At 43.8% G+C, this 68,299-nt stretch overlaps 4 protein-coding genes across 4 annotated transcripts; 1 reads left to right on the top strand and 3 right to left on the bottom strand.

Moving 5' to 3' along the window:
• The first annotated feature begins 9,434 nt into the window (after positions 1-9,434).
• Positions 9,435-37,702, top strand: ATP13A5 (ATPase 13A5). Its single transcript, XM_026039544.1, has 30 exons — positions 9,435-9,602; positions 12,534-12,707; positions 12,975-13,124; positions 13,407-13,477; positions 13,554-13,634; positions 14,208-14,277; positions 15,988-16,122; positions 17,984-18,056; positions 18,800-18,931; positions 19,518-19,688; positions 19,977-20,149; positions 20,396-20,569; positions 20,827-20,888; positions 23,183-23,333; positions 24,586-24,669; positions 25,661-25,817; positions 27,195-27,312; positions 27,706-27,830; positions 27,914-28,077; positions 28,548-28,670; positions 29,488-29,567; positions 30,614-30,656; positions 31,516-31,625; positions 32,481-32,577; positions 32,942-33,014; positions 33,596-33,770; positions 34,220-34,410; positions 35,376-35,464; positions 36,284-36,364; positions 37,169-37,702. Exons 1-30 carry the CDS (start codon positions 9,540-9,542, stop codon positions 37,367-37,369), a joined length of 3,591 nt encoding a protein of 1,196 aa, XP_025895329.1. The 5' UTR covers positions 9,435-9,539; the 3' UTR covers positions 37,370-37,702.
• A 1,048-nt stretch (positions 37,703-38,750) lies between these two features.
• Positions 38,751-42,537, bottom strand: HRASLS (HRAS like suppressor). Its single transcript, XM_026039555.1, has 4 exons — positions 42,424-42,537; positions 41,176-41,425; positions 40,353-40,621; positions 38,751-39,953 (listed from the first exon to the last, which is right to left on the bottom strand). Exons 2-4 carry the CDS (start codon positions 41,312-41,314, stop codon positions 39,852-39,854), a joined length of 510 nt encoding a protein of 169 aa, XP_025895340.1. The 5' UTR covers positions 41,315-41,425; positions 42,424-42,537; the 3' UTR covers positions 38,751-39,851.
• A 2,150-nt stretch (positions 42,538-44,687) lies between these two features.
• On the bottom strand, positions 44,688-61,678 carry LOC112947454 (zonadhesin-like). The gene is made up of 19 exons (XM_026039543.1): positions 61,672-61,678; positions 60,453-60,655; positions 59,956-60,100; positions 59,002-59,243; positions 58,239-58,403; positions 57,640-57,764; positions 55,947-56,215; positions 54,493-54,701; positions 53,940-54,081; positions 53,067-53,317; positions 51,539-51,668; positions 50,896-51,061; positions 49,585-49,761; positions 48,231-48,361; positions 47,112-47,311; positions 46,346-46,484; positions 45,875-46,006; positions 45,228-45,348; positions 44,688-44,864 (listed from the first exon to the last, which is right to left on the bottom strand). The coding sequence occupies exons 1-19, from the start codon at positions 61,676-61,678 to the stop codon at positions 44,696-44,698; spliced, it is 3,123 nt and encodes a 1,040-aa protein (XP_025895328.1). The 3' UTR covers positions 44,688-44,695.
• A 1,670-nt stretch (positions 61,679-63,348) lies between these two features.
• LOC112947445 (zonadhesin-like) lies at positions 63,349-68,016 on the bottom strand (the record flags this gene model as incomplete). Its single annotated transcript, XM_026039534.1, has 8 exons — positions 63,349-63,463; positions 63,982-64,090; positions 65,328-65,505; positions 65,829-66,076; positions 66,740-66,829; positions 67,131-67,220; positions 67,523-67,715; positions 67,817-68,016. Coding segments are annotated over 8 exons (1,223 nt in total), but the record flags the coding sequence as incomplete, so codon positions are not given.
• Positions 68,017-68,299: the final 283 nt, after the last annotated feature.

The raw sequence follows: 68,299 nt of genomic DNA, 5'->3' as shown, positions 1-68,299 counted from the left end.
GGAGCTGCAAATAGCCAGAGCTGCCTTCTAGAATTATCCGCCTATCTTTCCCATCCTTAAGCTACCATGATGGGAATAGTGCAGAGCTCTGTAGTAGCTCCCTGCTACCAGGCAACCCACTTGCACTAAGTGCAATTAGCTCTAAATAAACAAAAGCAAATCAGTGTAGACTATGTACTGCTTTGATTCAGCATCTGAACCAGAACCATGTTTGGAAAAAAAAAGTTTAGCTTGAATAAACATAAGTTCTTGTTATTCATTTTAATAAAAAGGAAAGAAAAAATGTTTTAAGCTTTGCTTTACTTGACCATTTTTCTCAGACAAGTTTGACAAATGTGAACAGAATAAATACTAACCACAAAACAAGAGAAATTGGCAGTACATTTTGTTGTATGTTTTAGCCTTTAGTTTTCCTTTACAAAGGAAATTCTAGTAAGAAGGAATCTCCTAAAATGTGATTACAACATTTCATTACCACTGACCTGGAGAAGCCTCTGGCCCAGGAAATGGAAACAGTTCCTATGCATGAAACAAACTCCTTGTTCAAGAAAGGGCTGGCTCTGCTTTCAAGGTGTCCTCTCTCAAGGAAAGAACTCCAAGGAAACGGTGATTCTTGCTACTTCATAATTTTACTTCATGAAGTGAGATTCAGCCAGGTTACAGGTCTCAGGGGTCTGCTGTGAATTCTGACACTCCATAGAGCTCTGCCGASCCTGGGCATTTCAGTCTCACACTCACATTAAAACTTCTGCAAGGCCACACAGCTAAGCACAAATCAGAAAAGCTTCACATTTGTTCAAGGTGAGTTTCCAGTTTGTAACAAAACCCATTAGCAGGTGAAGGCTAAAGGCTTTAGCTCTTACTGTATGCAGTCCTTGCAGCTTCAGGAGACACTACAAGCACAGGCTAATGGAGTTACTCCTGCCCTCCTCTGTTGAAAATACAGTAACATTTCCTTGGAGAACAAACTGATTGGCTTATTTCCGAAATCCATCACATAAGAAATAAACTGCTGTCTGTGACAAACTAGTATTGCTGAGTTGGCAAACTGTTCCACAACTGACAACAGTGCAGCAAGGTCAGCTCCTGGCAAACCTGTGGCACTTGCAGGACCAACAAGATAAAGTCTTCTTGCCTACTGCTGGAACACAGTTTTACCTGATGAAAACAGAAGATGGTAGGTGATGCTTTGTCTCTGCCACTATGTAAAGTGTCAATCTTATGTTCCGCCTGCCGACACACAGCATTGCTGCTGACCCGTTCAGTGCACACGGGTTATAGTCCGTCACTTCTGATGAAACGTCTGCAGGAGACCCAGTGCACATCCCTATGCCACGGTGGTCCCTATGGTCTTGGACTGGGAAAGGATTAACCATCAGGAAGGGGAAGAGCTTTAAATTAAAATAGAAGCTTCAAGTGTGCCCAGGATTCTCTTTTACATTTATAATTGAGAGGCTCTCTTGTTTGATTTTATTCCTCTAGATATTAGGATGGCATGAACAGCAACAAGCTGCTTCCTGCCTGTACAGTCTGCTACCTGCACAGAGAGCTGCTGTGCCCTTGCCTGTCCTCACGTGTTTGCATGTGCAGGAGRGGCAGCTGCAAGGTGGCTGCAGTCCTGTTGGACTGAATCTGCTGCTTGGCACTCCTTGCAACACTGACAGAACAGTAGAGGAACAGTGATGAAACCTGGATGAAATGATTTTTTATTTTTTATTTTATTTGGTAGGGGTATTATAGGAGTGCTTTGAAAACTCTGAGGCTGCATAAAGGCAGGGACAGGCTGGCAGCCCTGGATACGGCCTCACCAGTCCCTCTCTGCCACTAAACAGGCTATCCAAACAGAGATGAAAAATTCCCTAGAGGATTGAAACCCCAGGCTCACTTTTTCCTTTTGTGACTGGCAGGGAATGCTGGTTAAACAGACCCCCAGGGATCTTTGCTGGCAGACACTGTCCACTCTGGTTAGCTCACTACCTCTAAATCAAAGGGGCAGACTCCCAGGAACACAGCCAATCCACTGCAACGTGCAGCCACCCTTAGGGGTAGTTCCAAAATTTAATTTTCCTTTTGAAATGCAATTGTTTCAGTTAACGAAAAAAAATCACTTTTGTTTTTGTCCTTCTCTTTTATTCATTACTTGTCTATCTTGATACAGAGTTTTCACAATTTTTGCCTGCTTATTGCCAGTCTAGATCTCAGTTTGCTTGGGAACATCAAGCTCATTTTAAAATGAACAGACCCTCACCGATTATATGCGTAGGTGTGCAGTAATATTAACAAGAAAATACTGGTTTTCCACTCACCTTTTTCTCTAAGGAACTTGATACAGGTCTTCATGAAAATTACAAGGGAATCTGGGAAGATCAAGCACCTGCCAAGGAAAACGAGGAAAGCAATGCAAAAGGACTTTGTGCCTAGATGACCCAAGTMATTAAAAATAGACTATTTTCATAAGAACTATTTTCATAGTTTCAGTCATTTCTGGTTTTATACAGTATAGGGGTCTGATGCCAGCTACTGAACAGGTTTTAGACGACTCAATGTTCTTTTTTGTGTCCTTTAGACTAAGTCTGCATTTTCGAAAACCAGCCCTGTTTCATTCTGCACTTAACTGCCTCACAGTCCAGTGCTTAACCCCTCCCCAGCCCTCCTCTAGCTTGCACGCAGCTGGCATGCAGTCCCAGAGCTCGGAGGGAGCGTGCTGTACCTTACGATAACTCAGGCCACCAGAGTAACTTGAGGCAGCATCTCCACCCCCTAAGCGTGGGTTAATTGCCAAAGGAATGCGTTAAATGGCAATGTTCAAGCACATTGTCAAACAAGCTCGATTACGTAAGTTTGCTTCCTGGTTGGCTATYGATCGTGGTGACAACAATCCTTTTCTAAGAAAGTAACCGAATATGAAGTGAATTAATCAGAAAGACTTGTTCTTGCTTGGGAATGCCCCATTTGCACTGCACATTTTGGGACCAGTGACCAAAGGAGGTGCTACTGCTGGCAGGCTTGTTTGCTTCATCAGAATGTGGATGCCTTTGAGTGGCTGTAGGTACAAGAAGTGGTAGTGAATTGAGGAACATCCATAGTGGCAGTCTGACATCCAGCTATGTCTTGTTTAAATCTAATTAAAAAAAAAAAAATCCCTTCACTATCTCCTGGCTAGCTAGCAGATATGCTTAGGACACCAATGTCCCCATTGACTGTGCATTTGTGCCTAGCCACTGGATAGCTTCAGGTAAAGAAGCGTCCTACTTAAAGGAGAAAATGATTTTGGAGAGAGAAAGAAGAACTAGATCATAAGAGGTTATTTCTTCAGATCCTGCAGATGACTGGAGAGGTGACAAAGAGAAAAGGGGGCTTTGGATCTGGAAAGCTGCTTAGAGAGCAGGATACATTTGCTTGATGTCTCACTGCACCTCCTCCCTATCCCACCCACTCCCACCCAAGATCAGGTAAACTTTGATTCAGAAGCTCCAGCCATGAAAGCCAGCAATGCTCCCTCAGTCATTCCTCAGATGAAGGAGATTTTGCTAGAACTTCTAGTTGCATTCAGCTGCCTCTCCCACGCCAGGCAGGGTTTCTGCTCACTGTAAAGCAGAGAGGTACTGCACAGGTCACAGGAACCGCACCCTTGGGCACTGCCGTTGGCCTTCAGTTCCTTGCTGTTTCTACAAAGCTGCCACTGTGTTCCTCCTTGTGATTGCCACTACCCAGAGCAGTATCATGTTGCACCATCTTGACTCTCAGAACACTCTGCTTTTGCTCTTTGAATCCTTTCAGAGCACAAGTCAAACAGGACCATCCCATCCTTTTGGTCAGAAGAGTGGAACCAGGAATGTGGCCTTGACACCCAGAGCTGAGTCCAAGGCTCTGGGCAGAAAAGCAATTCATGAACCAGACCTGTCCCTTTCTGTCCCAGTAACAGCAGCCAGGCAGCATATGAACAACACGGGAACTTGTGGAGCTTTCCATGTTAGACTTGTTGGCCACATCCTTCTGCCAGAGTCTCTGAAGAGCTGAAGGCACAAGAGTGCTGCTTCCAAAGTTTGGGGGTGTCAGTATGGGAAACACCATAGCCTAATGAGGTCTGCACTCTGCCCTGCACTGGGAAAGCTGCACCACAGGGAATGGACTCTGGCCGCTGACAGGATCCTCAGCAAAAATGGAGACTGCTCCGGGAGCAGCCCAGGCCCAGGAGAARTGAAGCATGTCACATAGGCACCCTCCGTGCCTTGGAAGGCAGGTGGAACGAGTGGCTGATTACCATTCATGCCACTTTACCACTTACTCATATCACAGGATATGAGGACATATCCTGTAACGTGGACAACAAATACTCAAGAACATGCTGTGTTGTTACATACGAGAGACTTAAAGAACTTGCTGTACCTAMCTTTTACGTTCCTAGGAAAATGAGATTGCTTATTTGTGTAGAATATTTTGTGCCTGATTTACTATGTGGTTTACACTGAACATCRACTGATTTATTTGCTGAAATAAGTATCAGTTTAATTATAATTTTCCTTTTCGTTCTTTAGGGACAAGACAGTGCTATTTTACTGCCTTCTCTACATTGCCTGCTGTTTTTTTTATACCTCAACAAAAACTTTTAGCATGGCTACAACTTCACATTTCYTTACAGCTGAATTGGCATCTAGTGCTTAAGTGAAAATAGAGCCTTATTAAATGCACGAACAAGAAAACAAAGGAGGAACAGTAAGGTTGACCTTGCTGTGCACCAACAAGAAAGAGAGTATGAGCTGTGAAATGTGAGAAGATCAAAAAGGCAGACAGCTCCAGGATGCCCCTCCTCTGTCTTTCCCCCTGTGCCTCCTGGTGTCGTGGGCTGTGCCTGTGGGCAGGGGGTTTCTTCATCTTCAGATCTGGGCAGACCAGGCTCTGCCAAGATCCCTTGTGCAGGGACTGCAGCTTTCCGTCTCAGGACTGGAGTTAAACTGAAGCAGTCTGGACTGCCCCTGGATGGGTCTCCTTCTCTGCTGCCCTCCAGGGAAGAACAGCTTTCAGCTTGGACGTGTCAGTCCAGAACGCTGCGAGTGCTCCCCGTGMAAACTCTAAATCAGTAATTTTGCCTGGCTGCTCAGGGGAACGATGGTGAAGGCAGAGCTCCAAACAAGCTCTCCAGGGCTCTCACCTTGCCCTTACTCCTCTCACTGTCTAAAACACCTGGCTGTGCTGTACATCTTCAGTGCATGAAAAAGCCAAGGCAGAGATTCAACAGACGCAAGCTGCCCGGCCTGCACTGCACTGCTGCTTCTCTCCTGCACATGGGTCAGCAAGGTAACAAGGGACAGTAAGTAGACAAGATGACTAAAGTGGCAAACAACTGTTTGGTCTGAGCTTAGTCTGGTGTAAGAAACCCACTGTCGGCAGCTGGAGCTGCTCCAGAGAGCTCTGTTGGTGCATTTTGTACTCTTTCAGCCCATCTGCATGCAAGAACTGATTTGTTTGCCTTASTGACAGCAGGTCTGCTTTACAGCAGTGCCTCTGCTCATCCTCATGGATGTACAGCCATGCAGAGCAGCCTTCTCCTCTGGAGATCACCATGGACCACCTAGCCCGGAGACAGCCTGGCCCTGGAACAACAGTGTCCTATTGGGRCTAATCCACTGTCCCCTTCAGCAGGGCGGCTCAGGGCACGTGGAGTGGAGTGAACTACAAGACGTCCTGTACCCAAATCATGCATGGTGCCTGCAGAAGCCCACTGAGCATCTGAATCCTTTTGCTGTAACATGGAAGTTCACTGTGCTCACCAACAGCATGTTGCATCCACAGTTCTCAAGACAGCAGGACAAATCTGAGTGATTTTTAGGTTATCTGTAAATTTTGCTCACTTGGCTCTATCACCTGTGGATAAGGTGAAGAATGCAGTTATTAAAGCATTGGTTTACAAGCTCTAGAGATGTCAGTCTTGGACATTTACTAGGACTAGATAACTCACTCTGAGACAGCTGGGCATGCCTGAGTAGAGATAAAATAGGGTATTTGGAATGAGAAGGCCAGATGGTGACCGATAGGGGCAGGACACCTATCAGGCAGGGCAGGGCAAAGGGTTCAAAATCAAAGGATGATGTTGCTTTTCCGTGTCCTATGTTTAGCTGCACAACACAGTTAAATGTTTTTAACATCTTAGACAGATACAGCTTCTAAGCATAAAGCAGACTGCAAAGTAGGGAAGGACACAGAAGAACAGAATGATGGGATCATCAGAAGAAATAAAAAACCAGCAGGAAATAAGCAACAAAAAATACAGGTGGGACCGAAGAAATATAACTTCTGACTCACACTGCTGTGTAGGTGTCTCACAGGATTGTGGTTGGCCTCAAGAATAGACAGAATGGTTCTGATAAAAACAGTTACTTTGATCTGAAATTCATTTAACAGAAAGCACTTGCCTCTCTGAAACCAGAGAGACTTGAGATGTCCTTGTCATCTGTGCATCTGCTCCAGGCCCCAGTAATGCTGCCAACAGGGTCCTCCCTGCCATAGACAGCAGAGTCATGTTTTCCTAACTTCTCTTCATTTTGTCATTTGGAATCTTTCCATTCAATCCACACCTTCCTAAAACCAGAGCTCCAACTGAGGCCTTGCTAACAGCAAGTCAAGTGGAATAAGTTCCTTCCATCTTATATATTTCACCATTCTCCTCTTTCTTATGGCTTGGAATGACAGTCACATTTTTGGAAAGAGGGAACAATCTACAGTTTGCCATGTCTCATCTTCTGTCATAGAGCTGTGTGGCCACCACCTCCCAGTTGCGTACTTGTTTCTGCTACCTACTGTAGCATTTTACTGACTTCCATATAATTTCAGATTATTTGGCCAGCATCCCAAAATTATGCTGATATTTTTTCATTTCCCTGAAGTAGGCACTTCTCCCATTTTAGTGTCATGGACACATTTAGGTCCCAGGCTCCGTCCCACCTAAGCTCCTAATGAAAAAAATAATGCTTTGGGCCCCACAGCATGGACTTTGACCCACTGACACCTGTGCAGGGTTCAACCTTTCAGGCTACCATAGAGCAATCCCATTTTCTGGTACCACCATAATATCATGAGGAGCTGAGGGAAAGCCTTACTGAAGTCCAAATATGCCACATTAACTCCATTTCCTTTTTCCCTGGAGCATCTCCCTGTCAGAAGGAAATGAAATTGGTTTGATATAATCTTCCTCTGACAGATCCATGTTCGTCGTTCCTTATCACATCATTATCCCTTAGGTACTTACAAAGTGACTACATCTTTCTATGTAGTTTTCACCTGTATATTAAAGGTGGTTCCTCTAGCCTATAATACCTTGAGTCTCAAATTCCCTACATTCTTCTTTTTCCCCTTTTTCCCCTTCTCAGTTACTGGCACCACTGCATTAGAGGACGGCATCTGGAGGTCTCCATATAGCTTGGGAATCACTTTGCAAACATGGACTGCAGTAGTTGCAATAAGCATCACGTTGCCCCATGCAAGGACATGGCTGAGACATCAAGTCCAGAGAGTGGACATCATTTTCATGTAAAACAGAAACTCTTTACCCAATACGATCAAATTACAAGTACAGAGAACTAGTAACACCACCCCTGCAAATAATACCTTACTTGAGTCCTTGGAAAATTACAGAGGGTGTTGGCTGATCTTAGGCAATCACTGTTCTCATTATTGGTTGCACTTATCCCTTTGCATTGAGCTTTTTTTGATATGAGCATGTCCTCAGAGGACACAAAAGCCACCACTAGCCAGAACCTAAGAAATGTTCATTGCTTCTTAAAATAAGGGAGTGGAATGGCCTGTAAGTGTATCATGTGCCGAAAACAGGATGACAATGTCTGAATATGAATAAAGTGGTTTAAGAGTTTACAGATGCTTTCTCAGAACAGGTAGAAATGAAAGTAGACTATTTTTCTTTTTTATGCTAAAATGTGTCTCACTTCAGGCTTTAGCCAGTTCAGAATGAAAATAGATATTCTATTACAGGGTTTCTTGCTAAAAGTACATATTTTTTCCACATTCCATGGAATTCTCCAGTGTTTGGTCCATTTTTGTTATTTCATCAAATCTTGATGGATATGGCTACAGATGGCAGAACCCCCAAGGATGCATCTAGGTTGGCATATGCAAAGCCACCTCCGAGTAGCCTTTAAGGATGCAGCAGGGTGACAATTACTCTTGGATCATCCCAGGGCCAGACAGACAGGCCTTTTCTTAGACTGTTTTAAAGGGAAGAAACATAAATGAGTGGTTTTATTTCCATAAAAGTCCATTTACTAAAAGATGCTTCTCTCAGTTGCCTGAGTACTTTCCAGGTTGAATCTACCAATTATGGGACACATAGAACTTCAGATATCAATCACTGCAGGCTCTGGACACTATTTTCTCTCTCAACTAGGAAAAGAGAAACTCAGGAAAATTCTTGATTTGTCATSACTGGAGAATAACATCTTTGGAAAAAACTCTCTATGGACTTTAAATCTCCTGCTCTCATCAGTGGTAGTAAATTTCATTCCTTTTCTTGAACCCAGAAGGAATTTCTAACAGTCTCAGCAAACCCAGGGTTGTTGCTTCTGTTCACAAAGGCATCTACATTTTAACGTAGATGAAAGCACAGCACATTTTCCTACCAGGACAAATGGTTGTTCTCAGACTTTGTGACAGAGGGAGAATGAGGGGAGACAGAGCAATTTCAGACTAATGTCTGAAAAAACATCTCTGGCAACACTGTGAATGGGGGTACAAGGGAATAGCAGAGACACAAGAGGGCTTTAAAGCCTCCCTGCAGCTCCAGCTCCTGGTGGATGGATTAGTGGTGAGAGGCCCTGATATCTCTCCCTACCTTGCAGTAGTTGATGTCTAATGCAGTTTAGATGTCCTGTCRATCAGCTGGGCTCTTCCAAATTACTCATCCAGCCCCTTTGCTCTTTCCTTGTAATTTAGTCACCTTGAAACAATGGTTTGAGGSAAAGCTCTAAGTATTGATGAAGCTGAAACTAGATCCACATCTAAAAATCATTGCTTTATGATGCACCTCCACTGGGCTGAAACCAAGTCTTGCCCCAGGATAGATGCCCTTCTCTGGCATATTGGAAATAATCTCCAATCTAACACGGCTGCTCTGGGCTCAGCTCTCCACAGTGCTCAGGTCTTCTCCCACCCTTTATCTTGTCGTGTGCCTTGATTTCCTTTTGGGCTCTGCCCAGAGCTGTGTCCCATCCTGCAGAGGAGTAGCTGCTCCCTCCCTTTGCCTCTGGTACTCTGCTCACAGCCTTTCCCAACCCGGTGAGCAGATCAATGAAAGGAGGCAGAGAAACGCACGTGTTACRTAAGAGCTTTATGCAGGAGGCTGGATTTTCCTCCCTCTCCTGTGTGCCCAATAAGAAACACGTATGCTGTGAAATCAGAAGCAGCTCAAAGGCAGCAGAGAGGACCATGGTGACAGGTGAACTTAACATGGCACTGAGTTCAAGTCAGTGACTCCACCTKACGTTGCTCGCCTCACCAAGAACATTCAAAGCTGAGAACAGAACCGTCTGATGGACGAAAAGTTTTGGAAGGATCATTATATGCTTCTCAACAAGGATGAAGAAAATGAGCTGGTAAGGAGCGAGGGGGTTTGCTGGGGTTGGATTTTCTTGTGTGTCCCTTGTCCCACAGGTTCACTTCTGATATGCCTCCGACTGCTCTTGGTCTTCGCTCCCCATCGGAGACTCCCTCTTCAGCACAGCCTTGCTGAAGGCAAAAYCCTGGATCAGTCCTTGCTGACTCCGAGATTAGTTTTTGACAAGTGAGGACTGAGAAAAGCACCAGGTCACTCCAAATGCATGAAATGTGCAAGAGGTCTCCGTGCCCACCAGAAATTATTTGATCAAGGAGGCACGTTCCTTTCCCCACTCTCTATTTCATTGTCTATTCCAATATAATTGTGTGTCTCTAATACAAAGGCACTCTTTCCTTTTCATCTTGTCATCAAAAAGCTTGTGACAGGGGAGATGCTCAAAAAGAAGTTTCATCCAGGATGATTTCCAGAGCAGTGATTAAATCATTCCTCCTGACATGTTAGGATCTTGGTCTAGAAAGACTGGGCAGATAAGGGAAGTCTACAGCAGCTCTTATGGCAGGGATCACTTGTTCTTCAACCTTTTTAAAAGTACCTACAGAGCAAAGTTCTGTCCTTAGAATACTTTTAATTACTGCTAAATTGAATATACCTTCTGTCTTTGACTCTGGCGATTATGTTTGTGGAGCAGCTTGAAATGGCTGTGCCGAGGGAGTGCCTTGCAAACCCAGTGAGATGGAAACTCTGCCTGCTAACACGTTGTGGTTGTGGAGACCCTGCTGGGGTTGAGACAAAAACTTTCTCCTCAATAGCCTGTGTAGAGCACAACTGCAATCCAGGTATTGCCAGTGCACAAAAGCAGATTCTTGTGCATAACTCTGCAGCACCTGTGTTTGCTAGATGTGTGTTTGTGATGCAAGCTCTGGAAGCGGYGTGTTCTCCCCACAGCCAGAAGCTCTCTCCTTGCATGCAGATTGCAGCTCGTGGTTGCTTCACAGCCACAGGAGGCTTCCTGCTCTCCAGGATTGCATTTGGAATGTATTCTTAAAAATCCCACTATTAAGCAAATGAAAATTGCTATGGATTTTCTAATTGCAGTCAATAGTTTGCCTTCCATACCTTAAAACAACATCTATAGTTACTGGTTTAAATTTATGTGACCTTTAAAGAAATAATATTTCTTATACAGCACAGCTGTAAATTTAAAAGCTACCAAGTTAGTCTGAAGTTAATTTTGTCAGCCTGGTACTAAGGGTTGCATGATTATCTTCATTTTACTTGACCTGCATTGATTCCAGCTTMGTTTATGTTGAGTATGATCTGAGTTTAGCTAAATCAAATTAATTCTGCTCTTAAACCTAAATAGGAGCTTCCTCTACTGTCTTTAAATCATTTTAAAGTTATACCTGAAGTTGAATCAGTATAATTGTCTGTATAACCCCTCTTCGAGTCGTTCCTCTTTGTTGCAAACTCCGTCCTATGGAGCAGGCATTCCAATTCAAGTGCAGTTTTTTAATTTTTTTTATCCTATTTACGATTTAAACAACCTTTTTACCTCCCAAATATGGAAGTTGATTCAATGACAGTTTGCACTACCCCCACCACATACTTTAGTTAGCAAGCTTTTCTAGAAAGCTTTCAGAGCCTCCAGGAAACTCAAGAGTAGAAATACAGGAACATTTCCTCCCATTCATCAACTCTGCCCACATCTSCCCACCTGCTCAATAGCTTCTCAGGGGCAGGTGCATCACGTCTCTGTGGGTCTGTGGGTGGATGAGCAGTGTTATCGGGGGCCTGGCTCGGGTATTAGCTCTGCTCCCCAACCTTCTTGCATGSGCATGCGCTGCAGCCGTGTCAGCCGTGGGTGGCTGCAGCCTGGGCTGTGACACAAGCGGCCGTGGGTCAGCGGTGGGTAGGGGCTCGCTTGCAGCCACCCCCCAGCAGCGTTGCCAGCTTCTGACACAAGCCCTCAGCATGGGTGAATCCCTGTTCCAGACACCAGCTCCAGGGTGAAGGGGCAGGGATTATCTGGAGCCGTTTGGTCTTTTTTTATTTAATGGGTAGGAGGGAAAGCAAAGAGACAGCTAAGGAAGAAAACAAATGCCTCAAAGCAGCAGAAATTGAGAAGCCTTATTGAAAATAATCACTTTTTTCTCCAGATGACCCAATACAAAAAGAAATGATATTTTTCTAGTTTTCCCTGCAGCCTTAAAACAAATAATCTGTGCTAAACAAGTACTCCTGTTAGTACCTGTTTAGTTAGTTAGATCCTTAAGCACCTTTTTTCAGTGGAAGACAACATACCTATAGGTATCAGGCAGAGGAGGAGAGGAGCTGCTCAAGGGCTTGAGCTACTATACTATATACTGCCTCTATACCTTCCTAGAGGGAGATTCTGTTCCTTTTCAGCAAGATGGACTTTGCAATTGGCAACAAGTTCTCACAACAACACCTTCCTCAGCTGCAGGCAAATAGGATGATTTGGTATGATATACCGAAAGTCAGGTAAAGTGTTATCACAACAACTTGATGATAGCTTTAGTTTTGATGCTAAAAGCTGCAGAATCAAGGTAATTCTTCAGAAATAYAAGAACTCTGATACGAAAATGCTCCTGTTGGCAGCCACCCGGCAGCATCTTCCTTTCAGCAGCTCTGTTGTATCCTTAATTATATCATATCAATCAGCAAACTCTTTCATTTCCAAAAACGACCTTGGGGCTTTAGGGGGCGTCAGTCAACAGCCTTTCCTTTCATTAAACATGTGCTTCCTGCCCCGATGAACAAATGCCAAGGTCAAGCCGGTTAACAAAAATGCTTAAGAATCCTTAAGCATTTTGCTTAAGAATTCTTAACCAAAAATGCTTAAGAATCCAACCAGGCAAATCTGGGTTCCTGACTTAAGGCCTTGAGTTTAGGATCTGTATATTTTGATTTTTGTATATTTTGATTTTTCCTTGTCTTTGCTCTGCAGGAGATATTCGGCTACAAAAGCCAGGGCAGCCGCAAGGCCCTGTGCATCGCCGGCTACATCTTGTCCTGCGGGGCTCTGCTGCTGCTCTTCTACTGGAAGCCAGAATGGGACGTGCGGGCAAACTGCATCCCCTGCAGCTTGGAAGAAGCAGATGTTGTGCTGCTTAGAACAACGGTAGGTGGACTCTTGGGCTTATTGTTATCAGCAGAACCTGTTGTTTCCATTTACTGGGCAGTTTGTCTTTCTTTACTGGCACGATGTAGCACATTAGTAGCTATTTTTCACATTTGGAAGTGGAGTGGCAAGGCTTTACAGGAACAATTGGTTTCATTTGCAGAGTTCAAAGCACTTCATAGAAGAGTTTGTTTCTTCTTGGAGTCAGGAAAGATTATTACTAGCAACATCTTGGACTTATCACCGAACTCCTCTCTGTTTCTCTAGGATGAGTTTCAGAAGTACACCAAGAAGAAGGTGACCTGGATTGATTTGTCCACATGGCTGCCACCTGAGGGCAGTAAAATAGATAGTCCTGATAAAGTAGCTGATAAAGATTCTGTCATAAACAGAGCTCTAATGAAGCCACATTTAAAGGTAAGTCACCTGTAAATGGAGGAGAAAGAGCAAGGAGACGATGAATGCAGTCAGAGAGTCAAGGCACCTGCAAGCTCCCCAGAGGCTCTGCCAGCGCCTTCCRGCAAATCATAGAATCAYAGAATCATAGAATGCCGAAGGTTGGAAGGGACCTCAGAGGTCATCGAGTCCAACCCCCCTGCTCATCTGCTGAAAGAGTTGAAGTTTCTCCCTAGAACATGGAAGAGAGTGTCTGTAATATAATGAGGTGGAAAAAGGAATTTTTGCTATTTCGTCTTGCAGATGAGATGTATCCAGGTGCAGAAAATCCGTTATATTTGGGACTTTTCTGTAAAAGAGTTCAAGAAAGTTGGGTGAGTGTGAGCAGCTCATTACAGAACTCTCTGTTAATGGGGACTCTCTTGCCTGAACTTTCTTCTCTTATCCTAGATCGATAGATGACAGCAACACATGTCACAACATACATCACAAATTTGGAGCTGGCCTGACAACGGAGGAACAGAAGATGAGGTATCGTCTACATGATTTCCTTTCTGATTAGTGTTTTTCAGATTTTAGTAGACATGAGCTAATTATGAACCTAAGACTGTAAGACATACAAAGTCCCTCTTTGAGATTCATGTGAGCACTCCATTACTCACCTTACTGGTAAGGTGGTGTAAATGGCATTCTAAAATGTGCAAAATTATCCCTCTCACTTTACTCAGCTTATTCTGTTCTAAGTAGTGGGGAAGTAAGTCTGGAGAAAATGCTGCCAGCTCTGGCATCTTGGGCACAATAAATGTTGTCTGACATCTTTTGTCACGATCTCTTTAAGAGTTTTCAGAAAAGCTCATCACAGCATTTAGCAGAAAACTGAAAAGTTTTTCAGGAAAAAAAAAGTGTAAACTTTGTCTTCTGAATAAAAACTCTTCTTAAAAAAAAAAAAAGATCAGCTACGATAGTTTGTTTCCTGCTCAGATATCTGTGCTTCCAGAAGTTACTTTTCTAGCTAAAAGTATTAATGTTACATGCACAGCTTTCTGCATGACGTCTTTCTCTACAAGATAAATCTCTAGCACKTGGGACTCTGTCTTCTTGCAGGCAGCTGGTGTGTGGCCCTAATGCCATTGAAGTTGAAATTCGCCCCATTTGGAAATTACTTTTTAAAGAGGTCAGTAAGTGTGGCTGCCTTTCAGTGTGCAGATGAGGTGTGTTTTAAAGACTTCTCCTTGGCACTCCGGGATGGGGCAATTGATGCCTCATAAGCATAAGCCATGGAGGAAAGCTGGTGGGCCTCCTTTATGGCTATAAATGGTGATAATATTTTTAGCATATTTCCTAGATTGTGGGGAAGACTATCTAGATAGTAGGATATATACTGCATACTTATAGCACCTAGATCTTATCCTTAGGAATACCCTGCTACTCATAGAGCTGTAGTTTGGAGGACTAGTGCTGTCACTCTGCCCTATACAACCCCGTGTTGCTGAGWGAATCTCCCTCAGAAGCTGGGTGCTCTTGCCCTGCTGCTCGGCCGTGACGTGTGCCTGGAGAGCCTGTGCTTTCTGCAGCTGCTGGGCAGACCACAACCACCTCTGCAACTATGTCCCCCTTTCATGTCAGCCCTTCATGGATGTCTGCAGTGAAATTTCTTCGGTACAACTATAGCTTGCTTGTTCCTCCTTAATACCATTGTTTTAATAATGTCCAAGTAAATATTTTGCCATTTTAAATTTCTTTTGTCATTTGAACAAGAAGACCTCTGATTCTGTAACTTAAACTCTTGGTTTCCTTATTCAATGCTACGCAGTTGCTGTTATATATATGTGCTCTAGAATGGAAATAAGCATATGCGAAATTAATATTTTTGAATGCCATTATCATCTAGTAACTTCCTTTTTTTCATATTACTTAAGAGGCAAGTCAATTTTGTTATCTATGTAAGCAAACAAGATCCATTGCAAGATTAATCTTCCTCTGCAGAGGACTAAATAAACATATCTTGTGGGTAGAAGGAAAGATGAGTGTGTGATGGTTACTTGTTGAGTTAATATAGAGAGCTGCTGGCCATACATTTTTGCTAGCCTGTAAGTGGAGCTTTTGCAAACAGAGCATAATGTTGTACGTGTACACAGCAAGGGACTTTGGATACTATACAATTGCCTTTAGAATGGCAAGAGCTTTGAAGGATGGGAAGCAAAGCAAGTATGTATCATGCATGAGTGCAGTCAGCACCATAAGTGGAGTTTGTTTGAAATACCCTACAAAAAAAAAAAAWAAATTAAAAGCTCCAGGGCTCCTGAAAYTGGCTGGACTTCACATTTCCAGCCTTTCATTGTCCCTGGAGATGGTATGAAAGAAAACTCCAGTCTAGCACTTTGAAAAGTTTATTTAATATCAACTTTGCACTTCCATCCATGTTTGAGGCTTCATGTTTGAAATTTTAATGGTCATGCCCTGAGGCAGATCAGTCCTCATAAACCTGCAGTATTTCTGTCCAGATACTGCTACAGTGGCTCAGGACTGGCATCCTGATTTAGTGTCTGTCACTTTGCCCTAGTGAATGTTGAAAATGTATTAAATTTTCACTGAGGGACCAAATTTTTCAGATGAATAATTCATCCGAGTTATAATTGTTATGCAGATGGCTCTTTCAGTGACAACCTGTGCTAGGTGTAATCTGCAAAGTTAGGAGATGGAATCTGTTAATGCTCCAAAAACACCATGGAAGAAATCTGGCTTGTAATAACAACATGATCCCTTAAATTAGTGTTCAAGACTTCTAGACATTATCATGAATGTTCCTGCCTTGCCCCATACTTGTTTGCTCCTGACACAYGTTGTGTCCTTCTCCTGACAAGTGTTACATTTGTATTTGCAGATTTTAAACCCCTTTTATGTGTTCCAAACCTTCACCCTCACTCTGTGGCTGTGCCAAGGCTATATTGAATATTCGGTGGCTATCATAATCCTGTCAATTATTTCCATTGCCTTAACCGTGTATGACCTGAGGCAGGTGAGTGCTGCGCGGCCTGCTGCCTTGCTGTGCCACACGCTGCTACTGGCTGCATTTATCACAGACACAGAACAYGTAGCTATTTCCAGGCTCTGTCTTTACAGATATTAATTTATTTTTTACTACCTATTCTGCTGTATTACTACAGATTTATTCCTACRGAAAAAATCTGGTGGTCTTGAACTTCCCAGGAATTAGGGAAGAGGACTGAAGTTTGATACGTGGCATACAAAGGCTTTGTGGCCAGGAGTCCACATTCCAGCCTAATTTTTCTTAAGAGTAATTAAATAGCATTTCTTAAATGAATAAGAAGCATGATTTTTTTAAATATCTAAAATTCTTTCATCACTTTTGCCCTTGAACTTCTTAGAAGCAATTTTCAATAGTCTCTGCTCATTCAGTCTTTGAGGTAAAGAACTCATGTAATAGGCCTGACATCCTCACACTCCATGGCAAAGGAAAATACATGAAATTAATTCTTTCACAACATTTTGCTTCTGCTGAGTATCTTTATTCAGCAGGGATAAGTGAATAGGTGGCCTGAGATTCCTGGTGCTTACTGTTAGAAAAGCAGAGCTCTCCCTTTGAAACCTCTTCTTCTAGCCTCTGCCACATTAAATTCACAGGGAAGGTAAGAAATCACATGAAAAAGGATGGAGTAAGGAAAAAAGGAGYGAAACAATGAGAAGGAAGGTTGCTATGAGGTGTGCTGAGCTAATGTTTGTGCCCAAAGCCCACCTGAGCCTGCACAGGCAGCTCCAAAGCCAGGCACAGCTTGCATTGCCCCCAACTTATCCTTCCTGCACTGCATCGCTGGAGAGTGGCAAGAATTACCCCTGAGAATTGTTCTCGGGTTATAACCAGCTGAACAGCACCCTGGAAGAGGTGGTAAACTGCCCCCCGGAGCCAGTTTGCAGCGATGGGGCCTTCCCGCGCCCGCTCGCGGGGCCGGGGCGGCGCGGCCAGGCCCTGCACCTCGGCACGGGCCAGCTCTTGGTGCCGCGGCTCCTTCCAGCCCCGGCAAGCTGCTCTGCAGGCACCTGGGGCTACTGCCAGTGCAGGTGCGTTGGCCAAGAATCACCTTTTTGTATCTTTGGCTGAGATCTGTACACTGCATAGCACTCACATCCCTCWAAGATCTCTAGAAACAGTGTTGGTGCCATATGCCAGTACTGCAGAGCACCAAGGTCTGTTCAACTTTCCTTGGTAAGGCTGGTTTCATTGTGAGGCTGGACATGTTGGCATGCAGAGTTATAATGTTATAATATTCTTCAAACTGGTTTAACATCCTTGCAAGAACAATGCTAATGRAGAAATCCACACTTTGGGATGAAGGGTTTTTTGCAATCGCAGTTTTTAAATCAAGATAACGCATTCTCTCTCTGTTCACACAGTGGCAGCTGACTTCATCATTATCTCAGGATATGTAATTGTCTCAATCAGATTGCAGAACTGTGAAGCATTGGCACCCAGCTAAATTGGAATCGCTGCTTTTTCTTCTTGCAATGACTGTTTTGTAATGATAGTCTCTACAACTTGGTTGTTGTATTCATAATCTCCTAACAAGAATGGAGCTCTTACTCTGCTTACTCTACCCTACTTACTCTGGAGCATGCCAGAGAGAGCACCTTGAAAGCTGAGGGAGGTCTAGTGGTATCAAAGGCAAGAAAATAAAAGTTTAGGTCCACAGTAGTTTGTTCTAGATTAACTCTGTGAGCTCACCTCCTTACTCMCAATAGGGATGTGAAACCTGCCCTGGATAATTCAGTCAAGTTCAGTTTCTTTGTCAATAGGATGATCATAACATAGTGATTAATCTCGGTATTGGCTTTCAACACTCAAATCGCTTTCCCACCAACAGCAGTCTATCAAGCTACATGACCTTGTGGAGGCGCACAACAAAGTCGAGGTTACAGTCTGCACAAAGAACGAAGGTGAGTCATCTGTGGTTCATTGTAATTGCTTGACAGTGTAATTAACAGTGATGAAATGCACCTGGAATTATACGGCTCATGTGGATTGCCATGGAAGGAGCGTACGGAGGGCTGGTTGTGGGGGGAATGGGTGCAGAAGGAGGTGGGCAGGACAAGGCAGCGAGGAGAGGTGTGTGGTGCTCCGTAATGATGCCCACAGGCCTGGCAATTTGGGGCAAGAATCAAGAACAGATTTGGAAAGTGAATTTCAGAAACAAGCAACCAGATAGCAACTCTGGCTTTCTGAGTCCAGCTTCCTTGCAATGCTATAGCCAAMTTGTACAATCTTGTCCAAGTACTTGTTGGTAATTTTCAGGGGGGCCAGAAGTATGGCACCCAATGAAGTATGGGTTTTCTCTGCATTTCTGGGTTCCTTGTCCATAAAATAGACAGTACAGACTTTCCCTGCCTCCCAGGGGTTTTGAGATGTGCAGTACTAGGGTTATGAGTGATATAAGAGCATTACATATGTTTTCTTGGTCTGACGGATTTATAGACACTAAACAACTTCAGACAAGGACTTGGAGTCAGATGTTCATACAGGGCCGTTGTACTGCTGCTTTTCAGTTTTCCTAAGCCTCAGCAGTCAGTTTTCCTAACATTGCCTTTATGCACTGCAGAAGKTAGATGATGTTATACATGCCTTGGAAGCTTTTCTTACTGCTCAGAGTTTGTGCACAAGTTCATTTTATACTGTACTACAGGTAGCAAAAAGCTGGAATCTCGTCACTTAGTCCCCGGAGACTTGTTTCTTTTGGATGGAAAAAAGCTGTCTCTCCCATGTGATGCGGTACTCATCGATGGGAGCTGCGTTGTGAACGAGGGCATGCTCACAGGTACGCCCCTGGAGAACGAAACGCTACCACTTCCAAGCAGGTCTTCTGTCAGGGAGACGACCCTATCTGTTCTGATAGTGATTTGTTTGTTAATTGTTAGAATAGTTCATGGCAGGGCATGGAGAAATACAAGTTGAATAATTTACAKTTGTCTTGGGCTTTTGATCTGTTCTATTATGTAATAAATATTTCTTATCTGCATAAAAAAAAGTAGGTTTGATACACTTGTGGGAACAGAAAGTATAAATGCTCAAATACACAACATGTGTATTTTTTTTGAGTTTTAGGACCAGTTTGTGCAGCAATTCTGTTCAAGGATAGGTGTCTGTGTTCTACATAAACAATGAGCACTAGCTACAGTTAGGGCAAAATTTGATCCAAAATAATTGATAGGAAAAGCTCAGAGAAGCYGATGCACTTTGGGATTAAAATCACAATGGCTGTCAACATAAATTCACCTGTGTAYATCCATATACAAACTAATATTAGGAAAGCTTAAGAGCCTAACAACTGCTATCGGTTTTTTAATATGGAKAATCAAAACCTTAAATCCCTCTTAAGTGAAGCCGCACAATCCTGTTCCTAGGTGAAAGTATTCCGGTTACCAAAACTCCCTTGCCTCTTATGGAGAGCACGATGCCCTGGAAAACCCACAGCATGGAAGACTATCGGAGACATGTCCTCTTCTGTGGCACGGAAGTCATACAGGCGAAGCCAACAGGCAGAGGGCCAGTGAGAGCTGTTGTGCTTCAAACCGGTATTTCGTGTATTTTTCACTTCTAGAGGGGAAGTGGAAGTGCAAGGGACTGCTAAGGAAATGCAAGGGACTGCTAAGGAAGCTCTCTTCTCTTTGTAGTTCAGATCAAGAGTAGATCTGTTGTCTCTGAGAAACCTGTTGTCTCTGAGAAACGTTGGTTCCCATGTGATGATTAAGGGATGTGTGATGCTACCCATCCCCAACCTACCCATGCCCTACCTACCTACCTGTTAATTCTGTAAAGCTGTTGTGTCTGGTACACGATACATGGCATGTGTCTTCACACAGGGTTCAACACAGCTAAAGGAGACTTGGTGAGGTCCATCCTCTACCCCAAACCTATGAACTTCAAACTCTACAGAGATGCCTTCAAGTTCATTGTAGGGCTCTCTCTCATTGGCATTCTGGGGCTGATCTACACGGTCTGTGTATTTGTCTACCACAAAGTGAGTACGAGTGACGCAGCGCTGAGCGCCTGGCAGCGCCTGGTCTCGCCCGTGCTGTCCCCAGTGCAATCAGTGCTGGGGTACGGGGAGGAGGGACACCAAAGGCAGACTACCTCTGTCATGCTCTGGGGCAGGACCTGGCGTGCGCTGCTCCTGCACAGCGCGGCAGGGTCCCCCAGCGGTGTCACTCGGTGGGGAGGGCGGCTATGGCACCCCATGGCAGCCCGTTACTCTCCCTGCTTGCAGAAGTCGGTGGCAGAGGTGGTGGCCATGGCGCTCCTGCTCCTCACCGTCTCCGTGCCGCCCGCCATCCCCGCTGCCTTGACAACAGCGATAGTTTATGCCCAAAGGAGGCTGAAGAAAAAGAAGATTTTCTGCATCAGCCCCCAGAGGATTAATATCTGCGGGCAGATCAACCTGGTGTGCTTCGATAAAGTAAGGTGCTTTCTGCAGCACTGAAAGGTGCTTTGGCTGACAGAAATATGTTTAGGTTTTTTTAAATCATTATTTATTTATCTGTTTAGCCACTCCATCTGTCTGTATTTACTTCTAGGACCAAAATCCTCCAGAGGTGCCCAGGTGGGTGGTGGGAGGTTTGGCCTAGCCAGGAAGGCCACAGAGGACTTCTGAGACTGTGGCAAGGAGGAAGGTGTGGGCGGTATCAAAGTAACCAGATGTTTATTTTAATTTAGACTGGCACATTGACAGAGGATGGACTGGATCTTTGGGGTGTCATCCCTTCAGAGGGAAGCCGGTAAGGAAGGGTTTAATTTGGCCATGTCCAGTGTGAATGCAGTGCACAAATACATGGTCAGCACACAGGCACTTGCATAGGAAAAAGAGAGGGACAGCAAATAAAATGCAACGAAGATGGATGCATTTGGGGGTGGTGGAGGTGCTGTGGGTCCCATGCTGGGTTTCTTCCTGCTGCCTGACCTGCACACATCCTCCCCTGCACCTCCCGATTCCGTTACCCTTAGAGGAGAGCTCTGCGTGCTGCAGCAGGAGACACAGTAATAAATGTGTCTCTGCTAATTCTAGACAAACACACGGACCAGAAGTCAGCAGCAGCATGAGTGTTTGTAATTACCCCGAGGGGATTTGGACAATATGCACASAGCTTTTCAATTATGTCATCTGCAGCATAGTTCAATAAATATCCTTAATCTAGTCAATAAACCTTTCATCATTTAAGCATTAGGATAATGCTGCTTCTGTTGAAATTAGCAGCTATGCCAACTAACTTTGTCCACTGGATCTCTGCTATCTTCTGCAAATACTGTGAAATAAATCAGTGAAGCCTCATAACGACTGCAACAGTCAAGCCCGTAAAGCTCAGATGTGCTTCTGCTCCCTCACACCCACAGCGGAGTCTATTTTAACTCTAAGCCCAAAACACATTAAAACTCTCAAGTGATATCCACCTTCTTAAAAAATAAATTAGACTATACCCAGAATTATACCATTTAATCAACTCCCTGTAATACAATCAACATGTGGTGCAGTCTGCATGTTATGCCAAACTCAAATATTCATCTTATATAGTGGCCAGGACAAATCAGATATGCTGTTATCTGCCCCTGGATTTCATTAGTAGTTGCTAATATATCAGTGACTTCAACCCCAAGGAGATAATTACAGCATAATGAATGAAAGGATGGATTCATTGAGAAAGGCGAAAAATTACATTCCTGATAGCTCCTTGCAGGACAAAAAGAAAATTACTATCTGATACAAGTTAATGAGAAGAGGTTAGTTAAGTGTCACTCAATAAAAAATTCTTGTARTAGGACCAAAACACAGGCATATATTATAGGCTGTCCTTGCTCCTGCCCTGTGATCCAGGGGGGTCACACTCGAAAACTATGTGCTCAGCAGGCTGCTTGGAGCCTCCCAAGAGGCAGAAGGTCATAGCACTGCCACAGTTACTTCCAGTAAGATTGTCCTGCAGGAGCATCTGCTCATGGGAGCCACAGAACAAAATTGGCTGTGTTTATGAGAATAAATTCCAGTGACAGAAAATTCTGTAAGGTGTCAAAACATGAGGATGTCTTTGCAGACATGTCCAAACCTCACCCACTGGGAACCAGCACTGGTGGCTTGCCAACATGCAGTGAGGAGCTATTGCTGTCTGCATTGATCTCATTAATGTATTTACATAATTACTTTTTCTTAAACAGTCACATTCTTAAACATATTATAAGAATAGCTGTCAGCTAATCCGAACACTGCTAGGCAATAAGAGTAAAGGAATTTCACTCGATTGCAAAATATCCTATTGTGCATTTAATAAGATATAAATATTTGCTAGTTTTGTACAGTATTTAGCAGTTTTACAGCATCTTGCAAGTGCTAATTAATTAATAAGCCAATTATGACCAGACTGAGACCAGATATAATTTGTTGGAGACAGAATAGGTTTTGATGGCCCAGAGGAACAATAGGTGCTGGATTTCATTGTTCTTTAGGGTACAGCKGCTAGGTGCCATGCTGCGGACTTCCAGATGTGTTTCACTGCTCCCATTCTGCTAATGGGGCAGTTAGTAAGGTAACTAAAATAAGGTTTTTAGTTACCAAATAAATAAAATAAGGTCCAAGGTAAATAAAATATTTTAAATTTCCCCTCAGTGTGGCAGCCTAAATGGCAATGGGCTGTGTTCTGGCCTGGCAGACATACAGCCTGCTCCTTTCTTACAAGGAAAAACATTTCTGTGAGAAAAAAAGGACTCTGCAGAATAACTTTCATTATAAAATCAGAGCCACTAGGCAGCCCAGCCCCACACAGGTCCAGCCCGGGCCACAGAGATGAAGTGCAGAGTGCCTCAGTGTAGCTCGATATGGGTCAATGAACTTCCCTAGTTTCAAAATCAGGGTGAAGGACAAGCAATCAGATTCTGTGGATACGCAGGTGTAGTATCTGCTAGTGGAAATGAAGGTCGCACCTTCGGGCACGCACTCAGCAGAGCAGCACCTGCCCCCAGGAGCTGAGGCCCCGTGTCTGTGTATCCCCCCTGCACACACTCCCACTAACCCTCTGCTTTCAACCAGGTTCCAGAAAATCCATAAATTCCCATCCAGCACGCCTTTGCCCTGGGGCCCTCTGTGCGGAGCCATGGCGAGCTGCCATTCCCTGGTTGTTTTGGATGAGACGCTACAAGGAGACCCGCTGGACCTGAAAATGTTCGAGGCCACGCACTGGGTAACATGGGGCCTCTCCCCTGCACACATCCAAACTGCAGACATCCCCAGTCCAGCCTACAGGAGGTCACTCTTAAACTGAGCTCAAATGCTTACCTGCAATGGACGCTCCTCTCCCGGCCTGGCGGTCGCGGCCTTGTCCTCCTGCAGCTGTTGCCGCCTTTGTTATTCGCAGTCCCTCGCAGTTTGGYGCCGCTCTGGCAGCTCTTTGCTGCCTCCAGCAATTGCTTTGCTCGGGACTGCTTGCATATGCTCTCTTAATTTGGTTTGGAAGYGGCAAGTTAAGGAAGCAGAGCGGGAGCCTGGTCGCTGGCGAGCAGCCGGCCGCGGGCGCACGGCGTGGTGACAGCGGGCAGCCCAAGGAGCACTCGCGCGGGCTCTGCGCGCCCTTTGGCTTCTGGATCTGCCCTCTGATCAGCAAAACGGTGTCGGTGCAGAAAGGAAGGGGCCTTGGGGCATCAGAGTTAAATGCCCCGTCGTGTTTTCTCCTCCAACGTTTTGCTCAGGAGATATTAATCAATAAGCAAGACAGAGGGCAGGTCCTGCAGTGGGGCTGCGGGGAGGCWCCATTCCCATGCTCACTCCTATGGAAAACTGGGCAGAAGGGGAACATGAGGGGGAATGCGACTCAGCACATGGAAAGCAAAGTCATGGAGGGCTAAGTACCCACGGCTAAAATTGTCAGCCTGCCTCTGCACAGTACGTAAGCAAGAGTCCTTTAAAAGCAAGAACCTAGAAGATAAAATTGGCTAGATAAGGATAATTATTTCTCTTTCCCTTAGTCATTGAGCTGTCCGGGCATTAAATATATGTGGACATGGAGCTTAGAGAAACCATGACATTTCAATTTTTCCTTATGTAAACTTTGAATACAAACTCTGATAAGGCACAACATGCCGGACCATGTGGGCAAGGCTGCAAGGAGGCTGTCCCTGCTGATGGGGGGTGGCTGTTTCTGATAACGAAGCACTCTGTAGCTTGCTGTCAGCGGTAAAGAGGAAGCACGTTGCCACATGCTGCTGTTCCTGCTTTTAAAAGACAGATGTGAAGCTTAAATCAACAACCATTACTAGAGATGTGCAGAGAAAAAAAAAAAAAGACAGACTAATGAAAAATTGAGGGTAGAAGTTACTCTTTGCAGCACAAATAAATGAGGTTTCATTAGTGAGCTCTGTGAGCTGGCTGCTCCGTTGCCTGGTTCCCTGGGGACACTGGCACCCTGAGATGGCACCAGTGATGTTTTTGTTTTGTAGGAAATAGAGGATCACAGCACAGCTCATGATGGGGCCAGCAATTTTGACACCTGCATAGTTAGACCCGGACCAAAGGCCAGCGCTGTGAGTTCAATTCTCTTTGAAAAAAAGTATTTGGTGTGAATATCCTGAATATTCTGTTTTTTCTTACAGCATTGCAAAGTCCTAGCATATCTACCTTGGCTAGAGGGTTTAAAACACCTCTCAACCACTATTTTGCTGCTGTGCTGCATCATTTGCAAAGTAGACCAGGATTGAAGCTTTTAGAGCCCAGGAAGGAAATTCTATTTGAAATGGAAGAGGGAATAGGTTAGGCTTTTTGGCCAGCATCTTGGGGCTGCAAAGCTCTCTCTCTGCTAAGACCTGAATACAGTTGACAAAAATATATTAAAAAAAAAAAGGATACAAAGGAAGAAATGCTGGTAAGACACTGGAAACTAGCAAAAACAAAGCAAGCTGGAAAAAAAAGCACAGAATAAAGAGCAATGATGTGAGAGGGGATATAGCAACAGCCAGGGGCAGCAGCAGAGCCTTGTACATCTTGACCAGCAGGAGAAAGKTATTAAGGCAAGAAAAGCTGATGGAGGAAAGAGACTCCTTCTGTTGGTGGTCTCTAAAACATTAGCAACTTGAAGAAGGGCTCAGGTGTCTAAAAATTAATAATTTCCAAATCTACCACTTAAAATAATAAAAGTTACTGAGTTATTTCTAGGATTACTCTGCTCCCTTGGTATTGTCACTGTAGTACATCAGATGTCAGCTCCCACATTTGTAGCTTCAGGAATCAATATAAGGTTATTAAAAAGAAAACACTGAGACAAAGCCTGGAAAACACATTAAATATAAAGAAGAGCACTGAGGGCTCTGGAAGTATTGTCAAGAAGCCAAATATGCCAAGGCAGTGGTTCCCAAGCTTGCAGTCATTGGCTTGATCCCCCAGACAGAAGGCAGGAAAAGTGAATAAATCACGTTGGTCAGAAAAAAACGAACAAGCAAAAGCTCAGGATGGATTTGCTTTGTGCCATCAGTGAATCAAGTACTGAAATAACAGCTTATTTTCCTGACCTCTTTCCAGGCTCCTGTGGAAGGAATAGCAATCCTCCATCAATTCCCATTTTCTTCAGGGTTGCAGAGAATGTCTGTTGTTACCCAGAAGATTGGAAAGGAGCAGTATGATCTGTACATGAAGGGAGCACCGGAAACAGTAACTGGCTTTTGCAGACCAGAAACTGGTATAGAATTGAGAAAGGGCAACTTGGGAGTTTTTGGGGGGCTTRTTGCAAAACAGTTGCTGTTGGGACTGTAATCTGGAAGGTTTTCAGTTCTATCTCCCAGCTGGTTATGCTGCAGCTGCTCTTCCCACAAACAAGCCTTTCAACTGTGCAGTAGTTAAATGTCATTAGATAATAATACAAAACAAACAAACAAACAAACAAAGCACTGCTTTATTTTGTAAGTTTGAGGCACACAGGGCCTAGTGTCTAGCGAGAAGTAAAGATTGTGGTTTGTACAGCATGAGCTGACCTGCACCAGCTGAAGCTCTAGCTACCAGTGATGCTGACATGTCAAAAATCCTCAAAGAGCTGAGTAGGTGTAAGATCAGGCTAATGGCACATGTTGCAGCACATTCTTAACTTTCTGTTAATTTATTGACCTGCAAATTCAGCACTGCCCTTGCTTGCAAAGGCTTCAAATCTCAGCGATGGCAAATTGCTGTGAGAATGCAAGTAACTGCTATTAAGGATAATTGCCAATTAGCACTCCAGCCAAGACTTCTGTCCTGTCTCACAGACAGAGGCTTTTTCTCTTTTGTGTGTCAGCAGTATTGCAGGTCTGCTCTCAAATTTGTCTGCAAACTTGAAAGTCAGCTCACATTTGCTTGAATGCTTCTGACGGATACRAAGCAAACAGAGCACTGATAGTCTGTGGCTCTGGGCTTTGCTCTTTCAGAGGGCAATGACCTGAGAACAGGTGAAAATCATTTTGAGAGACAATGGAAAGATTTAGTTTAACCTAAGATATAATGACACAGCCCTCCAAACAATTCAGGTTTAGCAAGAAAAATATGTTCCACTTTCTCAGGTGTCTTAAATATCTTCTACTACCCTCTCTTAACTATTTGTATATTGTTTACAGCTTAATAAATAAGTAGGTACTGCACTGTAAAGCTTTGCTTGTAAAGTGCTTATTAATTAATGCRAAGTGAAAAGGAACTTATTGCTTGCAGAGTCACTGGAATGATTGAAATATTGGAAATTTAGGATTTGGGAGAATTCTCCTATTAAGGCATAGACATAAAACAGTTCTCCCAGTATAACTGAGCATGTTGGCAGCAAAACTCAGACCAGACTTGTGAAACTGGGCCAGTCCTCTACTCAGCAATACCTGCACCTCAATGTGGATTTAAACATATGAAATACATGGATAAATCACTTATTTGAACAGTCAGTTACAGAGCCTTGGTACAAAAGAGTTGAGTTTTATTTGGAGGGGGCACAGTGTTTCTAGGTAGGGCTGTAGTATGTCCTAATGAGTGGACATTTAATCCTGGAAAAGAAGTCTGCAAAGATGAAATACTCTAATGGTGAAACTTTTCCCCCTGCAAACAGTCCCGGCTAATTTCCTAGAGGAGCTCAACACATACACGAGCCAAGGTTTCAGAGTCATTGCCCTGGCTCATAAGGTGCTGAGCCTCGGAGAGGATGCAGATGTGTTGCACCTGGAGAGGTGAGGCTTGCAAGGAAGTGTCCCTGTCCCGCTTCTCCCCTTACCTGCCTGGAGCCTGCCTCTTCCCAAACCTTCCCCAACATTAGGTGCAAGGACAGTAGCTCTGCCATACAGTACCTTTTTCCAGGTAGATGGTGGTTATACTCTTAACTGCTTGTTCCTGCAAGCATCCATCCCTCTGCACATGTGTCCTTGGGGTTGCAGTGTGGAGGAGATGTGCTCTAGCTGGAGTTGCAGAGACGTCAGCGCTTGCTGAGCCTCATTGGTCCCGAGTTTGGGTTTCTCTGTGGAGAAAGGGGTTTTCCAGCTCAGTGGGGCTTCCTTGCAGAGCCTACGTGGAGGGTTCTGCTCCACACGCAAGCAGCATGTTCATGTTTCTGTCCTYGCTCCAAGAGAGGCGGTGGAGTCGGAGCTGGTGTTCCTGGGCCTCCTGGTCATGGAGAACCGCCTGAAGCGGGAGACAGAGCCGGTGCTGCGGGAGCTGGCGGCCGCCCGCATCCGCAGCRTCATGGTCACGGGTGAGTGCCGGGGCTCGTGGCCCCTTGCAGCGCCTCTGGGTGCCGCAGGTGGTAGTGCTCTGCCTGGCTGGTGCCATCCGCAGGGGACAACCTGCAGACGGCGGTGACGGTGGCCAGGAGCGCGGGGCTCGTCGGCGGTGCCAGCCGCGTGATCCTCCTGCAGGCCAGTGAACCGCAGGGCTCTGCTCCAGCTTCCCTGTCCTGGCAGCTTGCGGAGGACAGCGAGGCAAGCGCAGCTGGGCCCAGGGTAAGCACCACCAGGGAAAGTGGTATTTGGGTGCTGCAAGTGTGACATAGCCAGGCTTTTCAGCTGGACTCCTTGCTGGGCATTTTGGAGCAGCTGGGAGGGGCAGGGGATAACCCAAAGGTATGCAGAGGTGTGACACGGACCTTTCACTGTGGCTCTGTGCTCCTGATAACATGTAAAATAACTGTGCAAATAAGAGCTCTGCAGTGGCTGCCCCATGGGTGACACGCTTCGCAGCAGCCACTCTGTGGGTAACACGATTTGCACGGGTTCTTGCTTGCATGACCATTTGCTGGACCCAACTTCYGCAGGGCTGGACACCCCTCTGCCACCGCCAGCTCGAGGGCTGGTTATCCTGCAGGAAGGGAGATGGCTCCATGGACACCCTGCTGTCTCAGGGCCAGCCCAGGCTTCAGGGCTTCAAGATATTATGACTTCAGTCTGAGAAAAAAACACTGTCTTATTTCTAGGAGATACGGGTTAATACTGAGCAGAAGGTGGACTTGGAAGGTGAAGCCTGCAGCTACCATTTCGCGATGGACGGAAAGACCTATCAAACTCTCGTAAAGCATTTCTACAGCCTGCTGCCAAAAGTAAGCTGGGAGGCAACAAGGCACCTGCTCTCCTCTCCCCATTTCATTTAAATGGGATTTGTGCTCAGGCTACTCCTCAGGCTCAGGCTACTCCTGCCCTGTCATATGTTGACAATTTGGGCTGCTTCCCAACGTGTCTCAAGTTTAACCTGAGCAGCTTGCTTTCATCCTACTTCAAGTGACAAGGTTAGTTGTGGTACTGCAAGCAGCTGCTCTGCTCTATGGTCACCTTCTCAGTTTAATTAAAAAATATCAGTCCATTTCCCCATGGAYTGCTACCAAACTCAGTGTCTTCTGTTCAGCAGTGGCATCAAAAACATGAAATCCCCTCCATCTAGAAGCAGAAATTCTCAACTCCTGACACTCAGTCCATAAAGCACCTGGAAGTGTGAGAGATACTAAGCCTAAGTTTCTTCCTACCTGAAAGCCTGGCCAACAAAATAATGTTATACTCATGTCATCAACCATCTGTTGTGCACATGGAAAGCACTAAACTGCGCCATTTAAAAGGCTTTTGCAGAGAACATGGCACTCTGTTTTTCCAGCACCTGCTATGGAGAGAGCAAGAAGGACCTCAAAGCATGGTAAATCTAAATTAGAGGAAACACTAACTTTATGSATAGCAAAACCTTGCAGATTTGGGAGACAGAATTGGAGGATTTTAAATGAAGCACGTGCTAGACTCTGCTCAAGGAGACCTGATCCTGCCCTAGGGGAGCAGTTTAGACCAGTTGACCTCTTCATATCCACATAGTCTGCGCCACGACTGCAAGGACAGCCTGCAAGGCCAAAGACAGCCTGCTGCTTTTTCTTGCAGATACTGGTGAATGGCACTGTCTTTGCTMGGATGTCTCCTGCCCAGAAATCCAGCCTCGTAGAAGAGTTTCAAAAACTGAAGTAAGGCTTTGTTAGGTTTTACTACTGTGGTAAGAGAAAAAGGAAAAGAAAACAGTAAAATGCTTTTTTTTTTTTTTTTTGATGTATAATTATGCCAGCCTGCACTGCTCCAAACCCGTCTTTCTGATCCTCCCTTCCTCTGCACATAATCCATGTTCACCATCTTTGCATCCACATTCCTCCCAGCCTGCCCGCAAGGATGCTGTGTGTCAGGAATAGCCTTACGCATTGGTCCATTTTAGAAGCTGCTTTGCTGTTTCAGGACAGTAAGCAGCATTATCCAGGGATGAGCCAAAAATCCAGAGCAAGGCTGTAGCCCTCGCAAGGAGCSGCTGCCGCCTGCCAGCCGCTCCCGGCGCTCGCTGCGCTGCTGCAGCTGCAGCTTGAGCAAAGCTGCAGAGAGCCTGGAGCAGCCGAGRGCGTGACATGAAAGATGCTCTTTCAGATACCTTCCAAAGAAATCATTACGTCCTCCCCTAGGAGTCACAATAACTACATGTCGCTGGTTCAGGATAAACAAGATGTGACATCGTTCTGAGAGAAGACAGTAAARTTATCGGTTATGAGCACCTCATCCAGGTGGAGGTCTCCAGGCCCCTCGAAGGAACTTTGTGTGGTGGTCCAGGAGCTGCCCTGGCCTTCTATTAACTCCTGCTTTGCTGGGCCTCCAGGCACACTGAGGGACAAAATGCCACTAAAAGCCAAACTGCAGCCACAGGAACAAATGTGCAGATATGAGCACCCTGTTCCCATTCCATGGCACCTCACACGAAAGGGAAAATGCTGTTTGGAAAAAAATAATGTTGTTTCCTTTCATTTTTCTAAATTCAATCCTAATTTTGCTCCCTGCACTCTGTCCCAACCCCTCCACATAAGTGATTAAACCTCAGGACGCAGCCTCTTCATTCCCACTGCATCTATCTTACGTAGTAGAGTAACTCAAGTCCTGAGCTAATGGACCTGCAAATCTGATGCCAGTGCATCTCCATGCACGATTAATAGCTGCATGCAAAGCTTATGTGTTTGTCTCTCCTTCTCCCCATCAGTTACTACGTGGGTATGTGTGGTGATGGAGCTAATGACTGTGGGGTACGTACAAGCGATGCCTCATTGTAGTTAAAAGTGTCATTTTGTTCAGTCTAGTGAGTACTGTTGCAAGGGGCTGCACAACAAAACATTTCATCAGGATTTTCTAAGTCAGCCTATGGGTACATTCAGTCAGTATGCCATTGTAAAATACAATGTATCTGTGTTTTATTATGCTTTTATAACAGCATCCAGAAATTCCAGAGGATAATTGCTGGGGTTTTTTGTTTATTTTTTTTTTATTTTTATTTTCTCCCTGGAAACTGAGGGTAGAGATACTTTTTATGCACTTCTTTATATTTGCAGTAATTCTGATTCGTGTCTTCTGGTACTAGAATGTACAGCTGATGGCCTTAGTTATGAAAATAATTATATCACCTATTATCTATTATTATATGAATGATATAATAATATAATATTATACTGTGCTGGTTTTGCAAAAGTTGCCTCTACTACTGTTGCTAAGATAGAGGTGCTGCAATCAGGTTCTAGGGAGCTCATAAACAATAAAAGAAATATGAAGAGTGCATTGAAAGGGATAGAAGGAAGAAAGAGGAAATCCCAATAGCTTAACAGCATATTTAACAGAAGTGCTATACACGAATTCCAATGTGGGGGAGAGTCTACAGCATGGTTCAAAAGATTGAAAATAGGTGTAATGGGATTAAATGAACAAAAGAAATATTTAAGCCCTGGGGAAGGAATACGATCTGGAAAATGAGATCAGGTAGGCTGCAGGGTAGCAGAAGATCAATTACAAAGGACATCTGAAGCAAAGCTTGAAAAGCACCAGTAAATGTAGGGTGCAGGTTGTATGGGGTGAAAGGATTTCTCACCATTTAATTACTCCTGTGGATTTCAGGCTTTGAAAATGGCCCATGCAGGAATATCACTGTCCGAGCAGGAGGCATCCGTGGCTTCTCCCTTCACATCCCAAATTCCCAATATACAATGTGTGCCGGAGCTGATCAGGTAGGTTTGCTGCCGACCCGGAGCTCCGCGTGCCAGGATGCTAGTGGGTGGGTACAGGCATATGCAGGATCCTGAGGCAGCTTGGGTTTATTGGAAATAATTTGTGTTTACCTTCTGGTGTTTGTATGCCTGTTTGTGTAAACATTTGCACATACAGAAAAAGAGAGGAGTAGGGAAAGAGATATGACATGTACGTGTTCACTTCAAGGATTTTGAGAAACTGAGCAATTTCTCAGTAAATATGCGAAATAAAGCAGCTTTTTTGCTGCTGGGGGTGGTGAATTTTTTTAATTTTAAGTTGAGCTGTGAATGTCTTTGTGTTTTGTAGGAAACCTTTGCCCACAATTGCAGATTTTTTTTTTTTTTTTTTTAAATAGCTTCAGGAATAAGGTCACATGGAAGGGCAGATGTAGCAGCGACCCCAGAATAGGTTTGCTTGTCATTGCTTGAAGACATTGACAATCTGTACATTGTGCACAGTCAAGGAGCAGCCAGCAGTAATGTCACTGAGCCTTAAAGACAATTACCTGTTTGTATAGAAATGCCCCTTGTTCCTAATAGTGTTGAACTGGTAATGAAAAAAATAGCTGCAGCATAAGCCAGATATTGGAATTATAGCTGCCGAATAAAAGCAAAGAAAAAACCCCCTCCAAATGAAGGGCTAGTTAAGCAGCTCTGCAGTATCTTACGGCCAAAATGTATATGGAATTTAAACTCTTTCACATTTCGTAAAAACCTTGTACAAAAGCTGTTTTTCCTGTGAACAGACACCACATCCAGCACTAAGACCATAGAATTTTGTCTGCCACTGTAAGGGTGGGGGGGATGTTTTTCTTTTCTCTTTCTTTTGAACAGGGAAGGTCGAGCTGCTTTGGTTGCTTCCTTTGCTGTAGTTAAATACCTGACCCTTTATGGCTTGATTCAATTCTTTGGTACTGCTTTGCTGTTTTGGGTAAGTTGTATAATAATTCTCTTGGTGAATCATGCTTTGGGGGGATTTTATCTTTATTACACAGCTAGGGCTGTGTAATATAGAATAATGAAGATGTAAAAAGCTGAATAGATAGTAGCACAAGGCAGACTGCTTGTAGAGAGTCCTAGAATCAGTGAAAAAGCCTGATGATATAACTTCATCTTTGTATAAGAAGAAAAAGGAATAATAACAAGGCCATAGTTGGGTTGCAGAGGCCCAGGAGTGTGACTTGCTGCTGCTGTTGCTGGTACAGTGTTGCTTTGAAACAGCCGTTGCTGCTACAGGTTGTATCATCAAAGTTGACACCTCTTGTCATGTGATGCTTTCTTTGTTTTCCTTCCAGCAACTGCAAATCTTTGGAAATTACCAGTATTTGATACAAGACGTTGTCATTACCCTTCTGGTTTGCCTAACAAGTAAGCAGCTCAGGGAAACCAGCTGTGTGTGTTTAAGAGCCCGGGTGTAAACAGTCAGCTTCATTTTCTAATAAAAATTGAAATGAGGAGCCAAGTTCTGCTGTCAGTAACATCATAACCACTGATGTTAGAGCAATCTCTGGGGTCCAAAGAGTGGCATTTGCCTCATAATCCTTTGCAACAGAGCTACAGGAAATCTGCACAGAGCTGAGTATTTGAATATATGATTTCATTGGAAAATGAGCATTTGCTCATCTTATGCTAGCTCCTCTAGTTAGACTATGGTTGTGGGGCTTGGAGGGTATAACTATCTCTTGGCTCCCCTGCGTATTCTCAATGTGAGGTGCAGTGTGGTCTTGGACTCCCATGGAGATCCCTATATGCAGGTGAAGGTGATATTCCCCMTTCTGTGCGTTTTCCTGTGGGGATTTGGAGACATTGAGATGAGAAAAAGTGGAGATCGAGGCCATTTCTCGTACATTTGGTAGGGTCAGACTKTGCAGCTCTCACGTTGAGTGGACGGGTAGATGTGCAACCCTGTTTGCCCAGTCCAGACTGGAAATGTCTGTGGTTTCTTTCAGTGAGCTTGACGGAGGCCTATCCGAAGTTGGCACCTTACCGTCCTCCCGGCCAGCTTCTCTCTCCTCCCTTGCTGCTCTCCATCGTCCTCAACGTGTGCTTTACTGTGGTCATGCAAACCTGTGGCTTCCTGCTGGTGAAGCGGCAGCCCTGGTACGTGGAGATGGCCAGCCAGAGGTAAGGTCCCCTTTGGTCTGTGAGCCCAGCTTGCAGTTGGAGCTGCCATTTTTCTTGAATTTTCTTCAATCTATCTTGGCTTAAAAATGGCTCTAAGTTTGCAAGCAGCCTTGTTTGCTGTCTCCCTGAAATTTTAAACTCTCTACCTATGCACAGGAACTARTTACGTTATGTCATAGTGCAGAAAAGAAACTGTAGAATAGGAAACTCAGCAAGATTTTCCAATGGCCATGGGTACCTGTGGCCAGCTGAGGCTATTGCATAGCCACTGCATGGATGCATCATTGGGCATATGGTGTGCTGGAAGATGGGACACACACATTCAAAGTTCGTCTGTCCTATGTTCTGCTTCTGTTGCGCACCTGAGAGCAGATGTTGCACACCTGAGAGCAGAGATTTTAACATAGACCRGGAAATTATCTGTTTTTTCCTTTGGTATTTCCTTACAGACATTGTTCTCTGGGAAACCAGACCCAGACCTCCAGCAGCGCAGCAGGAAACAGCACCACCAGCAACGCCGACAGCAGCGTCCTCAGCTATGAAGACACTACACTGTGGCCACTGTCCACTGTCAACTGCATCATCGTGGCCTTCGTCTTTTCCAAGGGGAAGCCCTTTCGCAAGCCCATCTATACCAACTGTAAGTAGAGGTGCATGAATTAACCTGTGCTCCATAGACTCACATTCCTGCCACAAAATATCCCTGACAAGAGAGGCTGCTAGGAAACTGATGCTATGATTTTATTTGTGCCCAACAACTGACTGGCATGTAAAATAACTGTTGATTTATGTCAGCTCCCATTGCACTATCTCTGAAGCAAGCTCAGCTACCACCTCTTATATTAGCTTCTTCCTTGAAATAATAAGCAGCACATCTGAAAGAGGTGACTGTGTCTTCATTTGGAAAATATATGCTTTCCAGATGATGTGCTGGACTTATTGCCAAGTCTATATATTACTGTGAACACAGATAGCAAACAAAAATGAGATGTATTTGCCTGGAAATCCACAGAGCTACTCTCTTGCCTTGCCTGACCTCCATTCCTAGAGATGAGAAAGAAAAGCCTATGATGCAATTACTGTTCAAATCCTCTCCTGATAATCCTTCTTTTCTATTTGAGTTTTGCACAGATGACTTAGCCCTGCCAGCCTCCAGGTACTGATAGCTCCTTTGCAATTGCAGCTTTTTACTCGCGATAAGCAGGACTTGATTTAACCTTTGCAGTAYTGGATTTCACTCGGTATTTTGGGAAAAAGCAGGTCCCAAATGTTTCACAGAGCACTGATCACCTGTAGAAGATAGACAGCTTTCTAATGAGGACTTATGACTAATAGCAATGCCTTTTTGAGGTGGCTTCCAGTGATTGTGTAAGAATTGCTTGTGCAGTAAAATCAGTACAAAACTCGTGCAAGTGGAGGGCTTTGCAGCAGGCTAGTGGAGAGTAGCTTCCAGATTCCAGTTCTTTTCTGTGACAAAAGTAGGATTTTATGGACTGGCAATTTTATATGAGCACTTGGGGCTCCTATCAACACACGTGCAGAGTTGCAATTATTCTGGTCACACCACCACTGTTCTCAGGGCCACAAATGCTCTTGTTTCCCCAGATGTGTTTTCAGTTTTACTGGCCCTCCAGCTTGGAATCTGCCTCTTCCTCTTCTTTGCTGACATTGATGCTGTGTATAGTGGCATGCAGGTAAGCTTAAATGAAAAGTCCTTTCATGCTGCATGTTTCATTGGTCCTGTACCTGAGCACACAGTCCAGGAGCTACAGCTCCATCAATSAGGCATTCATATTCTCCTATGAACCCTGGGCATCAATAGGGAAAAGTGCTCATACTTGCTGCCCTTATTCCATAATAGCAAAGCACAATCATGTTGACTGTATTGTGGCATGCGGAGAGGCTGGAGAATCTGGCTGGGGAAGGGAGTGGGCAGGGAATTCTGCAGCGAGCCTGAGCAGTGCAGCAGGGCTACTCCTGTCCTGGCACCAAAGCCAGAGCGCTCCGGGGACCTGAGCGAGGGTCAGAGCACAGGCAGCAGCTTCCAGAGGCGCAGCCCAAACATGGGGAATGGGCTGCAGAGAGCTCGGGACAAGGACCAGCCCTTACTGCAGCCTGGGCGGCTCGTCCCCAAGCAGGATCTTGAACCAGAGGGTTTTTTTTAGTGTGGGAGCCTGGCATTAGAATTAGCTTGCAGAGGACGGGATTTATACTTTGCACATTAGTTGTTACTCCCCAGAAGTATTTAGCCATCTAATTCTGATCCAGACACCTGATCACTGGTTTCAGTAGTAGTTTCAGTAGCCAAGGTGAGTTAAGCACCTATATACCCTAGAGAATGTGGCCTCAAACTTTCCAAAATCTCTATGACAAGAGATATTACTGTTATTTCTTACTGCCTCCTTTATGCTTGCCATTGGAAAAATGTTAGTCAGCCTCTTCAGTCACTGGGAACAGATGCAGATCTTGGCAAGGCATTTAAACCTAGCTGTGGTTCATGTCTTTTTCAACAGTTCCTTTGCACTCCTGTGATCTGGCGAGTTTATGTCTTATTGATGCTCTTGGCCACCTTTTGTGTATCTTTTTTTACAGAGGTGAGTACATTTATTTACCTCCTTTATCCCTGGGAATAAACAAGAGCAGTTTCTTTCTTCCCTTATTAGCAGCCRCATGCTCTTCCTGCAGAAGCATAAATCCACAGGCCTTTGCTTTTTTCCTCCCTCTCCTGTGTCAATCAAATCCATTTTATGCAGCACCAGAGGCTTTAGACAAAGTCTCACAAGTCTTCAGGGAAAGGAATGAACAAAGCGCTGCCATAAGGAAGCCCCCTCTTCCCTAATACTCACGAGGAGCAGGACTGGCTCTGGGGATGGCAGAGCAGGCGGCTGCACATGCAGATGCCTGATAGTGACTTTAAAGCCCCTTCCCTCTTGATCTCAAATTGCCCAGCTAGAGACTGCACTGGGTAGTGCAGCTGAATATTTCCGTCATTAAAAAGAAAAGAGACAAGCTCACAAATCATGTGGGTTAGAGCTGGCTGTGTCTCACTAGGCGAATCACGGAGCAGTATCCAGAACTGGGTAATGTTCCTTGCAAGGAAATTGGGGCATGCAGTCCTGCTGCAGCCCCAGGAAGAAAACCTTCTAAATTCCCCTGCTGTAGAGATGCAACTAAGCTCTCTTACTATGAACAAARGAGTGTGATGTCCACATAGCAATTGGCAACTATTTCAGTGAACGTGAGAACATGCAGATGCCCAAAGTTATGCTCCTGTTGCCTGTAAGAAGAGAGGCTTGGGGGATTTTGCACATATAACACGGGATAGTTTGTGTCTGCTAAGCACCTTTCCCTCTCCAGGGCGAACGTCGGCACTAACGCTGCCCTCTGTCCCTCCACAGGACGTTATCTTGCAGAACAAGCAGCTCTGGTTGCTGCTTAAAACCTTGTTTGGATTCCAGTCAAGGAGCAAATATCGGAAATGGCAGAGGAAGCTGCAAAAGGATCCGAACTGGCCTCCTTTAGATGCAAAAGACTTTGCAACAAAAAATACAGATGAGGTTTACATTAACCCAATATATGAACACAATGAAGAGATCTAGGGGCGAGGCCCTATAGCTGCGGATGGGACTGCACAGTGACTGGCTTGAGGGGAACAGTCCCTGCTTTCATCACTTGATATACATAAGTCTCAGATTTTTGAAATGGATGAAGGAACTAAGCCTTTCATAGGCAAACTGAAACCAGGAGCCCTGGAGCACAGACAAGTAGTATTCTCACAGCTGCTGGTAAAATAACAAGTTTGCTTCTACTCTGTGGCCACAGCTGGTCTCAGACTTTGCCACTGTTCACTGCGAAGTCTCAAGGAATACTGAATGAAGTGCAGCAGTGGTATCTACTGCATCCTATCGTTATCCCACTCTGGTTTTTGGCCACTGCTCCACCACATCCTGTCAATGTAGCCTCGGAGCTTGAGGGGAAGGCAGATAAAAATCTGCGGCCTAGTCCTGACTCCATAAAACAGCATATGTACATCTGCAGCACCCATCACTAAATGACACCCTGCAGCTCCTGAGGCCTACAAGAAAGGCTCACATGCCATGCAATTCTAGCTCTCTTCCATCCTGTAGTGAATTATAGATGTGACAAGAGGGTATGTGCATTGCCTGACCTGCCCCCCACCCACCCACTTTAACAGTTCTGGCACAAATGTAACTCACTGGAAACAGAAAAGGCGTGAGCTGTCACCTCAGGCTGGGAAAGCCAGCAAAGGATTCACCACAGGGATATGTCCCACTCAAGTCTGCAAAGCCTCAGAAAGAACAAGCTGCCTCACCATGCACAAACCACCCTCTCCTAGGCCTGGTTTGTGCCCTGCTACAGCCCTGGCCAGGGGAGAGTGGGCCAGAAAACCCACAAGCTTCTTCCTCGCACCTGAGCAACTGAAGGAGGGACCAAACCTGTTTTATCTTAGCTACTGATACTGCAGCTTTTGCTAACTCAGGCTCATAGACTTTGATAATGACACTCCTGAGAGCTAAATGCTGTTCTCATTTGATATCACACACAACTACCATTTTCAAGGACTCGCTCTGTGGAAAGCAGCACTGAGCCTTGACTTTCTGTTTTCAATGGGTCATGCCAAGAAGCAAGGGTTTAACATGCTCTRGAGCTCAGCTGCTATACAGGTGCAATAAAATGAACCCCTCTAGATTAGCTTTCTCATTTTTAATTTTCCAGTGACCTAATTAGTTAGTCATAAAAGAACTTTTGATTACATTTGCAGCAACCAAGAAAGTCTTTCAGGTTCAGATTTATTATAATGTGTTTCCCCACATTAAAAAAAGAAGACTTCTATTYAAAGGTAATAATTGAGGGCACTACAAAATAGGACCAGAAGTCTTTGCCTTGTTATTTCAAACACTGGAACAACTGATGTTTAAAAAAAGCTTCTGATCCAGTTATGCACATGGTAAAAGCAGACAAAAATAGCAAGCCTCTTGCAGACAGCTCTTTTGCTCTCATATCTTCCTGCAGTCCAGGCAGTGGCACATGGCCAAAGCAAGATAGGTTAAACTTCTTATATGCAGTCTGCAAATGACATGATTCCAAAAATGCAAACCAAATGTTTCCTTCAGGCAGTAAAAAAAAMCCACAACTTTTTATAGTAGTTTTCTTATGAGACAAATTGCACATCAACTTTGTGACTGGGAAATAGCTGGACTCTCCAGGTTTTGTGAGATGTCACTTAGATGCTGCACAGGTGCTGACCAAGCACAAGCTCGGTCAGGTCCAGTACGAGCAGTTACTGAACTTAATGGATGAAGAGAGAAATTTCAGCTGCACAGTGTTCCCAACCTGGAACAAACACTTGCCAGACAAAAATCTAGTTGATTTGTTTGTTAGAGTCCCCACAGCAGTCAACAGGTGGGGGGCTCCCTAATGCCCCCTAATTACTGCTCCCTGATGGAGTCAGAGGAAACAGGAAAGGGGACATTTTGCAGGTGGAAGAAAACCAAGCAAGACACCACCACGTCAAAAACAAAACACCAAATTAAAACACTAAGGGAGATGTCTTTTAAGACTTGCCCTTCCTTTCTGCCTTCCTCATTCTCAAGAGCAGCTCAGAGTTTAGGAACTGCAATACAAGGACAAAGATGTAGTATTGTCTTGTAGTATTGTCTTGTCTACCATTTTTACCATTTCACAGGCAGACTCATKCAGGTCTAGGCAGCTGCACAGTCCATTAGTTGGAGCAATAGTTGCCACATTACTTTTAGCAATATTGGTATGTTACTTTTGTTCTCAAAACAATGTAAAAATATTTCTTCAAACTGTTTTTAAAAGTTATTAACAAAATAGTTCAGAGGAACCAGGTTGTAAAAATAGCATGTGTAGAAAGACGTTTGCAAGATCACTGGATCAGTCCTCAGCAAAGCAATAAGTGTGTGTAAGTGTGTGTGTGTGTGTATATGTGTGTATAAGTTAGTAAATCTCAGTTGCAGCCACATCCGTGAGCTGTCCTGGTTCCATCCCAGCTAGGGACGCAGCTGCCCTGCACTGACCGGCTGTCCCGCGAGTCCGTCAGTACTGTCTTTCTCTGAATCTTCTCCGCAAAAGGCCCAGCAGGTAGAAGGCATTAGCAGCAGCCGTTACAAACCCAATGGCACCAATCGCTCGGTTGGCCTGCAAAGGGAAAGCAAAACAGAGACTGGAAACCCTGGGAGCTATGGAGCTTTTTTTTTTTTTTTTTCCTTTTTTTTCTTTTTTCTCTAGCACGCCAATGAGGACCAGGCAACCACAAATGAGAATTAATCGAATATGAGAGATACACACACACCTAATAAGCAGAACAGGACAGACTTCAGGCCTACACCCTTCAGCAAGAGGTGCTCAATGATAGGGACTCTACTTTAGCTTAGCCTATTAGCAAACCCTGTGGGTCTCAGCAAGACTGGGTGCAATGACTATTTAGACTCAGCACCTGGCTATGACCCAGTCCAAGGACTCATAAAGGGAATTTAAGCATATGCTTCACAAGGAAGGGCACCACAAGCATGCACACAACTATCCAGTGTTACTCACCTGCTCAGAGACCCTCTCTCCGTAGCGGAGCAGTGTCACAAAGTGCTCGCAGTTGTTGCCAAGCAGGTCGTAGGACACTTCCTGGTCAATGTAGTACTCGGCCCGCCGGATGATCTCCTCCACGGGGAGGGGAGGGTAAGTGTTGTCATACTTGTTGTTGATTTGGTAGGTGTCATCTCCCACCACATCCTTCAGAAGCTGCATCCTTACCCGGGCCTTTCTGCTGAAGACTGACTTGGCACTGGCGAACGATGATGAAGGCCCTTCGTCTGGGGAAGGCAGGGTTGGGATGAGCCAGAATGKCCCATTCCTGCCCCTCCAGGATCCCAGAGCAATTTCTGTCTGGCTTCTGGAAGTCCTAATGTGCAATACCTGCCTGGAGGCCCCTGTGTATGTTGGTGTCTCCAGGGGCAGCTAAGGGAAAGGAACCTGTATGCAACCTATATACAACCCACAGAGCACCGAGGGCTGCAGTCCTCCCCAGCCACAAGCCTACCCCAGGAAAAGATGTGCAACCCCCTTTTCACAAACCTCTGGAGACTACAGCCCCTCTTACAGGGTAGATCAAGGGCTTTTCTTGCATGGCAGAGAAAAATCTTGAGATACAACATGTCTATGCTCCACTGTGGGCAGACTCTTGAATCAGCCAAAGATAAGGACGTGCACAAGGTCACAATACGGGACACCATTGTGCCTGCCTTACTCACTGCATCTTCATCCTCATTGTAATGCTGTCAAGAAACCCAAAGCTGCTCAAAGTCAACTGCTGTTCTTAGAACAAGGACAGGTCCCTGGACCACCCAAGGCACCGTGCAGGCCTTACCTACAGGCGTCACATTGATGATGTAGCCATCCCCCAGGTAGAGGGCCCAGTGCTGATAAGCTGGCCGGAAAATCTCGATCAGGTCCCCAGGCTGGGGGTTGCCGGGGTTCGCGGCGCTGAACCTCCCTGTAGCTGCCATCTCGGAGGGAGGAGTTGGTGCCGCTCAGGACATGCCGCTCTCACCGGGCAGRCTCAACACAACACAAGGCCCAGAGGAGCGGGGAGGTCTGGTGTACACAGGGTCCATTTGCTTAGAAATTACAGTAGAAAAAAACGTTAGGGCACAGCACTGACCAGCTGCAACCCACCTGTGCCACATCCTGTCCAGTGGCCAGCAGGGACCACCCAAAGGATGCTGCCAACTGCTGCAGGGCCCCCGTCCTGCAGCTCCTGGCGCTGCCAGCCTGCAACACGCTGACATTTCATTGCAGACATGGCCACCACCCTGGGGAATCACTGCGGGTGAAGGGGGAAGCTGTGTGGCTGTGCAGCAGCACCTCCCGCCACTGCAGGCCAGGGCAGGACTTGATGATCTTGAAGGTCTTTTCCAACCATAATAATTCAGTAAGYCTATGAGTCTGCTCCATGCTGCCTGTCCCTGCAGCCTGCAGCACAGCACGGTGCCTCTGTCCTGTGGCGAGGCGCGCAAGAAGCCTCAGCTATTCACACTGCCTCCCCACTGCAAGCCTCCAGCTTGTCCCTCCCCGACCAGTCYCGCTCCCGCTCGTTTTGAGGCCCTGCTCGAGCCGCCACAGCAGGTGCTGGCGCTGGGCCTGCTCTGCTGCAGGGTCACAGCACCCTAAGGGCCCCAGGGTGCAGCAGCAGGGCTGGGGACAAAGGGACACCCGGGGGGTGCAGGGGTGACACTGTGCAGCTCTGGGATGCTGGTGCAGCTGGGGCCGGTGCCCCACAGCAATGGGACACCCCRGGAGCTGGACAAAGCCGGGCCTGCCACCCCACAGCGCTCACCCAGACCCAGCACCGCGAGTGGGGCTCCATCCCACTGCCCGCTGCCCCTTCCTACCCCCCCGGCCCCCCCCGGGGCCCTGCTTACCCCCAGCGCCCGTCCTGCCGCGGCCGTGCCCAGGCTGTGCCCCGGGCAGCGCCGAGCGGGGTGGCAGCAGATGCTGGCCCAGCTCCCGGCTCCTCCTGGCTGCTATAAATAGCAGCGAGCGGGCGGCCGCGCTCGCGCCGTCCCTGGAGAGCGGCCTGCCAGGCAGCCGGCTGCGCCAGGCCGGGGACACTCACCTCCCCAGTGCCTTTCTAAAAATGTCCTTCGTGTCGCAAAGCTCCTCCTGTCCCCCGGGAACATGGGCCGTCTCCTCCTCACAAAGAGCTGGTGTCACGCTGCTCTGGGCCCCGCCGGCCTCAAGCACGGGCTGCGGCGCATGGAGCAGGGGCAGCGGCCCTGCAGGGCCCSGGGGTAAGTGAGCATCTCCGATGGGAAGATTTTTGGAGAGGGAGGCAGAGCGGAGCTGCTCTTTCGCTTGTCTGCTGCCAAGGGAACATTGTGGAGGTGGAGCTCAGTGTAAAATTGCTGTTTTAGGGAAAAGAGATTTCTCATTTGGCTTTTCACAGTTTCCCTACTGTGGCCTAGGGGTTTCCTTCAGGATGCTGAAAGGGCCGCAGGTCTGAGCCTGTTCCCAAGGTGAGGCTCGGAGCGGCGGGGCGGGAGGCAGAGACGCCCTGGGCGCAGGGGGCAGAGGCGGCTGCTGCCCTCCYGGCTCTTTGAAAAGGGGACCGGCTGCCCCGGTCAGTGGCTCTGTGCTCAGCCTGGGCTGAACTAAGCCTGTATTAAAAGGCAGAGCTTAAAAGAGAGGTGAAAGAGCACGTGCRTTATAGGAAGATGAAAAGACCAGAGCAGCAGAAGGTACAAACGTGTGGCTGGTCGGGGTAGCCTCCCTGTTTGGCCCGGCATTGCCACAGGCGGACAACAGTAACGCAGCATGATTTGTTCCCTGCCTGKCTTCCATCGACAGGCGATAGTTAATCCAGTGAAGCACTAAATTGCAGCTCTGCTTTGTGCAGCACCTCCTGTTTCYGGTCTGAAGTATTTACAAGGCTTTGCAGTGGAAAACCAAGGGAATTCTTGTAGTATTGAAATAACAGAGTGTATCCATGGAAACACAGGAATCTGCTTTACACAGACACATACAGGTCCTGTTGCATGAAAGTGCTCGAGCTGGGASCCTGCAGGATACAGAAAGAGCGGCCTTTGCCCTCCCTTGCTGCAACAGAAGGGGAGCACAGTCAGCACCACACAATACTCCCAGAATTGCACCATCGGCAAGTGTGAGAGAGCAATAGGAAGCTGCTGCTGAACACGCAGGAAAGATGCGTTTATAAACACTGTGAAATTTCATCATAAGGTTATCAGTTGATTTGTGCACAAATAGGTCTCTCATACTGATGAATTCTCATTATATGATGAGGCTGAAAGCCCCTTTCCATTCACATCCACCCCTAAATAGCTGTGTGTTGTTCATGTGCAGACAGCTGGCACATTCTTGAATGATCCAAGCTAAAATTCCTTTTATCCACCTAACCATTCATGGAGGTTACAAATATTCTTTGGCTCACAAAAAGCATGAGTTTATGGGTACAAAGGAAAGGGAAGGGAGAAGGTGTATATAATAACTATAATAATAATTGACTTTGGGGAAGAAACAATGGGAAGACCACGCTGTTCCTCATCTCTACCCTAATCAAAAGGGAACCTGCATAGAACAGAAAAAGAATTAAAGAGACTGTGATGAAACTTCTCTTATGCCTCAAAGGCTTCACTCATGGTACTGGAATTATCCTTAGGGCTCACACAAGACCTAGGTATGATCTCATTCCAACAAGCTAGATAAGAGAGGTCTGTCATGGGATAGATGTCTCAGGTGCTGTAATTTAGCCTTGCCAGAAGCAGCTTTGATATTCTGTTTTTCGGGGGCCCTCAGCATGGGTTTAGGATGGAGCTGATGCAGATCTCCAGTGAGGCTCATGACACTGTGGCAACCTCAGAATTTGCAAAGACCCCCAAGAAAACCAACAATCTTCCTCAAAACAAGAACCAACCCCTCGCTGAGAAAGSAGTTAACAGGATGATGTTCTTCAAAGGGTGTCTGTTATGTGACACTTCGCTTTGTTCCCACAGGCACAGGGAGGATGACAGTCCTCATTCTCATCTGCTCCCTCCTTATCATAAGAAGGAAGCTGCTGTTCAAATAATCATCTCTTTCCACCCAGCACTCCCAAGCAGGAGGTGTCATCCCTTTTACTATGTCTGTCATCAGACAGGCTAGGTGTCTTCATATAGATTTCCCTCTAGAGCTGAACATYCCTCCTCAGAAGAGGAACAAGAGCTACATAGTCTCTAATAAAAATCAGGAGCCCTTTGCTTCATTATAAGCTTATGATTTCAAAGGTCTTCAGCAAATGCAATGTTTTATTTGGATTTTTTTTCTTCTCAAACTATTAGAAATATTATTAAAATACAAGAGAATAAAGTAATACAAATAAATGTGAAAAAATGTTATCTAGAATATGGGCTTTGGGGTTCATTTTGATCAAATGCAGTGTTCTCTATGCAGCCATAATCTTGCTCATATACATGGTCATTCAGTGAGTCTCTGGAGCGGCTGAAAGATGAGTTCCCAGTTTGGGCTGTTCTGTCCAATGAAAATGTTTCCGTCTTCCCCCTTCTGTCAAAAAAAAAGACAAAAAAACGCAGCTTCAATTTCTGTTCTTAACTGTAGTGGAAGGCCAAAGACTAATGTGAGTATGAATAAACAAAGAGTGGTGTGAAGCCAAATTTTGCCAAATTTTGAAGATTCCTACGTTTTGTGATAGTGATGCATAGGCCTTATGTAATAAAAATGGCATATGTTGATTCCTGTAGACAAAGGTTAGTTTTCCCTCGTATTCCTCAACTGAGCTCCTGAATGCTCTGGTTCCTCTCTGGTCCTGCCATTATGTGGTAGTAGGAATCCTGGGGGATAGAGGTGCCAGAAGGAGTGTATGTGTTTTGTCTCTGTGGAGTGCAGCAGAGCTGGTAAAAGCCTTACCTGAACAGGTATACTACAGAGGAGATGAGAATGACGACAACAACAGCACCTGCCAAAACTCCCACAACAATGGCGACCGTATAGTCCTTTCTCTCTGTTGTTTCATCTGTAGCTGTTTGATCTGAASAAGAAACAGGATCTTTGTCAGTGAAAGCTAACTAATGCAAACAGAAGCTTTTTCTTAAGCACCACGCTGTAATCTGAGCAATGAGCAAACATATCTGGTTCTAGCCAGAGGCATCCATGTGGCATTTTAGATTATTTTCTTTGAAGTGGACCCCAGCCTCTGTCACAATTTCATGCCTGATGCTTGTTTCAGGCTTGAGCCAGAGCATGAGCTGATATGTGGACAAAATGAATGGCTGGGGACTGTGGGCTAGGTTTGGGGTAGGTTTGGCCAGAGCCGACTGATGTAACAGTAAGACATGTCCACTCAGTCTGTGGTGCTCGAGAGCAATCCTTACCCTCAGGAACAGTGTCAAGGACTTGTCTGGAACTACAWTCAATAGAAAGGTTTATGGGTCAACCACTCTGCCTTTGATTAAATCACAAAATGCCCATTATACAATGAAGTCCTAATCTGATCTAACATCTGCTTCTCTTCGTGTGTGTAAYGCTGCCAGTGAAATCCCAAATAATTTTGTTACCTATTCGTTCAGTCTCACAGTGGGTTCCTGTGTACAGTTCTGTACATTCACAAGAAAACCTAGGAGAAGTATCATTGGTAATCTCAGAGCAAACTCCATCGTTCTGACAAGGACTTGGCATACACGGTCCACCTAGCAAAAAGGAACAAGAAACACATCAGAATCTCAGATAATCCAACACTGAACTGTTCTTTCTTAGCATACACTAACTCTAACTTATGCTAGATATGCACCATATTGCGTAAGGCCCATTCTTTATTTTGTACATGACAACAAGAGTGGAGGAAACAAACACTGTTTCTAAGATGAAACATCACAGCAAGATCCCCAGTATATTTATAAAGGGATTTTCTTCTGTTCAGATTCTGTTGCCACYATCTCAGACTCAGTGATGAATTCTGCTGTATTAAAAGCAGTAAGTCAAGACTTCTTAGTGCCAAAACAAAGTGACAGGGTTAGTAGTTGACTTACTTCTATAGCACCCACGAGTATAGTTTGAAATGCCACAGATATCTTCAGCTSCACACCCTGTGTTAGAGCAGGTGACAGTGGAGCTTTCTGTGCAATGGCATGTCTGAGAGCAGTCATCAGTGACGAATGTTTCTCCAATCTGGAAGACAACAGTTAAACTTTATAAAACATCAAATAACATCAGCCATAAAGACATGAATGGAGCACTGGGGCCCCATGTTATGCTCTTCAATACTTTTTCAAAGAGAAACCTGTGAGATTATGAAGCTGTTTAATCTGTTCAGTCCTTCTGCTAAGGGAAGATACGCTGTACCCCTTGGGCTCTCTTTTTCAGGCTCTCTTGATGCTCCAGTCAGCTTTGCAGAAACTCGGTCCTGCCCCTTAACACCTTCAACAAGGACAGGGACCACTGTGACTGACAGAATTTCTCTATAACTGGTTTGCTGTAAATTTAAGAGCCTATTAGGCCATTACTTAGAGTCATAAAGGTAAAAAATTAGCATAGAGGTCACAGTATAATCATATGCTTCCCCCAAATGCTTGACTTGAGTTTTCAGACAGGCAGAGATTCAGAGGCACACCAAGTGCTCAACTTGCTCTCTGCCTCCTCTAGATATGAGGAGATTATTCTCAACAAATTGCTCTTTGTTTCTGTACACCAAGGAGAATGAAGAGATGSTCAAAATATTTAGCAGGAGAAAATATTGCTTGGCACTGTGGAAACTGTGCAGCTCACGCTGTACGTATCAAGTACGTGACACCATACCTCATAGTATTTGTCAAGGTATGTGCATCCACACTGTCTGAAAGGCACGCAGTCAAAACCGCTGAGAACGTAGCCAGGGAGACATTCACAGCCTTCCACACAGGGCGAGTCGCACTCGGAGGGGCTGGTTAGGTCGGCACAGGATGCTGGGCAYGCAGACATGCATGAGCTGTAGTTGCTGTTGGCAGGACAATCCATTGCTGTAAGGAGAGTAGAGTTAGTTAGAACAGTTAGAACAACTGTGTGTTATTCACACATTCTCTTTCCAGCAYCAAAACATGTCACCATTTTGTAAGAGGCAAAAGGCTGAATAAAAATACATGGGGATAATCTAAGGTTGTATTTCAAGCACCGCAAGGTCAGAAAACGCACTGTCAGAAGTTATCCGTGTGCTRTATCCCACTTGTGGTGTTCACTGATCTCAAATCATTTCTCACACACGCAGGGTAGCCATTCCTGTAAATACTGGAGGTTTCATGGTTATGGGAAGTGTGTTTGTTGCAAATTCATCAAACTAGGAGTGACAAGTAGAGTTTGTGGAAACTCTGAGTTTGAAAAAAATAGTTAGGGAAAAATAGGTTTGAGGTTATTTGTGAGATTTATTCCTGTATTCTTAAGCCTYGATGACCTGGGGGGGTTGTACTGCATCTATTCTGAAATCTTGTACACAAATAATAAAAAATAGCAAATTCTGTAGATTTAAAGAGATTGAAAAGCAATGTCTTGAAAGCTTTCCTTCATATTTTCATTTGCAGCAGCACTTTTTTTTTTCTCTCTCCCTCCAGCTAGGAGTGGGAGCAGTTTTTTGGTGGTGGTGTTTTTTTTTCTCTCCCACAGAAGCTCTGACTGCTCTGTTTTCCTAAGTAAATTTCGAGGCTGGGGCTTAAAGGTGAAAAGGCAGCATAAGATTCTGACAAAGGGCCAGAAGAGCAAATGTGCATCCTAAACTGTGAGCAGTAATGGAAGTGCAATTCAACATGCTTTCAGTCCCCGAGAAGCTTTGATACATGGTGACTCTGTACCAGAAAAAGGAAGTGTTTTTTGAACACAGCTCTGAAACCCAAGTTTGAGAGTCCTTCCTAGATAGAAACTGTGTGTTCTAGTTCGCCCTGTACTTACCACAAAGTGTCTGTTGCCTCCAGCCTTGCATCGTGACTCCTTGCTCCTGGCAAGCCAGTGCATACTGCTCCAGACTGCGACATAACGTAGCATGGTCATCTCCTTCCACACACATGTCAAAGAGGCAGCTCCTGTATGCAACATGAGAAATCATTTATTCCCAATAAATTTGTTATAGCTTACTTTTAGCTGCTTTCTGCCCTTACTCTGAGCTCCATTTTCCTATACTTTGATGGCAAAATAAAAGAAAGAAGAAAAAATCTCAAATCCTTGGAAGAATGTGGTCATTTCTTGTGCAGCTGCTGCTAACATGCAAAATTTTCACGTATACGTGAGTAATAAAAAATATCTGACAGATTGTTACAGTAAGATATTATTCTTTGCTATGGGGTTCTGTTTCTGGTGACATCTTGCTTAGAAAGCACTTAGTACTAAGCTTTGTATCTGGATTACAAACTTCTTTCACTCTTTAAGCAGCCTCTCCACGACCATATATCTTGAATATCGACATAGAATTCTTGTTTGACCAGTGCTTATTTGCTAGTGCTCCTTTCTTAACTTTGCTCATCATCTGATTGTTAACAGCCTGATTTTCAGAGGCATTGATAACTGAGGTCAATGGGACCTKCAAGTCCTGCATAAAAATCACATAGTTACTAGAAAGTTAAAACAGGCTAACCAACCAAATTCTAAACCAAWCTAACCAAATTCTTGTCTAAAGACAAGAGAAAAGCAGGCATTCATAAAGAATCAGTATATAAGTCTCAAAGTCAGTGGTCCAGTTTGGCTAAAGATACCTTCACATTCCTCTTGGACTAAGAGCCTGGAAGTGGACATTAGCYGTCTTTAAACACTAGGTACAATGATATGACTAGGGAAAACTGGCAACTACTTGGCATATTTGTGACTGATGAAGAATTAAGGTGAGGTGACTCAAAATAGTTCATCTGGTTCAAAAAGGGATATGTAGGAATTAGCTATGCAGTTCTTGTGGACACCAAGGTAATTAACTCACTAAATTCACTAACTGTTTTTGGTACTTCCCCATGCAAGACACAAGAAATGTCACTGCCAGCTTCAGCCCTTCTGTTTATAGCATAAAGGCTACATCTTACTATGCTGGAATTGCTAAAATGAATCTAATGGTGCCAGACACTAAGTTCTCTGTGAATGCAGATAGAAACTTTAAGCCCATTGGAAATCTTYCAAGTATAAGGTTTAATATCGATGGACATTATGGAGCCGAACTTATCCTTGATTCCTACTTAATATTCCTGAAACTGAAGATGCATAGCTCTTCTCAGGACAAAAAAAATGGATATGGGGTGAACCGTTTTCTGCAGCAAAGACTTACGTGAAATAGAAATCAGGTGAGACAATAGAATGGCAGTTTACAAAAGGACCGTTTGACTCGGTCAGAATTTGACATCTGGAAGTGGTGTTTTGYTGTCCCAGTGTGGTTTCATCACAGCCTTGGAAAAGCCCTGTTTCTGGTTCCTCCTCAGAGTCATCTTCTGTAGAGACATCTCGTCTGCAAGTGAAATCATCATGAAACCATCAGTTCTCAGAACAGCATTCACGGTGTTACTCTCTAAATTAAAGATCACAAGAGTATTTCTGCATTTATGACAGAAGCGAGAGCTTATTTCTATCTCATGGGTTATCATGAATGTAAGGGTACACAAAAAGCAAATCAATGAAGTACTATAACACCATCTCAGAAATTTGTTTTTCTTCAAACCAAAAGGCATAGCTGCAATTGTCTCTTTGGATATTTTGTATGACAGGTTTCATCCAATGTCTCATTTCAATAAACCTTGACTCTTAACCAAAATGAGGCAGCTGTAGTAGGCCAGCAGTTCCTAGGAGATACGCTCACATCCACTGAACAGCTGGCTGCAGGCCTAGTGTTCTCTTCTAGGCATAGCCTCCAGAGCCTGCTTCTGCTTTCTACTGTTTTATTACACAAGTTTTCACAGTTAGATAATGTCCTGTCAGCTAATGCAATTCCATTTACTTGCCAAAAATGTTCTGAGTGGCCAAGCAACCTCCAAAGGCCTTTCAAAACAAACTGAGAAGGCAGGAGAAGGGAAGGAAACTTAGTTCCCTACCTCTTTCAATTTATGTATGGACCAATTAGTGCAGAATTGGCCTGACCACAAATACCACACTCATTTATACTCAAAAGATTGTCCTGGCTTTCTTTGTGCTGGCAAGAAAGAGAATCAGACTATTAAGTAAGAAATCAGACTATTAAGAAACTTCTAGGAGAAAATGTGAATTCATCTTGTTGGATTTTTAAGGTTTTTACAGCTTTCAGAAGAAAGGATGACACTGAACCAGTATCTGCCTTTGCTCAAGTCCATTCAGCACAGTATAATTTACTTTAATTTGCCAGGACCCATGAGCCTGACACAAACCTAAGCCATCACTGTGCCCCAGTTGTTACAACAGCTGTGARCCCAGAGGAGGACAGCAATCTGGAATAATGCATAGACAGAAGAGCACTGATAGTTCACCTTTGTGATGAGAAGTACACACAGAACAAGGCAAGAAGGATGAGCAACAAGGCGGTGTAGCAGTTTTGCTGGGTTTTAAATATGGCTGTATTCATTGATTTCCAGTGGCTGTGCCTACTGTAGAAATTAAATAGAAAATGAAGTACCTCTGACGAGAGATTCTTTTGACAGGAACTTTCCAGCTCTCACCGAAAACATTCACGTTCCTCACCCGAACACCATCAGGATTAGTGAAGTCATTCCTGTATATCCCATCAAAGTTGCCACACAAGCCTTCCACTCTGTTCTTGTAGGTGTTGGCCAGCTTTATTTCTAGAGAGGTCAGAAAAAGAAAAGCCATTATACAAAATCTTTGCCGATAAGAGTATGGAAGAAGTGGAAATAAGTGTTACATAGCCTGTTCCATGAGGCAGAACAAGAGAAGGGAAAGTGGCGTGAACTCTGTACGTAGGAGATGAGCATAACACTGAAAACTGGCCATGTGTATATTCACAGAGCTGTTTCTTTGCTCCCTAATCACTAATTTTAAGTGGTCTCCTTTTGCATTTATCATTCATGCCTTACTTTATATAAGTAACCTTAGGACAGTCTGTATGCACATCTCATTTCTCCTAAAATCAGGTTGATCTAGACAAAGAAATGCCAATTTTATACATCCTCTGGTTTCTGGAACTTCGTATGACACTCACAGGCTCATAAGATGAAGATTTATAATTTTTTCTTTTTGGAATGAGAACATTTCTCAGACAGTACATAAATATCTCTGCATATTTTCCTAGCACCACTTACCTGCATTTTGACTGCCATCAAAGCTCAAGTATAAGCCAAAATCTGTCTCCAGATAAATTCTTGTTGCTCTCTGATATATGCGAATACCTTCATGAGGACGAACAGGGGGTATCACTCTCACACCATCCAACTAATAGGGAGAGAAAAAGTTAAAATTCATTATTATATAGGCCAAATTCAAATGTAGTTTCAGGACAGTAGGTCAATGCTACAAATAAACACTCCTCCTCTTTGGTTTCATGCTAGACATATTACGTATCAGATAACCAGAAAAACAAAAAAAAACCCAAAACAAACAAACAAACTCCACAGTATTACAGTATTCACTTTCTTGAAAGAATAAAGTCACTTATCAAAGTGATCTCGACACAGTATTTTCATATCATCCTAGGAGATTTCTATTATTGAGCTATAAACTGTGTATATGAGCTAATGTATAAATTTACGTGCTAATGAAGAGGAAGGAAACAGAATTTTACAAGCCTATTTCTCATTTTTAGTTTTCCCTGGCACTGATAAAAGAAAGAAAATTGGCTTTATTTATAAGTATATAAGACTTACATATTTATAAGTCTTGGGCTATTTGGTGTTTTACTCCTAAAACTATTTTTTTATTTGTTTTAAATAGAATATATTGCTTGCAGTTATAGAGGTAAAAAAACATAACAGGTGCTTAAATCTGAAAGAATACAAAAATTWAAAAAAAACTCATGGCATTCTTTTCAAAAGCATTTCTAATTTTTAATCAATCTCCATCACGCTATGCTTGCTATTAGTATTTCAGTTACTGTTATTTTTAATTCAGAGCTGATTAGAAATTCAGCTCTGAAATGGATATTTTCTGCAGCTCCCTTGAATATTCTTTATTCTGTTCTTCACACCTCTAAAATGTGTTCTCTGATGCTCGTTTCCCTGCTTTTCAAGGTGCTGAGAGGAACTTGTCTAAAGTACATAAAATATTATGATTGTGATGCTGATGTGCACCCTTTCTTACACTTACTGAGCTCTGGTACAGCTCTGCCTGCTCCACAAAATTCCTGCTAAAATACAGGTCAGTATCTGCATCCAGAGTCATTCTTGCATCTAAATTTAGATTTCCTTCAGGTGATGATCCATGATCCATGTTCCATTACCACATTGCAGGATTCTTAATCTTTTGAGGTCTCTCTGGTACAGTCTCAGGAATTTTGCTACAGCAGGAAGCTCTAAACTTCACAGTCAGTCCATCTTACAATAAATTCCTCTTACCATTTTTCCATGTCCTCACATTACTCCCTTCCTATCTCATTTCCAAGTTTGCATGTTATTCCTCATTTCCTATTCTGATTAATAAGATGAGCTTAAGACAGGAGTCACCCTTGTTTGTGAGGGACCCAGCACAACTGACACCACAGTTTTGGCTGCCCCATAGCACTGCTGTACAGTTTTAATATTAAATACTTCAAAACAGACATTTATCATTCAAACTTGTATTGTACCAGAGGAGATGGAAGAGCATTTTGTCTGGGTACTGCAGTGAGAGACTTACCAGAACCTGCTTCTTCTGTCTGAATCGCACTGTATGACCATAGACATTGATGAGAATCTCCTTGAGGTAAGTTATGTGTCGACTTAAAGGAAGAGGATTGTTCGTGCCCTCAATGCTGAACTGTGTCAGAGTATCAGGAAGGTTAGGGATGGTCTGTGCCAAAATATACTTGTATTTCCCTTGGAAGTGGTGCACTAAGCCATCAAAGGTGGTGTAGTGTGGATCACCCATGATCCAGCATTTATTAAAACCTAAAAGAGAAGAGTTTCATTATCCTCCAAGTCTGAATGCCCAATCCCCCACATGCACCAAGTTATGTTATAAAAATTCCAATTTACTTGCAGCATAGGGGATTAACTGTAGCACAATAAAGAAGATCTCACAAAATCCTATCTAAAGGAGCTATTGGATGAAATGCACCCAAGTTCTTTCATTAGAATATTTACTTAATACCTGTTCAGATCTGCTCTATCCTGACTTTTAAAGCTTCATTTTTTCTTCTGTTCTCAGATCCGCAAACAACGAAGAGAAAAGGTTAATTGTAAGAGGATTCAAAGATGTATCTCAATTTTATTTGTAGTAGATACAGTACTAATCTCTTTTCTTTGCAAACTGATCAGAATAAACTGCCAATTTTCTAGAGGTACACATATTTTCAAACTATTGTTTTGCTTTCCTCTACAGATTGTGTATCTTGTACTAGAACTTTCTGCTGTGAAAATCAAAGCTTTTTTTCCCATTCAACACTGGCAGACCCATCTGCCTTCCCTTGTAAAAAGGCTGGAAGTGTCATGGAAGAAAGACTGGATAGCCTCATCTTTCTTCCTCCTTGAACCTTTATGAAGCACCAAATGAAGAGCCCCTTGCACCTACCTGTTGGATTACACTTGTGTTTTCCATTTTTGATCACACAGGTTTCTTGAGAGTCACAGGCATAGTTCTTACACGTGATGACACCATTCTTCTGACATTGGCATCTTTGAGCACAGTGTGGAGTTATCCAAGTTTCTCCAGCCTGGACACAAGTTACATTAATAATATTACCATGGTGCTCAGCTTTACAGTGTGATAGAAGATGAATAGTAAGGGCTTGAGGGGTTGGCTAGATACAACTTGTCCTGCTGCTTGTTCCACAACTGCCTAATCTAGGCATAGTCYAATCAAGAGCCTGGGACGTGGGGAATCAAAGTCCATTTGCCTTACTGACTATCTTGAGAATAGATAGACTGCCTCAGTAACTCTGATCAAAGTATTGGTTTTCAACATGTCTCAATTTTGGCCTCATATGCAAAGCACCAAGCTTTTGCAGTTGTTCGTAACTGACTCTGCATTTTTTTCTACCCCGATCAAAGATAACTAAAGATTTCTCTCTCTCTCTCATTTGGTCAGGTTTTGCAGCCAGAGATTTGTTCCACAAACTACTTACACTGTAGTAGTTGTTGTCATCATCCCTGCAGCCACAATTGCCCAGAGGTACACACTTGCCATTGCTGAGCACATAATTGTCATCACACTCACAGCCCTCAGTGCACTGTTCTGTCTTCTCACAAAGGGAAGAGGCAAAAATGTCATTGCATGTTGACGGGCAGGGGGAAACACARTCTGTGTAATGGCTGTGGGTTGAACAAGGCAGTGCTGTGTGGGTGAAGAAAATAAAAACAGTGTTATTAAATACACTTAGAAAGCAGTACTGCAAACACCTATCACTGCCTGAAAGCTAGAACTTAGCCTGCAAATTGGTAGTGTTGGATTGCCTTTTATTGGAGGTTTTTCATTATCCACTTTTGAATTTTGGCTCTAACGAAACAAAAACAGAACACACACACACGCAAACAAACAATTAAAACAATAGTTCAGGGAGTCCTTTCTGGAGCTCTTCAGTTCTATTACACATGTGTCTGAGCTGGTGGTACCTGGACAATTCAGATTCGTATTCCAGCTCAGTGCTGCAAATGCCTGTTTGGCCATGTTGTTGAAAATGTGAGTAATAAGGGCAAATTCCTTAGAGTGCTGAACCCTCCAGTGACATAAGGCAGGTATTAATTAAGTTCGTTTAACCACAAACATAAACRTATACAAGAACAATCTACGCATGGTCTAATTAGAAGCTCTTCTAGCTCTATACCCTATTTCTGCCAATGACTAAAGATGCATAAGGAGATAAGTCAAGAAAGACATTAGCAGAGGGTCCATTTGTCCTGCATTCTTCCCCTTGCCTGTTGGCAAGTAGGAACTTCTGATGGACCTATTCAGCATTCTTCTGGATTRCTTTCTAAGCAGTGAACTGTTTTAGCCTCCAAAACACTGGGTTACAATTAATTCCACAATGTAAAGTTAAACTGTGAAAATAATGAATACCGTGTAATCTTTATTAATTACACAATTAGTTTGTGGTTTGTTGAATGGGTGGAATGAGACATGTACACCGGAGATTAATCAGAGAACCCAGACCTTAGTAAGCAACTGGACAAATCTTCACTCAGATGCTAGTCTTCATTCAGATCACATTAAGTAGTATTGAGCCCCGAGTTCTAATACAGTATCACAATTTCTTCTAGTCTTCTTGTTGTACTATGTCTCATTGCAATTTTAGACTCACTGCAATATCTCACAATATCTATTTGGCTACTAAAASTAACTCCACATTACTTCCCACAGCGTGTCTAGTTCTAAGTTACCACTGGATTTAGCTCAACAAAGCTCAATGCAGCAATGAAGTCTTAAAATCACAGATAATAGCATTGCACTTTGTGAGGATTTGGATTTAATTAACTTTTACATAATTTGTCCAGCTAATACTGCTAATTAATTTTCATGCCAATTAATTTCCATGCCATCAGTCATCCCAGGCTGTAATTTTTCACTCGCTTGTGCACTTACGACAGAATGTGCTGTTCCTCCATTTAATGGTGATGCCTTCATTCTTACAGTTATCCACATAAACTTGAACTATGTCGCAGAGAGTTGACTTCATGCCATCGTACTGGCACATGTCATAGGTGCAGATCTGTACGAAGGGTTCAGGGTTGACTAGACTGTGACATGGTTTGAATTTGTCTGATTTTAAGACATTGCACTGGCTTTCAATGACTGGTTTATTCTCAGCAGTGCAAGGAGGAAGATCATCTTCTCTTGAGTCTGAAAAACAGCTGCATGAAAGCATAAACACAGTTAAATTTGAGTTTCAAAGACTCAATATGTAAAACTGAGACTGAAAGTGGCAAATCTGATTCCAAGAGGTACTAAATAACCAACCCTAGAGAATCTCATCTTTCTATTCAGAGTAAGGGGAGAAAGGACAGTAAGGAGAAAGAGTAAGCAGTAGTGGTGCAAACTGTTATTACTTCATCAATACTACTTGTATTTTAGTTCTGCTCTAGTGGGGACTATTCAAAGAAATATAGCATAGTTTTAATGTCCATGTAGTCCATTGATCTTGCAATGTGTCAGAGCACTATTAACATGAAAAAAAAATCTCAGCTATATGTGCAAATGATCCATTGGATACATGCGCTTACTTTTCAAAAAAAAAAAAGTTTGAAAATATCGTATGTGTGATTTGTGGCTTGATTTATTGTTACAAGGAAGATAAAAAAAAAAGTTAAAAGGTTTTAGATGCTTATCTGATCTTTCCCTTTCTCTTTCCCCATCTCTCTGGGCCATGAATGCTCTAATAGACTGTACTGGTCCTGACTAGTCCTTCCCAGGACCTCCTCCCACACAGGCCCATGGCCCAGGACGCCAGTTCAGCCCAGACTGGAGAGTTCAGTCCCTATGCCAGCTATGCCATAGCAGTGCCAGTCTCCAGATGTGGCCTGTGTGACCACAGGCCGCATTGTTCTGGACCCTGACTGCCCGGCTAGGCTGAGGCCTGGCCCTATTACTGTGGCCCTGTTTGGACATCATGAGGCTGTATTTGACCCTGGGTAACCTCACTGGGCCTGATCTGGCTCCTGACCAGTTGCTCAGCCTGGCCTTAGATACCATCACCACGGGCCTGCTAAGTCATCCCTGGGCTGTGTCTGACCATGGTTGGCCTCATCAGATGAGACTCTGACAAGTGGGTGTCCCAGCTTGACTTGTGACCTGTCACTGCAAAATTGTCCAGTGATCTGGACTCTCACTTGATCCTGGTTGCCATTCCTGGTCTGTCCTGCTCCCCTTACTCAAGTACTATGGGTGGTCTCTGGTTGGTGATTCCCCTGTCTGGCAAGCCATGTTATCATGCTAAGCTCCTCATCTCAGAGAGAAATTGGTTCTCACTGCTCCCCAATACCATTGCTCTGCTTTAGGTGTTTTCAGTGTAGAATAGTTTATGTCCACCATAGACTATGTCCACAGTGTAGACTGCCTCAAAGCCTAACTCCCCAAGTGTGTACATCAAGAAGTGGGTTGTGGTTTGCTTCTGGCCTGTGCAGTGGTTTCCTATGGTGATGGCTTTTGTTTGAGCTTCACACTGAAGAGAGAAATCTCATATGCACTATCTATGTGTTGCAGACTATCAAAATAGCCAAAACAGATTATTATTTGAGATTATTTCTCAAAGAATGATATGAAAAGAAGTCACATTTACCCTTCATCACTGTCTTCTTCCACTTTCCAGCTATTTCCAAACTGTATGGCATCAACAACTGTACCATTGCGCAAGGTCAGATCATCTTCAGGTTTGTCATTGAAGTTACCACACATACCATGTACCTGGAAGTGAAGAACCACCATATTCTAAACATTATCTTTTCTGTCTCAGCTTCCCAATGAACTATTCATTGAGAATGGAATGACATAGCCAAATCATTATAAACAAACATATTGCACCAAACGCTTCAGATCCATTTGCTAATGTCTGTCTGCACCAGGGAAGAAATAAAATAGATACTGCAATATATTTGTGGTCCCCTAAGACTTCAAAGCATTTAATTTTAAAGCCACAGTGTATTCCTTGTAGCTAACTGTCATGTACTCAGCCAGCTGGGTAATTTTATGTACCTATCTCAAGGACACAAGGAAAGAGTTATTTACAAGACAAAAAAGAAAAAAAAAAGACTTATGTGTTACAATATCTGCTACAAAAAGGGATACAACAGCAAAACACAAGAAAATGAGAAATGAAAAGTCAATACACAAGGCAGCTGTTTTGAAACAGTGACTGTACGGTTACATATTAAATCTTACCTTTAAGAAATAAGACTGTGGGAGGGTGATTTCCAGATGGTGATTGCCATCATATTTCACTACCATACCGAAGTCAGTTTCCACCACTATGTATTTGCCAACATTTCCAACAGACACACCTCGCAGCCGGTTTTCTACTGGAGTGTAGACCCTCTCACTGTTCAACTGAAGACAGAAGTTGTTTGTCAGTATCCTCTCCTGTGAAAGCTTTTCTGCGCACATTTTGTATTCCTTGTAGGGCTTCRGACTTCCTAGCGGCAGTTTCAACTGTTTGATAAATGTGCATTCCAATTATGGTAGCTGAGGAGAGCTGGGCAGGATTCGGAGCCTAAGCCTCTACCAGGGAGCTATAAAGCTCACTGGTATTGAGCAAATTCCTACCCTTCCACACAGTGATGTTCAGCCTCAGGGACTTCAATGTATTCCCAGCACTATCCAGACTAATATACTAGGACTGACTCTTCCTTTGCTTACCTTGACTAGCTATAGATGACTGAATCAATAACTGCTATGGAACTTGGGAACTGAATTCTTTAGTTGAGACAAATGTTCTCATATCTGGAGACTCTGGTCTCCAGCTTCAAGATACTGTATCAGATGTCTTGGGTAATTGAGAGAAATTCTTTTTCTCCACAATATCAAATTAACTGAAATATTCATGAGTGTTAACAATATGTGTGCATATCACTTAGCAAACATGAAGATTTTTTTTTGCACAACTACTGCWTTGAGCACTTTTTGCAAGAACGAAAAGATCATGTACCAGGATTCCTTGGTTTTTCTGAAGGGTGATTCGTATGTCGTACACATCTATGTAGACTTCTTTCAGGTATGTGGCTCCTCTTTTTCCTCGGTCTTCATTCTTGCCACGGATGGTTACAGGTGTGATACTGTTCTTGTCCAATACCTCAACCAAAGTGTAGGTGCAGGTACCCACAAAAGTGTACATCACCCCATCAAAGGTGAAATAATGCGGATCCCCTGCCACCTGACATGTCCCTTGGCCTGAAGATGGAAAAATGTATTCAATGACTTGGGTTGGATTTCATGACCGACTCAGCTGATCAAAGATGTCTGCACTAGTGCAGGAACCTCATCCTGACAATTATTATGTGGGAAAACTTTCAATATCATGTATCTCATGATCATGCCAATGACATTTATTTGGAAATAATAAATTTCCAGAAAGTATTTCTTCAATTTAATTTGTTAATTATGTCTAATGTTACAGATTGACAACTTGGCACAAAATGAACCTTTTTAGCCACTTCTATATGCAGTTGTAGCTATGAGATATGTTAGTTGAGAGTAACCCATAGCTTTTCTATTTGATAGTATATAAACACATGATTATACATCTAAATACACAAACATATTTAAGGCCCTTGCAACTATCCTGACTCTCATAATTGCACTTCTCAATTAATTCCAAATGTACAGCTTGTAGCACTGGTGATTTGGGACTAGAATCTCTAAAAGAACTCATGTGATTTTGCAAGCTTTTGAGCTGCATCAGTTCATTCTGATTTGCACTACAATAGAATGGAATTAGTGCTTGCAAGACACATCATCTGTCTTTTCATCTCTTAGCACTATTAACAGCTATCTGTTGGGATTTTGCCATGACATAGGGAAAGGTATCTGTGGGAAAATTAGAAGGAGCAGAAGATTCTAATCATTGAGCTGACCCCAACAACTCSTTGCAGGAAGGACTTACCATTGGAGTGACAGCCCAGCACACCATCCTGAACACTGCATTCCTCTCGCACTCCACACTCCCAAGGTGTGCAAACAATGTTGTTATTCGCTTGGCAGGTACAGCGTTCAGAGCAGGTATCATTGGTGAACCAGCTCTCATCCAGCTGAGACAAAAAGAAAAGTGTAGAAGAGAATTTTATAAGATGAATGGAAAGGTAATATCATAATGAGCAATCACATTTTTAGTATTTGAATGTCCAGGATATATTTATGTGATACATGATCATTATGGCTGCACAGTCCACTGATCAGGAAGGCTGCCAAAGTGAGTTTCAATTTTGCTTTTACTAACAGTGTAAATAATTTTGTTAGTGTTACTAACATTTTTCTTCATAAGGTGCTAAGAAAGGAGATTCTTTTTTTTCTTTTTTTTTTTTTTTTTTTTTNTTTTTTTTTTTTTTTTTTTTTTTTTTTTTTTTTTCTTTTCCCTTCTCCAAATGCCTTTGGATAACTTGCCTGGTAGTAATGGTTTTTGTCATCAACACATCCACAGTTGCTTTCTGGCACACATATGTCTCCACTCAAAACATAGCCCTCTTTACAGAAGCAACCTTCCACTGGTAAAGAACTGCAGGAATCAGCTGCTGGGGTGTTCACACAGGTAGAAGGACACCTGGTACCACAGCTCTTGTAGACACTGCCTCCAGGACAGGACATTGCTAGAGACAAAATAAAAAACCAAGATCACTCAGAATGGCAAAATCATATGAAAAAATGATGGTGCGTTCACTGTTTTCTCCTGGAAATACATTGAAATCTGCTATTCAAAAGCCTAACATTGGAAAGACTTTTCTCACACTGTAGATAATGCATGGTTCTAAGATGAGGTGGACAGACAAAGCAATGAGGGCCACCTTGCACATSAACTCATATAGAATCTTAAACCATTCAGCTCTACTTTTAGCTACTTTTAGTGTAATCCTTGAGTGTGATTAGACTATTGCCTATTTGCACTTGGATCCATAATCTTTTTTTTTTTGAGAATTAAAGACATACAGATCTACTGGTGAGGGCATAGATACTAAAGGTAGCCAAAAGCAGATGCTAAGTGGAGATTAAGTAGAAAAGGAGAGCTCCCTGGTAGCCTACTGGAAACAACTTTGGAAATGTTCAGAGTCCTGAATCTCACTAATAAATAGCAATAGACAGCAGAGAGGCTATGGATTATGGGAATTCTAAGATAAACCCCGTTTAACCATTTTCCTAAGCAGTTACAATGTGCACAGCTGTGTCATGAGGGATGCAGTTTGCTGAGGCACAGCAGGCAGGCTCTTCAGAGCCTGCGGGCAGTTTGGGACACTAAGGAGAGAGCTCAGAAGGAGCTGGTCACAAAGCTTGGGCTGGCCAGAGTAGACATGTGTCTGCAGAAGGGACCCAGGCTTTTTATGGACAGTTGTTTTCATGTGCATCTAAAACTCATTTTTAACAATATAGTGAACAATGGTTAGTTTCATAGACCTTTATTTGGAACCCCAGCTCTACAGGCTATAGGCATTTAAAGATTAAACAGAGGATGTCCCCCTCCTGAGCTCTGTTATTTCCTTGGTACTCAGGTCACTCAATTAAGAGAATAAAAGAATCTCTTCACATACTACCTGATATGGCCCCATTACTGTAGTTACTATTTGAACACATGGCACATATTTAAAAATAGAACTAAAAATCAGACTTTTACCTTTCATCTCGAACTCCCTGAGGAAATATGTTATACTCTCATATACCTCCTGCTCACAGCAAAATTTGGTTTCTATCTATCMGTGTACTCCTCATGGAAAACGTTCCATCTTACAGAGATCTTCAAGCATTTGCCCATTTCTGTGATCTGAAAAGACTAAATTTCTGTCTACGTTCTGTCACAAATCGCCACATGTGATTCTCATTGACTTCTGCTCCTGTAGCAGGACCTCTTAGTTCTCTCAGACAATTACAGCCAACTTCTCCAGACATCTAGTCAGAGTACCTGCCTCTTGTCAGGTTCCCASCTGAGCTTTTGAGTTCAGTATTTGAATTACTGATGGAGAAAGTACTTGAGAGTCAGTCCTCTTAATGTGATTGAATAATTCTCTTCTCTATAACCATAATCAAGCGCTAGATCTTTAGGCCCTAAGCTATTGCCTCAGAATAAGGAGTTCGGATGTCCATATCCTTAATCTCCTTTGGGTGTTAGAAGCTAATTTCTTGCTCTTTTTTTGTGATGTCCCTATATGCTACGCCATCCCAGCACTGACACATGGTTTGGCTTCAATGCCTGTTGGTCCAGATTTGGCTACAGAAGATTTTAGGATCTGCAATGCACTCTTGCAGTGACTTTCAAGAAACTAAACCGCAATATRTGCTCCTGAATAATTAGACCTGAATATACCCAGAAGTTCATGAAAATTAGTCTTTTACACAAATATTGGAATAGTACTGAAATTGAAGCAGGATCAAAAACATGACAAAAGACAGACTATATCCAAGCATTGTATAAATAAAATAACATACATGTAGAAGAAAATCTACATACTTTGAACTTTTAAGCAGGAATAGATATTTATAAATCWCAGTACTCACGGCAAACTGTAGGTTTTCTCCACTCTATGCATATCCCAGCATTGGTACATGACTCAGCATAGGCCTGCAGACCATAGCATAAGGATGTTGCCTGTCCCCCAGTGTAACACATGTCATAAACACAGTTTTCAAAGAAATTCTCCGGAGGCACTTTGGCATGACAATCCTTGAAGATTCCTGAGTAAACCAAGAAGGGGGAGGAAAAAAAAAAAAAAAAGAGAGAAAGAGAGAATGATAAAATTCATCAGTACCACTGCCTGTTCCATTATAGAAACATTTGTGTAATYTGTATCAGGCTAACTTTGTTTAGTAAGCCATATCAACAAATGAAACTAAGCACACATAATGAGAGCTGGCCCTCTCTACCATTCCTGTTTCTTCTTTTTAAATAAGTAATACATCACAGCGTACATAAATCAAGAGTTGGCAGCTAGGCAATCCTCTATTTCAAGATACCTGCAGGTGGGATGGGGTCGTTATTTCAGTGAACCTCTACAGAATACGATAAAGTGTCTATAGTACGTGCAATGTCAGCACCCTTGGAACTATTTCTCTAAGAGAGCAGAGTACAAGTCATTAGAAATCAAGCAGTGACTATGAGTCTCTCATCATTGTTATCAGATCTCTATGGACACACTGGCTTATCTGAATGGCTGAGTTATCATGACCAAGCAGGTATTAGTTTTATGGTGGTTATTGGTACTGGACACTTTATATGCTTTCAAAGTAAGTTCAGAACAATGGGCTAAGCAGAACAGAAAATATAAGCTGTAGTTTGCAGTGCACTTCATCACATAGCTCACAGAACTACTAAAATACTACCTTCTGGGTCTGTGATCATGCCRCATGTTGTGTTCTTCTTTGCTTCACTCTCCAGCACAGGGTCACATTGCTCTTCTGTCCCAACAGAGCATCTGAGTAAAGCAAGGATAATGGATAATAAGGTCTTTGTTTCAGAGCTTTTAGCATCAGGTTTTAAGGGAAGATTGGCACATGATAGTTCTGCACAATAGGGAGCATTTTGTTAGTCACAAGCCTATCCAGCTTCTTTGAAAGGCTGATGTCAGCCTTTTCTCTGAATGAACTCCATTTTTGATGCTTTTTAGAATATTCAAAGGCTCATTCTTAGCTGCCCTAAGCTAAGGTGAATGATGGGATCCAATTAGTTATGATTTCCAAGCAGGGAATCGGTTTGAAGCCCCCTGCTTCTACTCTACAGACACGTCCTACTTGAGTACAAGACTTAAAGCACACACTCCCTCTTCTCATTCACTGTATAACATAAAGGGGAACCCCCCAAACTTCAAATAGGCGGTTGGAAGTATTTTTCAGATGCCAAGTGGTGCTGTATGACAGAGCTGGTGATTAGATAGCTGTTMGGTTTTACCAAGTTTGATTAGAAAATGCCATGAGATTACACTCGTGTACATACATGGTGTTATTCTCAAAGACAAGCCAGCTTTGTCCAAGATCAGTGGAACTACTTGCAGTATCACCATTAGGCTTTATGTTGTCATCATTTGGATCACCATTGTAATTGCCTGTGATGGTAAAAAGAGATTTATAGGACATATACATTTAAAATTTGTAAAAGAAAGTTAGTTTTCAGGTTGTAAAATAGACTACAATGAACTGATGAGAATACAAATACAACATCAATGTGTTGTAGACAACATCAGTGTGAAGACAAACTAAGAAGAGCTCACTTGTGTTCTAAACYGTGACTGATGACAGATGACCGGGGCTATCTTTCAGACTTGCAGACTTGAATGAAGGAGACTGTAAATTCTTATCTAACTAGATCACACTACATACAGAAATGAACTGATTAGCTAAACTACCCATTCCCTAATTTCCTTGATCACATCAGTAAAATTTTGGTGTCATCTGCAGCTTGACATCCTTAGATAGGTTTCCTGAATTGAAATTGTTAAACATCTACAGAAACGTAAGTGAATTAGAAAAAAATCAGTTGATCCAGATCAAAGCATACCCAGAAATGCACATAACAAGCTACTCTTGCAGATTCTATAGTCACATTTCTATCCTAAAGCACATTTCATGTAATCATTTGATTCTAGAATGATGCTCTGGAATGTTGATCCAAATGAACGTACTCCGTTTCAGGCATTACTAGCAGCACTGACCACCCTGTACCTTTGTCATTGCTTTGTTTTAATCTGGAAACTATTTGAGTTGAAATGAGGTGCAGGTGAAAAAGGAGCATGTGTAATTTTTTCTTTTCTTAATATTTGATTCTATAAACATGATCATCCAGGATGGATAAACAACTTCTAAAATAGCACAGGAAAACAGCAGGAAGAAAGCTTGAGGATGCTGACAGTGAGCTATTCGGAAGCTAGTTCTCAGCTTATTCTAGAAACAACCTCAATTTTTTATGACTCAGAAAATGAAATAGCACTGCTTACACTCAAAGACAGACAAACACATCAGAATGTAAATAACAGAAAAATATATCAGTAGGATTCTTGAGTAGGTGTATGTAAATTATTATTATTATTATATCTACACTGTGGAACTGAGATTCTTCAGTTGGCAGAAAATATTAGTTATAATTCACAACATTCCAGAGGGAAATGAGGATTGTAAGTTCTGGATGTCAGGAATTGAAAAGTTCCAGTAACTTATCTTCACTGGTATAAATTCTAGTCTATTTGACAGACAGAACTTGTGTATAGTATAAATACGACATGGTAAGAAATAAGTTTTAAATAATCACCAGTCTCCAACACTCATTTAAAAGTGACAAARACTTACCACACAAACCACAAAGCAGACCACTGTAATCAGAGGGCACAGAGACTTCTGCATAGTGGTTTCCATCATATCTGACCCACAGTCCAAAATCAGTTTCCAAGAGAACATATCCACCACTGCTTTGGATAATTATCTTCTTCTCAATAAATACAGGCAGATTCCTTCTGCTGCCGTTCACCTGTACAACAAATTGCAAAAGTCAGTGTGTATGTTGGGGGCTCCTATAACTGCCAACAATGAGCTTCCAAAAATCTAACAAACTAGTTGAGTAAAACATACAGTCTTTTGTACAAGGGAAGTAGAATCAATCATTAAAGAACACTACATCTGGGTCTAGCAGTCATGGGTAAATGTGTTCGAAAGCTCACTCAAATAAGTAATTTAACCAATGAAAAAATGAAAAACAAACAACCATCTGTGASCTCCCCAATCAACTTTACTGCATGCCAGTTTAAAAATATTAAATAGGAAAATAGGTCTCTTGAGCAAAAGTTTTCTTACATTCACTTTCTTGTTTTTCAGCAAAGAAATCTGATTGCCATAGACTTCTACTTGAACTGACTTCACATAAGAGACTCTGGTGTTGGCACCTCTGTGCTCATTTGTTGTAGACACGTGGAAGTATGGAAGCCCCTGAGAGATGTTGCACAATTTTGACAGAGTGTAAGAGCAATTTCCCATGAAATTATGAACTCTGTAGTCGTAAGTGTTATAATGTGGATCCCCAGAGGCACTGCAGGAAGCACGGCCTGTAAAGAAAGATAGAATAATTCCTTATGGATATCTGAAACACTTTTGTAGCCACYGTGTCCCAATGAAACATTTCATTTGTAATTCCTGCATGGATATAACACTGATGGCATCAGTGAGCAACAGAGTGAAAAAGAGTAATGTATATTTTCCACAGAAAGCCGCACTTTTAGCTATCTAGTCTCCTCTTAACCAATGATAAGACTGATGCCTTCAGCACGTATATAGGCACACTGGATAAAGCTTTGAGTGTTCATAAGAAAATGTCTTTTTTAAACTTCCAACAAGAAAATATTAACATCAAATGGTGGGCAAGATGAGCTTATAAATATTTTATGGACTTTATCAAAACTTTTTCGTTTTTCAGCAGTATGTMAAAATTAGTTACACACTCAGTTGTGTCTATATGTGAACATTAACTTCTACTCACATCAAAATTCTGGGAACAATATATGTAATTATCACAAGAATATAAGACAAGAAAAACGAAAGATAAAACTCCTGTAATTAAAAATGTGGATATTTATATATATATATATGTATGAGTGAATAAGAACTAGTGGAAAAAAAGTTCAAAATTCCTTGAATTAGCAATTTAGCGTATTTCCCAATAATTAAAAAAGTCCTTAACAGCACCAGATGCAGAAAAGAAACCATGGTACCTGAGCTGGGCCCGGMTGTTGGTGGCACTGTGTGTGGAGGCCCTGTGGTGGTCTCTGGCAACGGGGTAACAGGTTTGGGTGTTGAGGGACCTACAACAGACAGAGTGGGAGGAAATCGGCATCAACAGGGCAGAATTGCTCCAGGCATACGGTGCACCCCTACCAACCCCTCTGCTGTTCCAGTAACAGGAGAACAAGGCAGGAAGCCAAAGGCGACCCATCAGAAAGAGCCTCAGGAATCACCATGTGCTCAACCAGTATAGTTGGGTGAAGCAAGGAGAAACTCAGGCCATCCACCACAGCTGCTCTGCCCTCAGGTGAAGGCTGTAATGAAGACAAACTGGACCCTTATMCACCAAAAGCAACAAACACAAAAGAGAAACCAYGGTACCTGAGCTGGGCCCGGCTGTTGGTGGCACTGTGTGTGGAGGCCCTGTTGTGGTCTCTGGCAAGGGAGTAACGGGTTTTGGTGTTGATGSACCTACAAAAAACAGAGTGGGAGGAGATTGGCATCAAGAGGGCAGAATTGCTCCAAGTACATGGTCCACACTTCCCAACMCCTCCGCTGTCCCAGTAACAGGAGAACAAGGCAGAGTTCTGACAGTGACCCATCAGAAAGAGCCTGAGGAATCAAGATGTGCCCAACCAGTACACTTCGGTGAATTCAGGAGAAGCTCAGCCCCTCAGCCACAACTACTCGCCACCTCAGCTGAAGGCCAAAATGAAGACACCTTGGACCATTATCCACTAAGAGYAAGACACGCAAAAGAGAAACCCCGGTACCTGAGCTGGGCCCAGCTGTTGGGGGCACTGTGTGTGGAGGCYGGGCTGTGCTATGTGGGTAACAGCCTCTGTGGCCATTCTGGATCTCRCAGACCTCATCCGCACCACAGGACAATGGCGAGCAAACCATCTGGCCGTTGCCTTCACACCGGCACTGGCGACTGCAGTTCTCGTTCACAGAGAGCTCGCCCTCCTGCACACGCAGAAACACAGAGCACCAGCGCATCAGGCAGGGAAAGAGAGGAAAACCAGTGCCCTGGCAGGGACACAAGCTGGCCTAGGCCTTTCACTCACGCTGTAGTAGTTGCCCTCAAAGAGGCAGCCACAGTCGGCCTCGGCCACACAGCTGTCTCCACTSAGCAAAAAGCCGGAGGTGCACGCACAGCCCTCCATGCASGGCTTGGAGCAGTTCTGCGGGGCTTGGCGGTCCACACACGTGGCAGGACAGCCGCTCATGCAAGGGTCATAGTAGGAGTTGGCAGGACACAGCAGGGCTGCAAGGGGAAGAGGACAATTAGGATGAGAAAAGCCCTCCAGAGGAAGGCCTGCTTCCTGGGAAAGGCAAGGCTAGAGCGAGCCATGCTGCGGCCACAGGCCYGGCGCACGGGGCAGGCAGGTTTTCCTTGGCACAACCCAAGGTAGGCACTCACGGCAGAAGGTGGCATTCCTCCAGGGCGCAAGGGTCACGCCTGCTGCCTGGCACGCGTCAGCATAGGCCTCCAGAGCACCGCACAGGACCTCGTGCCCACCGCTCAGGGCACACAGGTCATACACGCA

The sequence above is a fragment of the Nothoprocta perdicaria genome, unplaced genomic scaffold, assembly GCF_003342845.1.
Source record: "Nothoprocta perdicaria isolate Ctin4 unplaced genomic scaffold, notPer1 scaffold_232, whole genome shotgun sequence".
Lineage (NCBI taxonomy): Eukaryota > Metazoa > Chordata > Aves > Tinamiformes > Tinamidae > Nothoprocta > Nothoprocta perdicaria.
This window is presented reverse-complemented; position numbering and strand designations above follow the sequence as displayed.

Excerpts from the sequence above, each read along its gene's own strand:
- HRASLS (XM_026039555.1), bottom strand. The coding sequence starts at position 41,314 with ATGGCAGCTACAGGGAGGTTCAGCGCCGCGAACCCCGGCAACCCCCAG. Across the intron at positions 40,622-41,175 it reads CATCAATGTGACGCCTGTAG|ACGAAGGGCCTTCATCATCG; the intron begins GTAAGGCCTGCA and ends TGCCTTCCCCAG. Across the intron at positions 39,954-40,352 it reads GAGAGAGGGTCTCTGAGCAG|GCCAACCGAGCGATTGGTGC; the intron begins GTGAGTAACACT and ends TTCCCTTTGCAG.